Below are 52182 nucleotides of genomic sequence, written 5' to 3' on the forward strand. Positions count from 1 at the left end.
TGGGGGAAAGGAGGAATGCTCAGCCTCAGGTGTGGGCCCCCCAGACACCCCCACAGCAAGGCAGGGTCCCCCAGGGCCTCAGCTTTCCTTAGGTGGGTGCTTGCCCTCCCCCAAAGGTCCTAGGTTGGGGGAAAGAGGAACTCTAAGCCAAGCAAGAGGCCTGTACTTTTGGGGCTTTCACTCTGCATACTGGCCATGGGACCTACAGCTCTCTCTGGGCTGGTGTTATCCCGTCTGTGAGAGGACGACTCCCCGCTCCAAGCCCCCACACCTTCCCATTCCTCACAGACCCTGCGAGCTGGTGGAGCCGAATCCTGGCCTAGGCCCTCAGGACAGGCCTGAGCCATGGTGCTGCTCCCTCCAGGCATGGCTTTCAGAGGAGCAGCCCGAGGCTGGAGTTCAGCCACGCAGCTCAGCCTCCAGGTGAGGCACCGTGGGCAGGCACACAGCAGCAGGGGAAGGTGTAGGAGGCAGAGCAATGACCCCGCCGGATGGCCTGGCTGGAGCACAGAACCCACTTACCAGATGGTGTCCCCTCCCCTGGCCTCCATCCTCCAGCCCACCTGGACCCACACAAGACACACACCCCCCAGCAGCCTGAAAGCCCGATCAACCCCTCGCAGGCTTCCCCCTTCCTCCCGGCACCCCCGGGGTGGAGGCTGATGCCCCCCACACCACCCCTCCGCACCAAGCCAGGGACCAGCAGCGTGCCTCAATTCTAGTCCCGGCCTTGCGGTTTTTCCCAGTGCGGTGGGGCGACTCCAATTTCCCTACCATCCCTCCACTGAGGGCCTTTGCAAGGGTAGGGAAACTGAGGCGAGGTGCCCCGTCGACAGACATCTCCATCTTCCCGTCCAGGCCCGCGATCCCGCAGGGCCGGCCCCTACGCCCCGTGTCACCTGGAGCACCTGGGCCGCCCACCTCAGGTGAGCAGGACGCCCCACCCACGCCCCCGCCCACACCGGCGCCCCGCCCGCGCCCCCGCCCGGCTCCTGCAGCCTCCCAGCCCGCCCGCCGGCCCGGAGCAGGGGACAGCAACGGCCCTGCGCGGGCAGCGGCGCAGAGCGGGCACCAGGGGCCCCAACCCCGGCCCGGCCGTCTGCCGCACTCACCGCTCTCCGCGTCGCTCCGCGGCTCAGGGCCAGGCCGAGCGCCGTCCAGGGGAGCATCGCGCGCGACGGACGGGGCGGCGCGCTCGGCAGCTCGCTGGCTGTCTCGCTCGCTCGCTCGCGGCTGCAGGGCGCGTCACCGCGCGGACCAGGCCGGCCCCGCCCCCTGGAGGCCCCGCCCCGAACGGCCACACCCACGGCGAGGTCACGCCCCCGTCCTCCTGTGCGAGCGGAGGGCCACGTGCACAAACCCCGGAGAGGCGCACCAGCGGACCCCGACACGCAGGAACACGCAGCACCAGCCGAAATACGACCGAGGCATGCACGCGTGGGCACGCACACACACACACTCCAGTCTCCCTCTCCCGGCTGAGGCTGTGCGGACCGCGCTCTCCACCCATCTCCGACCCCCAGCCGCAGGAGCCCAGCAGGGAGGTACCAGGCTAGGCCCTCCCCATGCCCACCACTGCCGTGACTCTGGGTGCTGGGGTCCCTGCAGCCAGGCCCCAGAGAACCCCAGGGGCTGGCGGTGGCACCAGAAAACGTCCAGAGCCTGGTTTCACCTTGGCCACAGAGCTGGAGGCCGGTGGGTGTCTGGGGGAATAGGATACGTGTCCTAGGGACTGACCAGCAGAGATTGGAAGGGCCATGGGGTGGCACGTAGAAGGACACAGTGCCTTGAAAGGGGACAGAAGACAGGAATCTGAGAGAGACTCGAAGCTCCCACCACACCTGGGCTGCTTGGAGGAAGAGGCGTGGGAGTGGGAGACGGCTGCTTCAGGCCCTGTCCAGTGGGACCACACTGGGCTTGTTACCCATATACCCTACTCAATGAGGGGCCCAGACTCCAGGACCCAAGAAACACCCCCGGCAGGACTGGAGGGGCCCACTGGTGAGCCAGGAGCTCTTGGGTCTTGGGGTCTTGGCGAGGCCCAGACTAGAGGTGGCTGGCTGCAGGGGGTGTCCTGAGGCCCCCAGGGCAGATTTCCCTCGCTCAGGTGGGGCTGGGCCAGCAGTATCCCCTGGACAGGAGAACCCCACCCCAGCCCTCCCTCTAGTAGCCATGGCACTCTCCCTGGGCCTCCTCAGCTCAGAGCTGGGGGGCGGGGGATGGGGGTGTGTCTGCCAGGATGTCCCCTCCTTCCCCACCCTCTCCTGGAGGATGCCCCGCAGGAGAACGGATGGGGCTCCATGGGCTTCCTTCCTCCCTTTCAGGCAGGTGAGACACCGCGGGGCGTGCAGACGAGCGGCCAGCGCTCGACTTTGCCTAAAAAAGGAAGCGGCAGGCTGAGTCTGAGGAGCTGGCGGCAGGAACAAGGGAGAGCTGTGTCCCCGCCGGCGCCCCCCGCCCCCCCTGCCAGGGATCTTGGCAGTGGAGGTGCTGGCTGGGCTCCACAGACCTCAGGCCTCCGCTGGGACCAGAAATGCCTTGTGCTTCCGCCTGGGCCTGGTGGGGGGACTTTGGGTCCCCAGAGTGCGAGCTGTGCCACTCCGAGGGGCCTTACCAGGCCCCCCAGCCCCCAGTACACAGGGGCTGCTGTGGAGATGACGCTCAAGGCCACAGCCGCTGGAGGACCTGAAGTCTGACCGGAAGCTGGTTGCAGACCCTGCGGGGGCACGCCCAGGTAGTCAAGCAGGGAGCTGGGCCAAGGGTCCCCCACCCTGGGGAGGCTCACAACCAGTGGCCTGCTCGTCCCCCACCCCTGCCCAGCAGGCGGGCCACAGTCACACCTCAGCCTGCCCTGCTGGGCTGACGGGGAAGTTTCCCGCACTTCTGGAAAAAGTGAGTGGGTCTTCTTGGCTGTGACTCAGGCCCTCAAGGAAGCTGCCGCCCTCCTCCCTTCAGCTCGCCGTCAGCGGGAGAAGGCACAGGAGGCCTGGCCTCCACCCAGCCTGGGCCGAGCTCAGCCACCTGCCTTGCTCCCAGCTCTGCCTGGAGTCCCTCCTGCTAGGAGACCCTCCCCATCAGCTCTCCCCCTGCTCCTCAGCCTTCAGGACTCATTCCTATGTCCTGCCCTCCACCCGCTGTCTCCACCGCAGAGGAAGGACGTGGACAGAGGGTCTCAGAGAGCATGGGGTCAGCCAGAGGTGCAGTGTCAGGGCCCGGGCCGGACTTGAGGCAGACACCAGAGGAAGCACAAATATAACAGCCGGAACCCTCCACTCTCCAGGGAGAAGGGTCCGGGGTAAGATAGGCAGGGCAAGGACGGGTCAGGCCAGATCACAGTGGCTCCTGGCCCCAAGCCTTCTGCCTCCTGCAGGCATAGCCCCTGTCTGATCATGGTGGCCTTGGGCCCCACGGGGTGGGGAGCAGCCTGGTGTGGCTGCGGCCACCCTGCCCCCACGGTCTGGGCCTGGGCTGTGGGAGTCCTTGTGCCTCACTTCCCGGAGCCGGCCTGCCCTGCCGGTCTGTCTGCAGGCAGGTGGAGGGGGTTCCGGGAAGCTGGGGACGCTGCTCTCGCCCGGGCACCGCCCTGCCCCCACCCGCCTTTGGGAATGCTCCCTCCTCCGCACAATCCAGGCTTCTGCAGAAGAAGAAGGGCCTTTTGTCCCCAGCTGGCTGTGGTCATGTTTGACCCTGGGGAAAAGGGCAACTCCTGAAGCCTCTGACCCCACCCCTGACCCAAGCCGAGGGCAGAACGCCCAGGCCCGCACCCAGCGCCTTTGGTTGCTGTTTTCCTGTATCTCATAAATGTACTCAAGCACACATTGGAACAGATGGAAGGGGCGGTGAGGGGCAGCAGTGCGGGCCTGAGGCACTGCTCTGGGGTGTGCCTGAGCCCGGGACCCCACCCCATAACAGTAAGTGGGGCAGAGCCGGGGTCACCAAGAGAGCAGGGTCCACCCAGCTCCTAGACTCAGCCTGCTCACTGGAGTCAAAGACAGGTCCTGGGGTCACTTTTCACTTCCCAGGAGCCCAGGACTGCCCCTCTGGCCCCAGAGCTGACCCCACTCAGTCCCCTGTGCCAGCAGCAGCTGGGGTGGCGGGTAGCAGCCTGGGTAGGGGGCGGGAGCCGCACCATCTGCATCTGTCCATCCATCCCTCGTCTGTGTGCTGGGCACAGCCGCACGCCAGCCTCAGCGCTGGGGACACACAGGCGCCAGGCCAGCACTGCCAGGCTAGGAGGGGTGGGCCGTGACCAGCTAGGAAAGATATGGTCTACTTGTTTTCCCTGTGAGAACGGGGGGTCACTGGGGACTCACACGCAAGGGTACTTGAGGAAGAGACTTCCGGGCAGATAGAAGGAACCTCGAGTACTGAGACCAGGGTGGGGTGGGCAGGAGGGCCCTGCACCGGGACAGCAGGGGCAGAGCAGGCTGGGGGCCTTTGGGAGGGGTGGCCGGGCTCCTGAGTGCAGCATTCAGAAGCCGGGTGGAGGCTGCTGCTGGCCTCGGTGTGGGCAGGAGGTTCGCCGCAGCGAGAACAGAGCCCGGCCCCGTGGGAGCCAGAGAGTAACAGGCCTGAATGACCCAGGGTTTCCCAATAGCAGGGCCCCTTCCTTGTGTGGGTCCCCTCACTTTGCCTCTCTCCTGGGACATCCTTCCCCGAAAGGGAGAGGAGGACGACACACTGCTCCTTCCCTAGACACAGTCAGGACAGGCTCAGACCACAGCCCTGGGCAGACCCAAAACTCCCAGGGGCCTGGACCAGGGTCGGAAGGAGGCAGCAGGGAGGGACTGACCTATGTCCACACACGAGGGACTCCCCAGAGGCAGGTTGGGCGGGGCTGGGAGCAGAGGCCTTAGCCCTCAGACCAGCCCACTAACCCTGGGGAGTTCCTGCCCCACAACCTTCCCAGCTTACAGGCCTGGGGGCAGGGGCAGGCCAGAGGGACAGAGGGAGCCACATCTGAGGGGCCCCCCAGCTGTTCACACCGTCTGAGGCTGTGCTTGCCAACAACTGTGCTCCCAGGAAATATTTTGCAAATCAGGAAATGACACGGGGCAAGGTGGGAAGCTCGCTCCATCCAGTGGGGCGGGGCCCCTTACTGCACCCCTGCCCCAGAATGAGGCATGATGGGGACGCAGATGGGACACACACAGGCACACACACTCCGGGCTCCCTTTCGGCCAAGGCAGGGGCTCCAGCCACTGGGAAAGAACGCCAGGCAGAGGTCCCCACAGCCACCCCGAGGCCCCCACAGCCACCCCATAGTCCCCACGGCCACCCCAAGGCCCCCATGGCCACCCTGAGGTCCCCACAGCCACCCTGCAGCTCAGCTCCTCCACCCGAAGAGTTCAGGCCCCTGGGCCAGGGGAGAGACTGCAGGAAGAGGAGGCTGCTCCTGGCCCTCAGGCTGGGGGAGGGGCTCTGGGGGAAGGGGTGTAGAGGCGCCCTCAGGGTGGGGGCCGGCCTGGGGACCCAGGGCCCTGAAGCAGGGTTTTGATCATGGGCGCCATGCTGGGCAAAAGTTGGGAGAGATTCGTGGGGTCCAGGTGGAGTCCTTCCCTGGCAGGGGCTAGAAGGACTGGGCAAAGGCCAACTGTATACCTGGGGCCTTGAGGAGGGGCACCCTGGCTGGGGCCCCCACCTCCTCCTCATTTCATGCCCCCCTCCTGGCTTCCCAGATGGTGGCCAATAAGGAAGCTGCTTAGGATCCATGAAAGAGACCAGGCAAGGACCGTCCCAGGAAGAACCCAGGGGCCTCAACAGGGAGTCTGTTCAGTCCTAGGGGGTGGGGCCCCTGCCTTCCAACGTGGGGCCTGTCCTGTCCTAGGGGCTGGGGCCCCTGCCCCAGCACAGGGGCTCTGGCCTTCCTGAATCACCCCTTCCTTGCTTCTTTTCCGCAGGCCAGGCCTCTGCTATCCGGGGCTATGGCCTGCCACAGGCGCGTTCCTACACCCCTCTGAACCACCCACAGGCCCCCACAGGTGTTCCTCTGCGAGCTGATCCGGCAGCTGGGGCTGGGGCCGGGCTTCGCTGCTCCATGCCATCAACCTCCCTGGCAGTGCGGGACCTCAGGGTGGGCCTGGGAAGCTGGAAACACCTTTGGAAACAAATGCCTGAGGCAGCTGTGGACAGAAGCCCCTGCCCAGCAGCAAGGGAGCTGGCCTCTCCACTCAGCCTCCCCACCCCCACCAGGCCCAGCTGTTGTTTTCATGGCTCCGGGGCCAGGCGATGCTCAGCCAAGAGCTTCCCAGGAGAGCCCTCATCTTCAACCCCTAGTGGCGGCCAGAGCCAGCCCAGGCAGGAGGGGAAGGAAGGCAGCCGTGGCCCCAGGGAAGCCATCCTGGCAGCTTGGCCACTGGCCCAGCTCCTGTCTGACCAGGAAAGGCATCAAAGTCGGACTCGGATGGAGGCTGGAAAACCCCGAGACTTCTGCTGGACTCAACCCAGCCACACACCAGGCTGTGCTCAAGGCCACGGAATGAGCCTCGACCCTGATCACAGGCTGAGCCTTGACCCTGGCCCCAGACGGAGCCCAGACCTTGCTGGTCACAGGCTGAGCCCTGCTGGCAATATGATGTACTAGATCCCTTAAAAGGCCTTCCAGCAACAACCAGCTTCTGGATGAATTACTATGAGCATACATTTTTAATAGACTGCTGGGCTTCCAAGAAAGTAAATATCTCCAAGGCTCCCCCAAAATTAAACAGCAAAAATAAATAAGGCCAGGTCGGGTGGTTCATGCTTATAATCCCAACACTTTAGGAAGCCGAGGCGAGAGGATTGCTTGTGCCCAGGAGTTCGAGACCAGCCTGGGCAACATGATGAGACCCCGTCTCTACAAAGAATTTTAAATTAGCTGGGTGTGGTGGTGCACTCTGTAGTCACAGCTACTTGGGAGACTGAGGCAGGAGGATCACTTGAGCCCAGGAGGTCGAGGCTGCAGGGAGCTAGGAGCTCACCACTGCACTCTGCCTGGGCGGCAGAGCAAGACTCTCTCTCAGTAAACAGAGTAATGTGGAGGCCCGGATGATGAAGGGAAGTGGCTGGGAAAGCCGATAATTCACTGGACACACACAGGGACAGAGACCCAGCCTGCGGCCAGCGAACAAGTATGCTTCTCTGCATAGGGGCTGCTAAACCAGGGGTCTCAAGGGTCACCGAGGGGGCCCAAGGTGGTCTCGCCTGGAAATGGGGAATAGTCTGGAGGGAAGCATCTCCAAGTTGGACCTCAGAATTGTCACAGATAACAGCTGACGATTAGACATTACCAAACGTTCAGAGAACCACCATGCTACTGATGAGAATCAGTAGAAACAACCACTCACAGATTTAGACCCCTAAAGACTAGGAAATTGGAATTACTTAGTACAGAATATAAAATAACTATATATAAAATATGTTTAAGAAGTGGAAACTGTAATCCAAAAAGTAAGCACGTACCAAGAGACCATAAAAAGCGATCAGACAAATCTAAAACAGAATCACATGTAACTTTTAGATATGTTAACCCCCTCCCCTTTTTTTTTTTTTTTTGAGATGGAGTTTCACTTTGTCACGCAGGCTGGAGTGCAGTGGCGCCATCTCAGCTCACTCCAACATCTGCCTCCAGGGTTTAAACAATTCTTGTGCCTCAGCCTCCTGAGTAGTTGGGACTACAGGTGTGCACCACCATGGCCAGCTAATTTTTGTTGTTTTTATGTTTGTTTGTTTTTAAGATGGAGTCTTGCTCTTGTCGTCCAGGCTGGAGTGCAGTGGCACGATTTCGGCTCACTGCAAACTCCACCTCCTGGGTTCAAGTGATTCTCCTGCATCAGCCTCCCAAGTAGCTGGGGTTACAGGTGCCCGCCACAATGCCCAGCTAATTTTTGTATTTTTAGTAGAGACGGGGTTTCACCATATTGGCCAGGCTTGTCTCAAACTCCTGGCCTCAGATGATCCACCCATCTCGTCGTCCCAAAGTGCTAGGATTACAGACGTGAGCCATAGTGCCTGGCCTGGATATGTTAACATAATAATTTAAGGTAAAATGAATGAGTTAATCAGCAGATTAGACAGAAGAGAGTAATTTGATGAGGGGGTAAAAAAGGAAGCGGTGAGGATATGGAGAAGGAATTCGTGGTGAAACTGGAGATAATGGTTGAGGGATTTCTGGAGCTGATGAACGTTGTGGACCTGTGGCTTACACCAAACAGGGTGGGTGTGAGCTCGGCCCAGCTGGGACGTGCTGGTGAGACCGAGAAACACCAGAGTCAGTGAGATCTTAGAGTCATCCTGAGAGAGCCCACAGATGCTGGCGCCTGTCTGAATGCGAGGCTGCCACAGGCTGAGCCCTGCAGCCGCCACCCGTGGGCTTCTGGAACCCTGGGCGTGGCCGAGCGTGGGCGTCTCTCCTGGGAGTCCCAGAGCCCTGGACGCTGGAGGCCGGGACCTGGGCAGACGGGAGAGGCCTTGGGGCTGGGGCCTGACCCCCTCCTCTGAGGGCCGCCTGCCGGGCTCTGCCCTGCCCTCCCCTCCCCTCCCCTGCACGCCCCTCCCCTCCCCTCCCCTCCTCTGCACTCCGTGGCGGGGGCGGGGCTGCGGGCGGGGGAGGCCGGGGTCGTAGCCGGGAGCGCTGCGCGCGCAGCCAGGAAGGGGGAGCGGGCGCGACCCTCAGTTTCCCGGGCCGGGCCACGCGATGGGGTCCCGCGCGAGCTCGGAGGCCTCTCGGGGTTTCGCAGCGGCCGCCGGGTCACACCCAGGCGCAGAGTTGCTCGTCCCCGTCGGGGCGCCCCGGGGGGCGGCGGGGTCCGGGGGTCCCAGCGGGCGGAGGCAGCAGCGGGCGGAGGCGCCGGGCCAGGCGGGCGCGGACGGCCGAGGCGAGCACCAGCAGCGGCGGCAGCGAGAGAAGGCCGAACACGATGAGCGCCGCGGAGCCGCGGTCCGAGAACAGCGCGCGGCACCGGGGACCGGGAGCGGGGTGGACCTGGGGGCCGGGCGGGCGGTCAGTAGGGGGCGGGCGGGGTGATGGAGCTTCCGGAAGGGAGAGAAGAGGGAGCGGGACAGGGTGATGGAGGGAGAGGAGGGGGCGGAGGAGAGGGGGCGGGACGGGATGATGGACGGGAGGGGAGCAGGGCAGGGTGATGGAGGGCAGGGGTGGAGGAGAGGGGGTGGGTGGGTCAGGGTGATGAAGGGGCAGTGAGGGCCGGACGGTGAGGGATGGGTGGGCTGGAGCAGGGTGGAGAGGGGAGGGGAGAGGGAGCGGGGTGGGAGAAAGGATGCTAGGCCGCGGCAAAAGGAGATGGAAGGGTGCAGGGCGGGAGAGAGGAGTGGCAGATAGAGAAGATGAAAGAGCAGGGACGGGGCGATAGAGGGGCCAGGGCGGGCTGAGCAGGATGGGGAGAGGGAGGGGGAGATGGAGGGATGAAGGATTAGGGCCTGGGCGAAGGAGGGGCGGGGCGGAGAGAGGGGAGGGGCGGGCCGCTGTGGGCCAGGCAGTGCTGAGGGGTGAACGGGAGATCCGGGACGCAGCAGGTAAAGGGCCGAGCAGGGTCCCTTGAGGGGAGGCTCAGAAAAAGCGCCCACTGCCGTGTTCTGTCCCCCTGCGCCGTCCCATCACCAGCTGGCGCCATCCCCCATGCCAGCAGAAAGGGGCCCGGGGCCATCTGCCTAAACCCCCGCCCCCAGACCAGGCCACAGCCCACTCCACAGGGGGGAAGCCCCGCCCTGGCAGGAGGGCCTGGGAGGGGCCGTGTGTGTTGGAGGGACGGGGGGGCTGTGCGTTAGTGAAACTTGACAACATTTTCATCTTCTTTTCCTGGAACCCCGTTCTCTCCCCACCCCCACCCAGCTGTCCAGGCCCTGGTGGCCCCTGGTACAAGGCCGGGAGGCCTCGGGGTGGGGACAGAGCTGTCCCTTGGGTGAAAAACAAAAGCTCTTTTTTGGCCGTGGCTGGTGGGGGTGCTTGGGAGAAGAAGGGGCTGCCAGGTAGGGGCACATGTGTCTCCGAGGACAAGGGGCAATACTGGAAAGGGGCACAGTGGCCTTCAGCCGCAGGGCACGCCCACTCCCCAGGATCCCAGCTAGTCTCCCGCCCATGGGGCACAGGCTCACCCTCGAGTGGCACAGGAATCCCAGGTAGACGACGGCCGCTGCGGGCAGGAGCACCAGCAGGAAGGCTGTGGCGGGCAGCAGGAGGTGTAGCAGGAGCCCGGCCACCAGCCGGCCGGGCAGCAGCAGGGGCCCCGGCCACCCTGGGCACGGCAGGGCTGAGGCCTGGTGGTCAGGAGGTCCCCGGGGCAGCATAGGCGCTGTGTCCGAAGCACCGCCTCCCTCCTCCTCCTCCATCTCCCTTCCCTGCTCACTCATGCTCCTGACGCTGCAGGCCTGCGGCCGGGGTGGTGTTCAGGTGCAGAGCTGTGCTCCCCAGGGCCACCCTAGAAGACCTTTAACCCCGCCCCACGTTGCAGCTAGTCCACATCTCCCAGCCAGACCGTGGACCCTTGCTAGGGATGTCCTGCCCTGATGTCTGTCCCAGAGCCACACCCCCACCTCAGTTTCCCCTCTGCCAGGCAGCTGCAGCTCCAGCCGCGCCAGTCTCCAGTCCCAGCCAGCTCCTGGTGCTCTGGGCAGGCCTTGCAGGGCCCTTCCCACCAGGGCCTCCTCCCTCCCTGTCCCGCCCTCCCCCTTTGCAGCTCCCCCACACAAAGACTTCATTTCAAAGGGATTGACTCTGACAGCTGCCCCATCAGTAGCTGCCACCTGGAGCCCGGCCCCCCACCCCATTTCCCAGCCCCAGCCGCACTGCTCCCTCATCTGAACGCCTTGTCAGTGTCCTCTGCCTGTGTCTCAGAGTGGATGAGAGGGCACCTGGGATGCGCGTGAGCTGTAAGGTGTGGGGCCTGTACACAGCAGGCACTCAGCAGGCAGCCAGGGACCACAGGCACCCTCGTGTCTGAACGCAGCCATCCCGAGCAGAGGAAAGGCAGATTTTCCAGGACAAGAACCTATGTTCCATCATTTCTTTTTTTTTTTTTTTTGAGACAGAGTCTTACTCTTACCAGGGCTGGAGTACAGTGGCACGATCTCAGCTCGCTGCAACCTCTGCATACCTGGTTCAAGTGATTCTCCTGCCTCAGCTTCCCTAGTAACTGGGACTACAGGCACTTGCACCATGACCAGCTAATATTTGCTTTTTTTTGGAAGGAGTCCGCTCTGTTGGCCAGGCTGGAGCGCAGTGGTGTGATCTCAGCTCACTGCAAGCTCCGCCTCCCGGGTTCACGCCTTTCTCCCGCCTCAGCCTCCCAAGTAGCTGGGACTACAGGCGCCGCCACCTCGCCCGGCTAATTTTTTTTGTATTTTTAGTAGAGACGGAGTTTCACCGTGTTAGCCAAGATGGTCTCGATCTGACCTCGCAATCCGCCCGTCTCGGCCTCCCAAAGTGCTGGGATTACAGGCTTGAGCCACCGCGCCCGGCCTGTATTTTTTTTTCAGTAGAGACGGGGTTTCACCCTGGTGGCCAGGATGGTCTTGATCTCTTGACTTTGATGCCCGCCTTGGCCTCCCAAAGTGCTGGGATTACAGGCGTGAGCCGCCGCGCCCCGCCCATCATTTCTAGTCAGGGGCAAAACTTTTCCCATCCAAAACCCCAACCAGTTTCTCCGAACGTTACTCCCAAGTCTGACTTTTTTTTGAGACAGGGTCTCATTCTGTCACCCAGGCTGCAGTACAGTGGTTCAATCACAGCTTACTGCAGCCTTGACCTCCTGGGCTCAATCAGTCCTCCCACCTCAGCCTCCTAAATAGTTGGGACTACAGGCACCTGCCACCACGCCTGGCTAATTTTGGTATTTTTGTAGAGATGGGATCTTGTCATGTTGCCCAGGCTGGTCTGGAACTCCCGGCCTCAAGTGATCCGCCTGCCTGGGCCTCCCACAGTGCTGGGATGACAAGCATCAGTCCCCGCGCTCGGCACAGTCCCTGATGTCTGTCCGTCTCCCAGGGCTTTATTGCACATCAGTAGTTCCAGCTCCATTTTCTTTTCTTTCTTTCTTTCTTTTTTTTTTTTTTCGAGGTGGAATTTTTTGCTCTTGCTGCCCAGGCTGGAGTGCAATGGCACGATCTCGGCTCACTGCAACCTCCACCTCCCAGGTTCAGGCAATTCTTCTGCCTCAGCCTCCCGAGTAGCTGGGATTACAGGCGCCCACCACGCCCAGCTAATTTTTGTATTTTTAGTAGAGGTGGGGTTTCACCATGTTAGCCAGAATGGTCTCAAACTCCTGACCTCAGGTGATCCGCCTGCCTCCGTCTCCCAAAGTGCTAGGATTACAGGCATGAGCCACTGCACTCAGCCTCCAACTCCATTTTCATAATTAATTGACAGGAGTAGGTGTCTGTGAGCTGAGCCACTCCCGGTGAGGTCTTCTAGTGGGCTCCATCCCTTTCAACACGTTCCAGGCCTCTCCATCTTGCCTACTTCTTTCAGACCTGTGAACAGGAAGGAGAGTGGCACCACGTGGCGTGTGACATCTAGCAGGGCAGTAGAGGCCTCCCTGCAGTGTCCCTACAGCGCTGGGCACGGTGGCTCACACTGTAATCCCAGCACTTTGGGGGGCTGAGGTGGGTGGATCACTTGAGGTCAGGAGTTTGAGACCAGCCTGGCCAATTTGCTGAAAGCTGGTCTCTGCTAAAAATGCAAAAATCAGGCTAGGCACGGTAGCTCATGCCTGTAATCTTGCACTTTGGGAGGATGAGGCAAGTGTATCACCTGAGGTCAGGGGTTCGAGACCAGCCTGAACAATGTGGTGAAACCTCGTCTCCTAAAAAAAAAAAAAAAGGGCTGGGCGCGGTGGCTCAAGCCTGTAATCCCAGCACTTTGGGAGGCCGAGACGGGCGGATCACGAGGTCAGGAGATCGAGACCATCCTGGCTAACACGGTGAAACCCCATCTCTACTAAAAAAAATACAAAAAAAAACTAGCCAGGCGAGGTGGCGGGCGCCTGTAGTCCCAGCTACTCGGGAGGCTGAGGCAGGAGAATGGCGTGAACCCGGGAGGCGGAGCTTGCAGTGAGCTGAGATCCGGCCACTGCACTCTAGCCTGGGCGACAGAGCAAGACTCCGTCTCAAAAAAAAAAAAAAAAAAAAAACTTAGCCGGGCTTGTTGGCATGTGCCTGTAGTACCTGCTACTCCGGAAGCTGAGACAGGAGAATTGTTTGAACCCGGGAGGAGGAGGTTGCAGTGAGCCGAGATCAAACCATTGCATTCCAGCCTGGGCGACAGAGCGAGAATCCATGTCAAAAAAAAAAAATTAGGCGTAGTGGTGGGCGCCTATAATCCCAGCACTTTGGGAACCTGTGGAAGACGGATCACTTGAGGTCAGGAGACCAGCCTGGCCAACATGGTGAAACCCTATCTCTACTAAAAATACATAAATTAGCCAGGCGTGGTGGTGGGTGCCTGTAATCCCAGCTACTTGGGAGGCTGAGGCAGGAGAATCACTTGAACCTGGCAGATGGTGGTTCCAGTGAGCTGAGATCACGCCACTGCACTCCAGCCTGAGTGACAGAGTAAGACTCCATCTAAAAAATACAAATAGAAAGTTTAAAATGTTGCAAAACCTCTGCTTTCTAAGTGCCCCCCAACCAGGCCCCTCGCTTATTCATTCAACAAACACTGCTGAACTGCTACTGAGTCCCAGGGACTGTCACCAGAAAAGGAGGTCCCGATCCAGACCCCAAGAGAGGGTTCTTGGACCCCATGCAAGGAAGAATTCGGAGGAGTCCACCAAGTAAAGTGAAAGCAAGTTCAATAGGAAAATAAAGGAATAAGAGAAGGGCTGCCCTGTGGGCTGAGCAGCAGCCTGGGCTGCTCCACCGAGAACGCTTACTGTTTCCTGGGAAAGAGGCAGGCAATTCCCGGAAGTGAGGGTTCCTCCCCGTCTTAGACCATCTAGGGTATGTTCTGGCATTGCCATGGCAACCGTAAACTGTGCTGGTGGGCGTGTGTCTCATGCTAATGTATTATAATCAGCGCATAAAGAGCAGTGAGGATCGGCCGTCTTGGTTTTGGTGGTTTGGGGCCGGCTTCTTCACGGCATCCTGTTTTATCAGTGGGGTCTTTGTGACCTGTATCTTCTGCTGATCTCATCCTGTGACTAAGAATGCCTGACCTCCAGGGAATGCAGCCCAGCCGGTCTCGGCCTCATTTTACCCAGCCTGTTCAAGATGGAGCCGCTCTGGTTCAAATGTCTCTGCAGAACCACTCCAGGTTCTTTGGATTCCACGGCAAGGGGGCTGCGGCTTCTGCCCTTCCGTGCCCCACTGTGTGTGGGTCCTACAAGCATCACAGAGGCAGCTGTGGCTGCCCCCGCTATGGTGGAACCTGGGAGACGGGAGTCTTGGGAGTGGCCTCCTGGAGGTGCATTCTCGCCTCTGTACCTCTGGGAAGCTGGCATGAGGCAGTTTCTGGGGCCTCCCTGGCCCTGATGAGTATGGGACTTTCCACCCAGCCCCCAGAGCTCCTCACATCTTTCCTGGTCAGCCTCACAGAGCGTTCCTTCGAGAAGAGGAAGGCCGACATTTAAATAAAATAAACACATACTTTCCCGTAGTGATAAATGCTAAAAACTAAAACGGTTAGAGATGCACATTGCGTCAGATCCATCAGTGGTCAGGCTCTGGGAAGGTGACCGATGAGTAGCCTGATGAGGTTTGCAGGGCAGGGTCTGTGTGGCTGGGTGGGTGGTCCCTTGTTTGGAGACCCTTTGGGCCCTTGGAGAGGCAGTCCTCTAGGGAGTGGGGGAGGCCAGGCCTGGGCCCTCTGGAGACCCTGTCCTTGGGGACCTGGGAGGCTGAAGGGGGCTGAGGTGGGAATGGGTAGCCCCCATCACCTTTCCCGTGCAGCTGCTGGAGGGGCCAGGCTGCTGCAGCCATCCCAAAAAGCTATGCTTCCTTCTGTCTGGCCCGAGGTACTGGGAGACAGGAAGATGCCCTCAGCACCAGCCCCACCTACCCTGTGCCAGCCCCAAGAATCCCGCTGCCCCAGGCCTTGCTTGAGCAGAGCTGCTTTTCCACATGCAGACGTGCCCTAGCAGGAATTCTCCCCACACTCCCTCCTGCCCCCCGCCCCCACCTGCCCCAGCATCTGTCCCTTCCCTGGCTCCAGACTTGCCCCAGCCAGTCCCCAGAGGGTTTTCATCCCTACCACGCCAATGCCACCCTCTTCTCCAGGCCACCTGCCTGGAGTCCTTGGTGAATCTTTTGTCCTGTCCAGCATTTACAGAAAGGAAGGCCAGAACCTCGCCCTGCTCTCCTCCCCAGCCTGGAATCGGGAGGGGGGGCCGGCACCCACCCCTGAGTGGGCTTAGCCAGCACGGAGAGGAGTGAGGGTGAGGGGGCTGCCCGAGGGTGGGCACCATGGAGAGGCCTGTGAGGCCTTCCAGGGGCATGTCAGGGCACATCCAAGGCTGTGCTTCCTGGGGGAGGTGGCATCTGAGCAACTTTCGTCCACAGGCATGTTCCTGCTTGTCCTGCCCAACCACCCTGGCCTTTGTTCCCCAGGAGGGCAGCCGAGCTGGGGCCCTGGCAGCCACAGGGGAGGAGTGTGTTGGGCAGGGGCTGTGCCTGAAGGCAGGGCCTTCCTAAGTGGCTGAGTAAACAGCTTCAGGTGTTCTCAGCCTGGCCCAGGGGACCAGCTGTGTTCTCCCACCCCCTGCAAGGCTGAAGCTGCCGCCTTTCAGCAGCGCACTCTCCACCCCAAAGCCTGCAGAAGGCACTTTGTGAAGAAGGTCAGCAGGCTGAGCCGGGGCCAGAACCCATCTGCAGAGGACCCCCAGCCAGAGCAGAAAGCTCCTGGGCCAGCTCCCTTAGGTAACTGGAGCCAAGTCCGTCTGAAGGCTAAGTGGTAACTGGAATGGGGGGGCTCCAGGTTCACCCGGAACACTGGGCTGGGGGCAGGCCAGAGGCCTCCACGGTGGATGCAGGATCCCTGCTCCCCCAGATGGACTCCCAGAGGCCTGAGCCCAGAGAGGAGGAGGAGGAACAGGAACTGCAGTGGATGGAGCTGGACTCCAAAGAGGCCCTGGGAACCAGGACAGAGGAGCCTAGTGTCTTCCAGGGCTGGGGGCACCTACTCCGGGCCGTGTGGAGGGGCCCTATAGGCCTGGTGATGCAGCTGCTGCGGCAAGGGGCCAGCGTGGAGGAGAGGTGCACCTGGGCTGGGGGGTGAAGGGGTCCCTTCTCTGGTTGGGGTAGGACGGGGGTTCCAGTGCTGGGTGGGCGGCAGGACGGGGTGGGGCTGGGCGGGGTTCTGGTCAGTGGTCCATCCCCGCGCCGACGCCCTTTCCCCCTCCTCAGGGACCACGCAGGCCGGACCCCGCTCCACCTGGCTGTGCTGCGGGGCCACGCGCCCCTGGTGCGTCTCCTGCTGCAGCGAGGGGCCCCGGTGGGCGCGGTGGACCGGGCGGGGCGCACGGCGCTGCACGAGGCCGCCTGGCACGGGCACTCGGGGGTGGCCGAATTGCTGCTGCAGCGCGGGGCCTCGGCGGCGGCGCGCTCCGAGACGGGCCTCACGCCGCTGCACTGGGCAGCCGCCCTGGGCCGCACGCTGCTAGCCGCGCGCCTGCTGGAGGCTCCGAGCCCGGGACCCGCGGCGGCGGAGGCAGAGGACGCGCGCGGCTGGACGGCGGCGCACTGGGCGGCCGCGGGCGGGCGGCTGGCGGTGCTGGAGCTGCTGGCGGCCGGCGGCGCGGGCCTGGACGGCGCCCTGCTCGTGGCGGCCGCGGCGGGGCGCGGGGCGGCGCTGCGCTTCCTCCTGGCGCGCGGGGCGCGGGTGGATGCTCGGGATGGCGCGGGGGCCACAGCGCTGGGTCTGACGGCCGCCCTAGGCCGCCCGCAGGTACGTCCCGCCCTCCGCCCGGCAGTGATGGGATGGGGCGCAGGGCCAGGAGCCCCAGAGAGGTGCCCCCGGGGCAGCCGGAGCTGGGCTGGGGGACAGTGTCCGGGCACGAAGGTGACCGCGCCCCCGGCTGTGCCCCTCCCGTGTAGACCAGGGCGGGACCCGAGGCCCGGGGCTTGGCTTCATGCTGGTGGCAGCAACAGACTCTCTGCCAGCGCCCGGCTTGTGCCCGAACCCCCCTGTTCCTGGGCAGCGGGCAGGGCTGCAGATCCTTGAATTTGCTGTAAAGACCCTTAGGGGGAAAAGTGACGTTTCCAAGCAGAGCTGCTGCAGGCCAGCCTTGGGTTCGGCCTCACTTAAAGCATGAGAAAATGGTGTCAGGAGATTCAGGCCACTGGGGGGACAGAAGAGTCCTGGGCTGGGCAAACGCTTGGTGGCTCTGCCCCTCGCCTGCTGGGCTGAGGCCAGCCCCTGCTCTTCTTCTCTCCTGTTCTAGGACATTGAGGTGCTGCTGGGCCACGGGGCAGACCCAGCCATCAGGGACAGGCATGGCCGCTCTGCGCTGCACAGGGCTGCCGCCCGGGGACACCTGCCCACCGTCCAGCTGCTGGTCACCCAGGGGGCTAAGGTGGATGCGCGGGACACCCTGGGCTTCACGCCCCTACACCACGCCTCTAGGGAAGGCCACGCGGAGGTTGCCAGCTGCCTCCTGGACAGGGGTGCCCAGGTGGATGCTACCGGCTGGCTCCGAAAGACCCCCCTACACCTGGCTGCAGAGCGAGGGCATGGCCCTACCGTGGCACTTTTGCTGAGCCGAGGGGCCAGCCCCACCCTGCGGACGCAGTGGGCTGAGGTGGCCCAGATGCCTGAGGGGGGCTGGCCCCAGGTGCTTCCTGAACTTGGAGGGGTGCAGGAGTATGAGGGCACAGGGCCCACGGGCTGAGCCAGACAGCAGGCTCTGGGCTCCACTGCCCCAGCGATTTCCAGGCTCTCTGGCTGAGGCTGCCTGCCTGGAGGGAACATCAGGGGAGAGGCTCCTGGAGGAGGGGGTGGGAGAAAGCGGGGTATGTGGCTTGAACTGGACCTGGGATGGCCGCCAGCTCCCAGGAGGGCCCACCGACCCTGCAGCTCCAGCCTTCTCCGCACTCCAGCAAAGAATGAGTTGTGGCAACTGATGTGACCAAAACCTGATGACAGATGGTGGCAGGGACCTGGACGGCACCTCTGCCTTCCCTTCCTTCCCTCTGTCTGCACACCCTTGGGGCGCCCTCTTCAGTTGCTCTCTGTAGGCCGGGGTATTCCCACTGTTTTCTTAGATTTGTATATGTCACCTTGGCAACCATGAATTACATGTTCTCCTCGCTTCCATCCAGAGCCCATACCCTGACCCACCTCCTCATCTAACTGCTGCACAAGCCCCTACTTCCCCTGCCCTGAGTCGCCCAAGGCCAGGAACAGGCAACCAGGACGGCCACCGTGCACCAAGGCCAGATGGCATTTTTTTCTTTTCTTTTTTAAATGGAGTTTCGCTCTCGCTGCCCAGGCTGGAGTGCAATGGCGCAATCTCCAATCACTGGCAACCTCCGCCTCCTGGGTTCAAGCGATTCTCCTGCTTCAGCCTCCCAAGTAGCTGGGATTACAGGCGCCCACCACCATGCCTAGTTAACTTTTTATATTTTTAGTAGAGATGGGGTTTCACCATGTTGGCCAGGCTGGTCTTGAACTCCTGAACACGGATGATCCGCCTGCCTTGGCCTCCCAAAGTGCTGGGATTACAGGTGTGAGCCACCGCGCCCAGTCAAGATGGCATTTTTCAAGCTGGCCCATTCTGAACTGCTCACCCCGCCCTCCCTGCCCTTCCCACAGAATCCTTAGCCAAGGCTCTGGTCTTAGCTTTCCCCCCTCTGCCTCCTGACAAAACATGGGCGCTTCTCATGTCGCCCTGTATAGTGTGGGTGTCCCCATCGCTAAGGAAATGCAAGTAATAAAAATCTCCAATAACATCAGGTTCTCCACGTCTCCACTCAGTTACCTCCATGAACTGAAAATCCTGCAGGAAGGCCACTTGTGCCTGTAATCCCAGCACTTTGGGAGGCCAAGGTGGGAAGATCACTTGAGCTCAGTTTTGAGACTAGCCTGGGCAACATGGTGAAACCCCATTTCTACAAAAGTTGGCCAGGCATGCACTTGTGGTCCAGCTACTCAGGAGGCTGAGGTGGGAAGATCACTCAAGCCCAGGAGCGGAGGCTGCAATGAGCCGAGATCACGCCACTGCACTCCAGACTAGAGTGAGTGAGAGTGAGACCCCATCTAAAAAAAAAAGTATAGTTTTTTTTTTCTTCTTGTTTTTTGAGATGAGGTCTTGGATCTGTCACCCAGGCTAGAGTGCAGTGGCATGATCTTGGCTCACTGCAGCCTCGGCCTCCTGGGTTCAAGTGATTCTCCCACCTCAGCTGGGATTACTGGGGCACGCCACCACGCCCAGCTACTTTTTGCATTTTTAGTAGAGATGGGGTTTCACCATGTTGGCCAGGCTGGTCTCGAACTTCTGACCTCAGGTGATCCACCTGCCTCGGCCTCCCAAAGTTGTGTAGAGCCACTGCACCCGGCCTCTGGAGTACAATGAATGGCGTGATCTCGGCTCAGCACAAACTCTGCCTTCTGTGTAGAGTTCCAGCAATTCTGCCTCGGCCTCCCACGAGTAGCTGACCATGGTGGCCTGCCTGGTCATTTAAGGTCAGGAGTTCGAGACCACCCTGGCCAACATTGTGAAATCCTGTCTCTACTAAAAATAAAAAAATTAGCCGGGAGTGGCAGTGAGCGCCTGTAATCCCAGATACTCGGGAGGCCAAGGCAGGAGAATCGCTTGAACCGGGGAGGCGGAGGTTGCAGTGAGCCAAGATCACACCTTTGCGCTCCAGCCTGGGCGACAGAGCGAAACTCCGTCTCAAAAAAAAAAAAAGACACAACAATGAATGCAGTGTGTCATCCTGGACTGAATCCTCAACAGGGAAAAAAAGGTATAAAGGACATTTGAGACGAGTTAAATCTGGACTATGGGCTGAGTTCGGATTTTGATCATTGTACTGTGTGGTGGTTCCTAAGAGTAAATACACAGCAAAGTGTTTAGGTATCTCCAGCTTCTCAAGTGGTTTAGGAAAAAAATCCAGTATGTTTACATTTATAGAGACAATTATTCGAAAATGGAGCAAAATGTAAACAGGAGATTGAAGGGGTGGCCTGCCCCTCCACACCTGTGGGTGTTTCTCATTAGGTGGAACGAGACTTGAGAAAAGAAATAAGATACAGAGACAAAGTATAGAGAAAGAAAAGCAGGGGCCCAGGGGACCGGCCCTCAGCTTACAGAGGACCCACGCGGGCACCGGTCTCTGAGTTCCATTAGTATTTATAGATAATTATCTTTACCATCTTAAAGATAAGGGAGTGGCAGGACAATAGGATCGTTTTTAGGGAGGAAATCAGCAGTAAGACATAAGAACAAGGATCGGCCGGGCGCGGTGGCTCACGCCTGTAATCCCAGCACTTTGGGAGGCCGAGGCAGGCGGATCACAAGGTCAGGAGATCGAGACCACAGTGAAACCCCGTCTCTACTAAAAATACAAAAAATTAGCTGGGCGCGGTGGCGGGCGCCTGTAGTCCCAGCTACTCAGGAGGCTGAGGCAGGAGAATGGCGTGAACCCAGGAGGCGGAGCTTGCAGTGAGCCGAGATCGCGCCACTGCACTCCAACCTGGGCAACAGCGTGAGACTCCGTCTCAAAAAGAAAAAAAAAAAAAAAAAAAGAACAAGGATCTCTGTGACATGAGTAAGTTTAAAGGAAAATCCTGTGCCTTGAGATAAACCTTTTAGCGGCATTGTTTCATCCTATCACATGGGGATAAACCCTGGACAATACCTAGCTTTTCGAGGAACAAAGACACACCCTGCACGCCCAAAATCCATTAAACCTTGAGTTACCACAGCACATGTCTCTTGCAAGGACAAGGTTGGGGGTAGGGTCACAGATTAACAGCATCTCAAATACAGAACAAAATGGAGTCTCTTATGTCTACTTCGTTCTATATAGAGGCAGTAACAGGCTGATCTCTTTCTTTTCCCCACAGGAGGTGAATTTGGTTCGAGAGTATTAAACAAATGGAGCAAATGAAAACAGTTGGCACGTTTCCGTAGCAAACACTGGGGAGTTTTCCTTGTACTAGTATTCCAACTTTTCTATGATTAAGAAAAAATCATATCCAAGTATAATAAAAAGTTACAAAGAAACTGCACACCTCCCATCATTTTTGTGGCAATATAGCAGAAACATAAAATTACCCATAATACAAAACTTTTTTTTTTTTAGAGACTCTGGCTCCGTTGCCCAGGCTGTTGTGCAATCTGAGCTCACTGCAGCCTCCACCTCCAGGGCTCAGGCGAGCCTCCCGCCTCAGCCTCCTGAGTAGCAGGGACCTCAGGCGCGCGCCATCACCGCGCCCGGCTAATTTCTTTTTAATTTGTTGTAGAGCTTGGGGTCTCACTATGTTGCCCAGGCTGGTCTGGAACTCCTGGACTCAAGTGATCCTCCCCCCTCGGCCTCCGAAAGTGCTGGGATTGCAGGCATTGGCACCACCGCGGTCATTTGCCGTTTCGAAGCTTAGAATTTCTAGGGCGGGCGCGGTGGCTCAGGCCTGTAATCCCAGCAGAGGCCAGGAGTCCGAGAGCAGCCTGGCCAACGCAGGGAGACCTCCCCCCTACAAAAAACACAAAAAATTAGCCGGGCTGGCGGCGCGCGCCTGACGTCCCCGCTACCAGGGAGGCGAGGCCGCCGCGAGCCCAGGTCCGGCCGCTGCACCGCAGCCAGGGCGACCGGGCGAGACCCCGTCTCAAAATGAGTAAGTCAACAAGGAGAAGGCTTCAGGGGCAACGGGCACTTTCAGCGACGCGACCATCTGCACCTCGGTTCCTGAACATTCTCGTGGCCCTAGGAGGCGGCCTGGCCCTCCCCGCCCGCGCCACACCCGGCGCTCCCCGGCCCCGGCGCCCCCGACTCAGGTCCGCTGCCCTCATGGCGCCCTCGGAGCCACAGCTGCGGCCGGGCCGTGCTCCAGGAGGATCCGCGCTGCGGCTGCTGTTTATCCATCGCCCGCGGATGGCCACGGGCGCTGCGGCCCCTTTTTCCTTTCAGTCCCCGTCACGGCCCCACACCCGCTCCCCCACAAGCGCCACCACCGCTGGTTCAGAGACGCAGCCCGGCACCCGAGGGCTGACGGGAGACGACCTTCGCCCCGGAAGTCATCGCAGGCGCTGACCCGGAAGCGCTCGTGACCGCTATTTCCGACCCGGGCAAGATGGCGGTGGCGCGGCGCGTGCGTTGTTGAGTATACGGGACGCCGGCCTGCAGGCACCATGGTCTTCCTCACGGCGCAGCTCTGGCTGCGGAATCGCGTCACCGACCGCTACTTTCGGATCCAGGAGGTGCTGAAGCACGCCAGGGTGAGTGCCGCCCGCCCGGCCTGGGCACTGGACGCGCGGGGGATCCCGCGGGCCAAGGGGCGGCCGGCGCGGGCCTCGCTGACAACCTTGGTTTCTCGTTTTCTGACCCAGCACTTCCGGGGGAGGAAAAATCGCTGCTACAGTTTGGCGGTCAGAGCCGTGATTCGAGCCTTTGTGAAATGCACCAAAGCCCGATACCTGAAGAAAAAGAACATGAGGACCGTAAGCGTGGACCCGGGACACCCGCCGGCCAGGGCGCTCGCGGCCCCTGCGTCTCTGCTTCGCGACCCAGCGAGTGTGCAGCCGCTCGGCCACCCTCAGCTCCTTCCTTTCTTCCTTTCATACCTCGCTTCGAAACTCCGACAAATTATGTCGCCCCGCAGGCTGACTGTGGGACATCCGTTCTCCCGCCCCCCTCGCCACTCCCACTGTCAACCCCTGCTCCAGCCCCTCGCCCGGGCCACTGCAGAGCCGTCTTGCCACTCTTCCTGCGTCGCCAGCCACCGCCCTAGTCGCTGCTGCTCTCATCTCCCCTCCGGTGGCTTCCCTTCCCTCCGACAGCTGAAGTCAACCCAGCCCCTTGCCCACCCTCCAGGGCTACTGTCTGCTGCCGTGGTGGTCCTCGTAGAGCCCACGCCTGCTGGCAACCTCTACACACCCGGAACCCCCGGCATTTTTGAGAGGCTAGCGCCTCCACTCTGTCCACGTGCCATCTCATTTCTGCGCCTCACCACCCCCACCTCAGCCTCATGAACCTAGCATCTAACATACCCTTGTTTTTGTTTTTTTGTGTTTTTTTTGAGGCGAAGTCTCGCTCTGTCGCCCACGCTGGAGTGGCTCGCTGCAAGCTCCGCCTCCCGGGTTCACGCCATTCTCCTGTTGGGACTACAGGCGCCCGCCACCACGTCCTAATTTTTTGTATTTTTAGTAGAGATGGGGTTTCACAGTGTTAGCCAGGATGGTCTCGATCTCCTGACATCGTGATCCGCCCACCTCCGCCTCCCAAAGTGCTGGGATTACAGGTGTGAGCCACCGCGCCCGGCCGTTTTTTTTTTTTTTTCCTTCCCACGGAGTCTCGCTCTGTCGCCCAGGCTGGAGTGCAATGGCGTGATCTAGGCTTAATGCAACCTCCGCCTCCTGGGTTCACGCGATTCTCCGACCCCAGTCTCCCGAGTAACTGGGACGGCAGGTGTGCACCACCAAGCTAATTTTTGTGTTTTTAGTAGAGACCGGGTTCAGCTATGTTGGCCAGGCTGGTGTCGAACTCCTGACCTGAAATGATCGGCCTGCCTTGCCCTCCTAAAGTGCTGGGATTACAGGCCTGAGCCACTGCGCCCAGCCGGGTTTTTGCTGTTTTTAATTTTGAAACAGGGTCTTGATTTCACTCAGGCTGGAGTGTGATGTCACCATCATAGCTATTTGCTTTTTTTATTTTCCTATTTACTTTTAGAAAAATATTCCTTAGTTCAATTAGAGCCTTTGCTAGGACATAACATCCAGAAGTCATTTTTAAGTATCTCCATGTTTTCTTATTTCAGCTCTGGATTAATCGAATTACAGCTGCTAGCCAGGAACACGGCCTGAAGTATCCAGCATTCATTGGCAATTTAGTTAAGGTATGGGTGAGCATGTGGGCCCTGCTGAAATTATGGACATCTGCAGAAACCATCATGTGGGGTGTGGCGGTGCCTCCCATAGCCCAGCTACTCAGGAGGCTTTGGCCAGAGGATCCCTGAGACTGACTTCTGGGCTGTAGTTTTCTTTGCTGATGGGGTGTCCGTGTTAAGTTTGGTATCAATATGGTGACCTCTTGGGAGCAGGGGACCACCAGGTTGCCTAAGGAGGGGTGAACCAGCCCAGATTGGAAACGGAGCAGGTCACAGTTCCCATGTTGATGAGTGATTTGGGATTGTGCCTAGGAATAGTGCCAGCAACAGCCTGGGCAACATAGTGAGACCACTCTCTACAAAAAAAAACTAGTAAAAATAGCTGGGTGTGGTGGCACAGACCTGTAGTGTCAGCTATTGAGGAGTCTGAGGCAGGAGGATCACTTTGAGCCCCCAGGGGTTTGAAGCTGCAGTGAGCTATGATGGCACCACTGCACTCTAGCCTAGGTGAGAGCGAGACCCTGTCTGACAAAGAATAAAGAAAGCCATGGCCGGGTGGGGTGGCTCACGTCTGTGATCCCAGCACTTTGGGAGGCTGAGGTGGGCAGGAGTTGGAGACTATCCTGGCCAAGGTAGTGAAACCCTGTCTCTGCTAAAAATACAAACATTAGCCGGACGTGGTGGCGGGCACCTAGAATTCCACCTACTCCGGAGGCTGAGGCAGGAAAATCGCTTGACAACTTGGGAGGTGGAGGCTGCAGTGAGCTGAGATCACACGACTGCGCTCCAGCCTGGGCAACAGAGCAAGACTCCATCTCAAAAAATAAATAAAACCCTCCCATCAGACCTGACCCAGCCCAGTAGTGGTCCATGCAGCAGAGGTGAGGGGTGCCACTCCCGCCGCACTGTAGCTGCACTCTGTCTTTGTGTGGGGTTCTCGCAAGTCTGGGAGCTTACCACACTGGTTGGCAGCAGAGCAAAATTGGAAACAAGTCATGTGTTTCTGGAATGTAAGTCCTGATGTTTCCCCATTAAGAGAAAAGAGGCTGGGCGTGGTGGCTCACGCCTGTTATCCCAAAACTTTGGAAAGCCGAGGTGGGCAGATCACAAGGTCAGGAGATGGAGACCATCCTGGCTAACACGGTGAAACCCCGTCTCTACTAAAAATACAAGAAATTAGCTGGGCATGGTGGTGGGCTTCTGTAGTCCCAGCTACTCTGGAGGCTGAGGCGGGAGAATCACTTGAACTTGGGAGGCAGAGACTGCAGTGAGCCGAGATCACACCACTGCACTCCAGCCTGGGTGACAGAACAAGACTGTCTCAAAAAAAAAAAAAAAGGGCCGGGCGCGGTGGCTCAAGCCTGTAATCCCAGCACTTTGGGAGGCCGAGGCGGGTGGATCACGAGGTCAGGAGATCGAGACCATCCTGGCTAACATGGTGAAACCCCGTCTATACTAAAAATACAAAAAACTAGCCGGGCATGGTGGCGGGCGCCTGTAGTCCCAGCTACTCGGAGGCTGAGGCAGGAGAATGGCGTGAACCCGGGAGGCGGAGCTTGCAGTGAGCCGAGATTGCGCCACTGCACTCCAGCCTGGGTGACACAGCGCGAGACTCCATCTCAAAAAAAAAAAAAAAGTAAAAGAAAAAGGGTGTAGAAAAACTTGACTTTAGCTTCAAAGTTTAATTTAAAAGTTTAAACAATGAAGTTGGGTGTGGTGGCTCACACTTGCAATCCCAGTACTTTGAGAGGCGGAGGCAGGCAGATCACCTGACATCAGGAGTTTGGTAGAGACGGGGTTTCACCGTGTTAGCCAGGATGGTCTCAATCTCCTGACCTGGTGATCCGCCTGCCTCAGCCTCCCAAAGTGCTGGGATTATAGGCGTGAGCCACCGCGCCCGGCCTTGTGGGTTTTTTTCTTTTTTTTTTTTTTTGAGACGGAGTCTCGCTCTATCACCCAGGCTGGAGTGCAGTGGCCGGATCTCAGCTCACTGCAAGCTCCGCCTCCCGGGTTTACGCCATTCTCCTGCCTCAGCCTCCCAAGTAGCTGGGACTACAGGTGCCCACCACCTCGCCCGGCTAGTTTTTTGTATTTTTTTAGTAGAGACGGGGTTTCACCGTGTTAGCCAGGATGGTCTCGATCTCCTGACCTTTTGATCCGCCCGTCTCGGCCTCCCAAAGTGCTGGGATTACAGGCTTGAGCCACCGCGCCCGGCCCTTTTTCTTGTATTTTTTAGGACAGATGAGGTTTTTCCATGTTGGTCAGGCCAGTCTCGAACCTCCGACCCCAGGTGACCTGCCTGCCTTGGCCTCCCAAGGTGCTGGGATTACAGGCGAGACACCGCACCCAGCCTTGGTAGCTGAATTTAATGCTCAGAGACAGCCCCCCTTCTTTTCTGCTCCTTAAACTCTGGCACTGTTCACTAGCTTCTGAAATCATCTGCAGTTCTTAGCTCTCTTGTGGGCACTTCACTAGTTTCTGAAATCCTCTGCGGCTCTTGTGAGCACTTCCAAGTTGGCTTAAAGTGTTACCCCAGGCCAGCAGCCAGCAATCAGTTCAGTCAGGGTGGCCACCAAGGACCCTGAACAAGGTGTTTGGTTCCCTGGGCTGACGTTGGGATTGGACTCCAGCCGCCCTGCAGATTCCACAGCTGCCTCCCTCACCCTTGTCCACATTTATCCTTCAGCATCCTGCCTGCAAGTCCTCTGCTGTGCCACCCAGATAGGATTCTCCTGGGCCTTCCCTCCCCCCAGGCGAGTGCGCAGCCTGAGCCAGCGCCGCGCCCACGCACACTGACTGCAGCTTCTGATTCTTTCTTTTCCCAGTGCCAGGTGGAGCTCAACAGGAAAGTCCTAGCGGATCTGGCCATCTACGAACCAAAGACTTTCAAATCTTTGGCTGCCTTGGCCAATAGGAGGCGACACGAAGGATTTGCTGCTGCCTTGGGGGATGGGAAGGAACCTGAAGGCATTTTTTCCAGAGTGGTGCAGTACCACTGAGGACTGTTGCTGTATTGATTAGGAAAAGACACAGAGTCATTTGCAGTTTGATTTGTTCTTTTGTTTATCTACATCCCAGTAACAGGCATGAGGGAAGGCCCTGTCTCTGGGACAGAGTGTCACAGATGACGTCCGTGTTTTGTGGGAATGAAACTCAAACACTTCAGTTTTTGGAGTCATTTTCTGATAGCGAGCGAGCGCATGGAGGAGCACGTCCTGCTTCCAACCGAGGCTGCGGCGACACCTGGCTGTGGGATGCAGCTGAGCAGGCAGCTGCCTTCTGCACATGGTGGGGGGTCCCTACCTGGGCTCCCCTCAAGGGCTGCGTGCACCGTGCCCACTTTCCAGTTCCCTGACCCACCCTGAGTCCCTACTCCATTCCGCTCAGGGCTGACCTCAGCCCTGTCTTCCCCTGGCCTCCAGTGTTCTTGCGTCCAGCAGGGCCCTGTGGCTCAGTTCAGCCGCCACTCAGAACAGCACCCTCAGCTTCCCTGTCCGCCAGATTCAGCACCCAGCAGGGACTGGAGGAAACGCTCACATCAGGTGGGTGGTGGCCTGGTCCCCGAAGGCTGAACTGGCTTTTCAGGCATCTCCAGGAAGCAACATCCAACAGACAACTATCCCTTAACCCCAAGGGTGATGTACACTTCTCCCCTGGTCTTTCTGCCCCAGGAAGGCTCTTGAAACCCTGTTATCAGCCACTGTCTACCTGCTGATGCCCCCCACATTTACACAGCAGCGCACAGACCCCTGCTGCAACCTGCTTGTTTTGCTGACCCTGCCATAGGAGCGCCTGAGCTGAGTGCCCATCTTCCCCCCTGCAAAGGCAGGTGGCTTGCATCCTGTGGCAATGTGCCCTTCACCCTTTGCCAGCAGTTGCTGGGGAGTCTTTCTGGCCCCTTTCTCAGACTCACCACCTACCTCCAACCTGCACAGAACAATCAGAGTCCTGGCCACTTGCTAGAGATGGCTTCAGGCGGACCACTCCATCCTCACTGCAGGCCGCCTTTCTTTTTGGCTTCCATAACTGCATGGCCCCTTAAGAGGTCCCCCTCCTGGCCCTCGTCACTGCCTGATGACAGCCGCTACGCCCTATGACTTTGGAGGCCAGGGACCAAGTCTCGTTCACTGTCCATTCTGCTGCATGAGTGCAGTGTCTGGCTATGTGCACAGGGCACTCAGTGCCTGTGAGCCCTTGGTAAATGGCTTCTGGACAACGGGGTCAAGGACAGAGCCTTGGGCGGCCACGTTCTGTGCATTCTGCTGTGCTGTGGCAAAGCTGCCTTTTCTGCATTTCATGTCAGTGAAGGAAGACATGCATGCGCAGAGCCCTGTGGGTTGCTCCCAGCACTCATTCGGTTTGTGCCATAGTCCTGTTCCCAGGCAGCCCCGGGGTCTGCCCCTGATTGGCTGGAGGCACCACCAACCTCCCACTCCTCGGGCAGTCACAGCTCAGGGAATGGGCAAGCAGCACCAATGAAAAACCAGCTGTGTAGAAGTGGAAATTCCTTCTTTACTGGAGAGCTTGCAGTTGTAACAGACAAGACATCCCTCCCTGAGCTGCCAGCCTGGGGAAAGAGGACAGGAGTAAAGCTGTAACCACACCGTGTTGCCCATAGCAGGCGGTGAGGAGAGTGGGTCTTAGTTGGCACTGTTTGAGCTGCAGTATCAATCATGGCAGAGCTAGTGGACAGCTGGACCTGGGGGTAGCGGTGAGGAGCAATGGTGGCCTCTGGATTTGAGCCCGTTTGAGCTAGGCAGTCACTGGCAGCTCAGTGTGTGAACCTGCAACCACTCAGGCCTCTGCTGCCCTTCCCTCTTCTCACTGCTTCACCCTTCCCCTGCCCCACGCAGGCTTCCCCACTATCCTCACCCGTGGTTCTGCACTAGTCCTGGCAAAGGTTCCGGTAACTGTAGCAACAGATACCTACTGCCCCTCCTGCACAGCTGTGGTCGATCAGCGATGTTAAGACGTTACAAACGCAAGAACCCCCTCACTGTCTCCCTGGCGTTTGCGGGGTAGCTCCTTCACACGTACAGCACCGGACCTCCCTCCCCCGACTCCTTCCGGGGGCCTGAACCTTGAGGCACTTAGGCCTCCCAATGCTGGAGGGGCTCTGTAGAGGCGTCGAGGCCACGTTTCCAGTCCCCCTCCACCCGTGTCTCCCCAGGGGCTGAGTTTTAAGGCAAGACTTTGCGGGAGTCTGGCGTTAATACGCATCCCAAAAAACTGGAGTCAAGAAGGACTGAAGACACGACGCCGACGGCGGCCGGGTGACTCCGGGCACGCGCGTCTCATCCAGGGCGAGGCCAAGCGGAGCCTCTGACCCTGCCCGCGCCCAGGGAACAGCAGTGGGGGGTCGTCCCGCCCCAGATCCGACCGAGATGAACCCCCTCGACCCACAGGCGTTTTGAGACGCGAGCTTCCGCGATCCGAGGTCTCTGTGCGAACGTGGGCATCTTGGAAGAGTCCCAGCCCCGCTCGGGGCGCACAGGCAAGCGCTCTCAGCACCGCACCCGCGACCCGCGCCTCCGCTCGGAACAGACACGCTTCCGGGGTCGGCCGGCACCGCAGAGCCTGCTGGGTAACGAGCCCGCCCCACCCGCGCCAGGTTCCGGCGTCGGCGTTTGGCGCGTTGCTGACGGGCAGGTTGCGTAGCCAATTGCCGCTAGGCGGCGTCCCGCTGGTCGCGGGCCGAACCAATGACACGCGACGAGGCGGGGCGGTGGTGGCCGTGGAGCGTCGCGAGGAGCCGCCCTGCGGGAAGAAGCCGAAGGGGAGTCGGCGGCACAAAATGGCGGCGGCGGCGGCGGCGGCGGCGGCGGCGGCTGGGGCTGCAGGGTCGGCCGCTCCCGCGGCAGCAGCGGCCGGCGCCCCGGGCTCTGGGGGCGCGCCCTCGGGGTCGCAGGGGGTGCTGATCGGGGACAGGCTGTACTCCGGGGTGCTCATCACCTTGGAGAACTGCCTCCTGCCTGACGACAAGCTCCGTTTCACGCCGTCCATGTCGAGTGGCCTCGACACCGACACAGAGACCGACCTCCGCGTGGTGGGCTGCGAGCTCATCCAGGCGGCCGGCATCCTGCTCCGCCTGCCGCAGGTGAGGGCGCGGCCGCGAGCCTCGGGCCCAGGTAACCGCTGGGGCGGCAGCCGCCCTTTGTTGGCGGCGAGTCGGGCCCGCGCCGCCCCAGCCCAGACCCGGAGCCCAGCCCCTGCCCCGAACACAGCCCCTGCCGCGACCCCAGTCCCTAGCCAGCCCGTGCCCCTGACCCAGGGCCTCCCCGCCCGCCAGCGCGCTGGATCCCGCGACGGCGGGACGCAAAGAGCCTTTGTGGACGTGGGAAGCGTTTCAGTGTTTGGTTCTGCGTGGGGAGTCCCACGTTACTCGATGACTTTTGGCCGCGAAGGCTTTGAATGGTGCGTTTGAAAATACAGAAACGTTCTTCTACTCTAGGTGGCCATGGCTACCGGGCAGGTGTTGTTCCAGCGGTTCTTTTATACCAAGTCCTTCGTGAAGCACTCCATGGAGGTAAGGTTTCCTCTTGCACTTCATTCCTAGCGAAATATGTTGCGGGGAAAACAGTTTGTTATTTTGCCCGGGTACTCAGGGGAGCGAGTACCTGCCCCCCAGTCTGAGCTCTGTGCCGGAGGGTTCTGTTTCTTGGTTTCTTTTTTCCCTGGGTGCACCTCCCTTTTGGTCTGAATAGCCTTCAAGCCTTTGGCGGCCGTGAGGACGCCGTGGCTGGGGACAAACATGGGCGTGTTGCAATGCTTCCGCTTCAGCACGTGTCAATGGCCTGTGTCCACCTGGCTTCCAAGATAGAAGAGGCTCCAAGACGCATACGGGACGTCATCAATGTGTTTCACCGCCTTCGACAGCTGAGAGAGAAAAAGTGAGTCGGTCAGAGTTGTTTAGGCTATCATAGGTGTCTGTTTCCTTTTTTTCTGGTGAAGCTGCAGTGACACTTGTATAACAGTACAGGCCTGAGGTTCTAAACATGTGGGATGTTCATGAGCGTATTCTCAAGTTCCACGAACAGGGCCTGCTCAGAGGCATCGGCAGATGCTGTTCAGTGAGGGCAGGGCCTCCAGTGAGGATAGTGCACTGTGGCGGTTCATGCCGGCGCTAGTGCACAGCCCTGTTGCTGTTTCTTTCCTACAGGTTTCCGAACGCTCTACAGCAGGGAGTCTTAATCTCAGCACTATTGACATTCAGGCTGGATAATCTTTTTTTTCCCCCTGAGACGGTTTCCTGTTGTCCAGGGCAGAGTGTGGTGGCATGATCATGGTTCACTGCAGCCTCAATCTCGTAAGCTCAAGAGTTTCTCCTGCCTCAGCCTCCTGAGTAGCTGGGACTACAGGAGCACGACACCTTGCCAGCTAATTTTTATTTTTTATTTGGTAGAGATGTGGTCACGCTGTGTTACCCAGGCTGGTCTCAAATTCCTGGGCCCCAAGGATTTGCTGGGCTTAGCCTCCCAAAGCGCTGGGATTACAGGTTTCAGCCATCGCATCTGGCTGGGTAATCTTTAGTTGTAGGGGATTCTCCTGTGTGTTGCAGGATTCAGCAGCATCCCTGGTCTCTACTCACTGGATGACAGAAGTACCCCACCTTAGTTGTGACAGCCAGAAATTCTCTCATACCAGGTGTGGTGGCTCACACCTGTAATCCCAGCACCTTGGGAGGCCTAGGCAGGTGGATCACCTGAGGTCAGGAGTTCGAGACCATCCTAACCAACATGGTGAAACCCCGTCCCTGTTAAAAACACAAATTGACCGGGCATGATGGCTTACACCTGTAATCCCAGCACTTTGGGAGGCCAAGGCTGGTGGATCACGAGATCAGGAGATCGAGACCATCCTGGCTAACACGGTGAAACCCTGTCTACTAAAAATACAAAAAAGCCGGGCGAGGTGGCGGGTGCCTGTGGTCCCAGCTACTCGGGAGGCTGAGGCAGGAGAATGACGTGAACCCGGGAGGCGGAGCTTGCAGTGATCTGAGATGGTGCCACTGCACTCCAGCCTGGGTGACAGAGCAAGACTCCGTCTCAAAAAAACACAAAACTAGCTGCGTGTGGTTGTGGGTACCTATAATCCCAGCTACTCGGGAGGGTGAGGCAGGAGAATCGTCGGAACCAGGAAGGTAGAGGTTGCAATGAGCTGAGATTGTGCCATTGCACTCCAGCCTGGGCAACAAAAGTGAAACTGCGTCTCAAAACAAAATAAAACCCTGGCCTTGCCGGGCATGGTGGCTCACGCCTGTGATCCCAGCACTTTGGGAGGCTGAGGTGGGTGGATCATCTGAGGTCGGGAGTTCGAGACCAGCCTGACCAACATGGAGAAACCCCATCTCTACTGAAAATACAAAATTAGCCAGGCGTGGTGGCAGGTGCCTGTAGTCCTAGCTACTCGGCAGGCTGAGGCAGGAGAATTGCTTGAACCCGGGAGGTGGAGATTATAGTGAGCTGAGATCGCACCACTGCACTCCAGCCTGGGGGACAAGAGCGAGAGTCTCTTTCAAAAAAGGAAGAAACATGGCCTTATCGGCCTCCCAGGGTGCTGGGATTACAGATGTGAGCCACCGCACCCGGCCCTTTTTTTTTTTTTTTTTTTTTTGAGACGGAGTCCCACTGTGTCTCACTGTCACCCTGGCTGGAGTGCAGTGATGCAATCTTGGCTCACTGAAACCTCTGCCTCCTGGGTTCAAGTGAATCTCCTGCCTCAGCCTCCTGAGTAGCTGGGATTATATGCACCCACCACCACGCCAGGCTAATTTTTATATTTTTTTAGTGGAGGTGGGGTTTCACCATGTTGATCAGACTGGTGTAGTACTCCTGAACTCAGGCAATCTGCCTGCCTTGGCCTCCCAAAGTGCTGGTGTTACAGGCATAAGCTACCGCATCTGGCCCATCTGTAGTTAAATATTGTGCTTTCATTGGTTCTATGGTTGTGGAACTGTGAATATGTATCCTCTTGTTTTTTTTTTTGAGATGGAGTCTCGCTCTGTCGCCCAGGCTGGAGTGCAGTGGCCAGATCTCAGCTCACTGCAAGCTCTGCCTCCTGGATTTACGCCATTCTCCTGCCTCAGCCTCCCAAATAGCTGGGACTACAGGTGCCCGCCACCTCGCCTGGCTAGTTTTTTGCATTTTTTAGTAGAGACAGGGTTTCACCGTGTTAGCCAGGATGGTCTTGATCTCCTGACCTCGTGATCCGCCCGTCTCGGCCTCCCAAAGTGCTGGGATTACAGGCTTGAGCCACCGTGCCCGGCCCTGTATCCTCATATCTTGAGTCACATAAAGTGCTGTTAGCATTTGTGCCATGAGATCCTAAAACTGTTGCTATGTTCGGTCTATGCTTGTGCACCAGAAGCTGTTAATCTGTAAGGAAAAGTGGGGAGGATCGTTGGGAAGGGATGAGTAGGTTGGCACTGGGCTGTGAGAAACGGTATGCGGTTTTGTTCATCAGAGGACATGGACTTTCCAGCGATGTTGTGTAGTGGGGTTTGCGTTTTTAAGTTAGGTGCTCAGTGGGAGGTAATGACGGGATCTCAGAAGGCTTGCTCTGCTCGACTGTGATGGATACACTCTGCTCTCTCTTTGGCAGGAAGCCCGTGCCTCTACTATTGGATCAAGATTATGTTAATTTAAAGAACCAAATAATAAAGGCGGAAAGACGAGTTCTCAAAGAGTTGGGTTTCTGCGTCCATGTGAAGCATCCTCATAAGGTGGGTGTGCGGCTCCTGTCCTGCAAGCCTGCCTAGGCCGCTGCTGCAGCCTGGCTGCCTCTCTCCACCTCAGTGCAGTTGAAGGCTCTGAAGAGGGCTGAGTGCCTCCCTGACTTGGCTTCCCGGTTTCCATCTATCGTCTCAAAAGTAGCTCCTGACGCATTCGTCTTCTAGTGTCAGCTGTTTATTTTAGTAATATATTTTTAAGAGTTTTGGAAATGGCATTGTTTAAGTTTGGGCTTTCAAAAATAGTGGTGAGTTTATAAAAATTGAATTTTAGTTTACATTTTTCTTTCTCAACAGTTAAGTGTTTTTTTTCTTTTTTCTTTTTTTTGAGGTGGAGTCTTGCTTTGTTGCCAGACTAGAGTGCAGTGGCATGGTGGCAGTGGCAATGGAGGCACAACCTCCACCTCCTGGGTTCAAGCGATTCTCCTGCCTCAGCCTCCCAAGTAGCTGGCCCTACAGGCACTGCCACCATGCCCAGCTGGTTTTTGTATTTTTAGTAGAGACAGGGTTTCACCACGTTGGCCAGAATGGTCTTGATCTCTTGCCCTCGTGATCTTCCAACCTTGACCTCCCAAAGTGCCGGGATTACAGGCATGAGCCACCGTGCCCAGCCCTTTTTTTTTTTTTTGAGACAGAATCTTACTGTGTCATGCAGGCTGCAGTGCAGTGGGGTGATCTCGGCTCACTACAACCTGTGCCTCCCAGGTTCAAGTGATTCTCGTTCCTCAGCCTCCCAAGTAGCTGGGATTACAGGCATGCGCCACCACACCTGGCTAATTTTTGTATCTTTAGTAGAGATGGGGTTTCACCATGTTGGCCAGGCTGGTCTCAAACTCCTGATTTCAGGCGACGTACCCAGCTCAGCCTCCCAAAGTGCTGGGATTACAGGCGTGAACCACTGTACCCAGCCTCAACAGTTAATTTTCTAAAGTTGCTTTAGTGGTAGCCTTACTTCCTCTTATGGAGGAATTAGTGGAATTTTGGCCCCTTTAGTCTGAAATGACTGGCAAGTTTTGCGGCATGTACTGACTGAGGACCATGACCGCGACACTGTCCCTCAGTCCCAGCATTGTGGGTGCCTTCTGTGTTACATGGAAACAGAGCACTTGTTTTACTCAGAAAAATTGTTTCCATCTCCTTTATTACTGGTGGGTTTCCTCATTTGCTTGTTCCACTTTCTGCCATTTGTTCAAATTATACATAAATTGCCCACCACAGAACCACAGATTGAAGTGCTTTTCTTTTTTTTTTTTTTTTTTTTTGTGGAGTTGGAGTCTTGCTGTGTAGCCCTCTGCCTCCCGAGTACCTGGGATTACAGGCATGCGCCACCACGCCCGGCTAATTTTGTATTTTTAGTAGAGACTGGGTTTCTCCATATTGGTCAGGCTGGTCTCAAACTCCCGACCTCAGGTGATCTGCCCACCTCAGCCTCCCAAAGTGCTGGGATTACAGGCATGAGCCAGCATGCCCAGCCTGAAGTGTTCTTCTCTGTTTGCTGAAAGTGTGTTGATATTGTATTTTGGTGAGTTGGTAATTGGGGTACAGAGACGTGTAGAACAGGCTAACCTCACTGGTGGAAAGGCCTTGGAGGTGAGAATGAAACCAGCCCCATGAAGAATGAGGCCTGTGCCGTGGGTTGTGCGGCTGGGCTCACAGGCATGCATCCTGCCTGGCTGCCAAGGCAGACAGCAGGTGCATCCGCAAAGCTCCCTCCAGCCGAGCCATCTGCCAGATGTGTGGCCAGGAGCCACTCCTGGGATCTAGCATGAGGCTCTTATTTGCTGCATGGACACCCACAAGATCTGAATTCTGGGCTCTTAAGGTTCTTGGTAATAACTGCCTGACCCGTATCTTCCAGATAATCGTTATGTACCTTCAGGTGTTAGAGTGTGAGCGTAACCAACACCTGGTCCAGACCTCATGGTGAGTTGAGCTTCCTTGTTTTATGAGACCAGCAAGGGCAGTGCAGGAATGTATTGACTTGAGGCACTTGGGCAGTGGGTAGGCAGCCCAGTGACTTGGTTGTGGGCTGGAGTTGTCCGAGTGCCCAGTGCTCCTGCTGTATAAATTCCAATCAGACTCCCAGAATGGGCACTGGCAGTCACGGTAGGTGGCCCGTCCCTCCCTGCAAGCCTGGACTTCCTGTGTCCCCCCCGGAAGAGAGCAGTCAGTGGGCTTCCTCTGGGAGCTGTTGACTTGGCGCAGGAGGACCTTTTCCCAGGAAAGGTGGAGGGACAGGCTAGTGGAGACTTTGTCTGTTTCTCCGCTGACATTGCATCCCATGGGAGAAGGGCAGAGAAGGTTCTGGGGCTGATTTTAGCAACGCATGTGCTAGAAAGGAACCCTAAAGTGGCAGTTTAGTATTGGGGGTATTTTGGTGAATTTTTTCCCATGGAGTTAAGTCTGTAAGGGTCATATTTTTGCTGACTGAATTGTCTGGTGCTATGACATGTTTAATAGAGAACCTATTTTGACTTTTCTTTTCTGTACTCTTTCAATCAAAGGGTAGCCTCTGAGGGTAAGTGACTAAGACTTCTCCTCTGCTGTCCAAGCGCTTTGGTGCAGGGACAGCGGCGTCTTCAGCCAATCCAGTGCAGGCTCTCCACCGAAGGCTGGCTCTAGACTGGTGGTACGCACATAGCATAGCCATGGCCGACTCCTGCTGTGGTTCTCTGACGATTGTGCTTCTTGTTAATCCTCTGTCGTGCTTTGGTAATTGTATTGATTAGAGTTGATAACTGTCTTGACTTGAATTTTGTCCCTTTAAAACTGCTGTACCTGTATGATAAAGATGCAGTACCTTTCTCTTAAAAAAAAAAATGGTATGGAAAGCTGTGAGAATTGAAAAGACAAATTGGCTGATGTCAGTGTGGGGTTATGTCATGATTTCTAGAAGCCCTGAAGTTGCTCTTTTCAGCAGCTTTGGGTGACACGCTCTGGTAAAAGGTGTGCATCTTTAAATTATTTCATGGATACTTTAAAAAATATTGTATCATTTCAAATACAGCAATAAGTTTCTATGTTCTCAAGATTTCATTTGTTTTTAAGAATTTAAAGTTCATGGATTAATACTATCAGTACTTGAATACTGAAAGTTGTTGATTAGAAACCGAAAGGTTACTGATGGTTGAGTGTATCTGTGTTAGAGCTGTGCACTGGCACGCTTACGTCAGGGGGTGCGGCCACACGGATGCCACACAGATTCCCCCTTGATGCCTGGAGCTGCCTCCAGAGACTTACCACTTAGAAATCTCTGATGGGTTTGTATGTTACCTTCTCCAAGGTTTGTTTAGGACAGTTGCTGGGGGAGGGCCATGGGTCGGATTCCCACACGACCCATCTGTCTGTGGGTGCAGCCCCGCTCCAGGGCTCACCGCTATTGGGGTGTGTGAGGAGCAGTAAATAGAAAACCAGTTCACCTGTCCTCACGGAATTACCCTTTTTGTTTTTGCAATATTCATAAAGCTAGTATAAGGTCTGGTTTTAGTCTATTAAATCTTAGATATCTGAAGGAAAATGCGAAAAAGGTAGCCAGTTTTTAAATGTTTTAACTTTTAAAAAATGTAAATTTTTGTATTTTTATAGCTTCTAAACATGAAATTTAAAGAATGTACTGTGATGAAATGTTCAATATCATGTTGCTTCTCAGTATTGTGTTGCTTCTGATTCTATGAATGTTCATTTTAAGACTCCTTGTTGAAATGGGACAGTTGGCAGCGGCTCTGGTGAGCCCAAGAAGAGGCCTGCCCTTGGGTGCGGAGCCTGCCTCCGCACGACGCTCCCACGCGTCCAACTTGCACCCAAGGGGCTTTTCCCTCTTCCAAGTGGACTCCTTCAAGGAAGCTGCAGCTCGGTCAGCAGACAAGGGGCCTGGCGCCAGCGCCCTGGAGGAAGAGGAAGAGGAACGCAAGAGGATGGCTTGTCTCCCAGCAGCCGCACCGGCTTTGTGCTCAGCCAGTTCATTTGAGTTTGCATGTTTCTCTGCACTATGGATTTTGAGCATTTAGATTTCTTTAATCAAAAGCGTTTTAGTGACTCCAGTAGACATTTTCTTTCTGAGGCATCGTGCTTTGCATGAGAGCAGGCCAAGGTTGAGGGGAAAAGTAAAGTTAAAGTTGGTTCTCTTTCATAGCAACACGTATTGTCTGACATTCAGCCAGCTTTTTTTTTTCTAATAATTTCTGTGCCTTCCTGTCCTGTATTTAGAAAAAGCAGCTAGAATATTTCTCCATTAACTCTTGAGATTCACAGGACTGTCTAGCTCTGAGTCCTAGCAATAGACTCCTTAGAGGAGTAGTAAATTGATCTAGACTTTCTCTAGATAATGCAGGCGGAAGACCTGGGTTCCCGGGGTGGGGCGCTGCAGCTCTTCCTGTGTTTGGCTTCCAGGAATTACATGAACGACAGCCTTCGTACCGACGTCTTCGTGCGGTTCCAGCCTGAGAGCATCGCCTGTGCCTGCATTTATCTTGCTGCCCGGACACTGGAGGTCAGTGTGTTGCTACTTTGGAGAGATTCTAGTCTGATTTTTTTTTTCGCCAGTCTCCAGTAAAGTTTACTGTATTATTCTTCAAATTATGCTAATCTGGGCCAAAGCATTTTGGTAACCAACAGGCTGTTTTTTTAATTGTCCTGAGTCTTGCTGGCCTTGAAGTTGAGGAAAGTGTAACAATGATGGTGTTTGTTTTTACAGATCCCTTTGCCCAATCGTCCCCATTGGTTTCTTTTGTTTGGAGCAACTGAAGAGGAAATTCAGGAAATCTGCTTAAAGATCTTGAAACTTTATGCTCGGAAAAAGGTTCTTCAGCATTTTTTCATGTCCCGTATGCATTTGTGTTTGGCCAGAAACACTTGATTCTAAACGGACGCCTTCTGACTTTTGCAGGTTGATCTCACACACCTGGAGGGTGAAGTGGAAAAGCGAAAACACGCTATCGAAGAGGCAAAGGCCCAAGCCCGGGGCCTGCTGCCTGGGGGTGCACAGGTGCTGGATGGTACCTCGGGTTTCTCACCTGCCCCCAAGCTGGGTGAGTCTGTTAGGGTGCAGGAATCCACTCCTCACAAAGGTGAAGGCCGGTGACCCTCCCAAACCTTCATTCTGGGGTATGTGCTTCTTCCAGACTTTTTTTTTTTTTTTTTTTTTTTTTTTTTTTTTTGAGGCAGGGTCTCTGTCACCCAGGCTGGAGTGCAGTGGTATGATCATAGCTTACTGCAGCTTCCAACTCCTGGATTCAAGTGATCCTCCCGCCTCAGCTTTCTGTATAGCTAGGACTACAGGCACACGCCACCATGCTTGGCTAATTCTTTTTTGTTTTTTGTTTTTTGTTTTTTTTTTTTGAGGTGGGGTCTCGCTCTGTTGCCCAGGCTAGAGTGCAGTGGCGCGATCTCAGCTTACTTCAAGCTCCGCCTCCAGGGTTCACGCCATTCTCCTGCCTTAGCCTCCCAAGTAGCTGGGACTACAGGTACCCGCCACCACGCCCGGCTAATTTTTGTATTTTTAGTAGAGATGGGGTTTCACCATGTTAACCAGGATGGTCTCGATCTCCTGGCCTTGTGATCCGCGCGCCTTGGCCTCCCACAGTGCTGGGATTACAGGCCTGAGCCACTGTGCCCAGCTTGCATTTCTTTTTTTTTTTTTTTGAGACAGAGTTTCTCTCTTGTTGCCCAGACTGAATGCATTGTCGTTGTCTCAGCTCACTGCAACCTCTGCCTCCCAGGTTCAAGCGGTTTGCATGCCTCAGCCTCCCAAGTAGCTGGGATTACAGGCACCTGCCACCATACCCAGCTAATTTTGTATTTTTGGTAGAGATGGGGTTTCTCCATGTTGGTCAGACTGGTCTTGAACTCCTGATCTCAGGTGATCTGCCCGCCTCGGCCTCCCAAAGTAGTGGGATTACAGACGTGAGCCACTATGCCCAGCTTTCTTTTTTTTTTTTTTTTTTTGAGACGGAGTCTTACTCTGTTGCTCAGCTTGGAGTGCAGTGGCACTATCTGGGATCACTACAATCTCTGTCTCCCAGGTTCTAGTGATTCTTGTGCCTCACCCTCCCAAGTAGCTGGGATTACAGGCACCCACCACCATGCTCAGATAATTTGTGTGTATGCATGTGTGTGTATATACACACACACACATATATATGTTTTGGGTGTTTTTTGTTTTGTGTTTCTTGAGATGGAGTCTTGCTCTGTTGCCAGGTGAGTACTGTGGCGCGATCTCGGCTCACTGTAACCTCCACCTACCGGGTTCAAGCGATTCTCCTGTCTCAGCCTCTGGAGTAGCTGGGACTACAAGCGCGCACCACCAAGCCCAGCTAATTTTTGTATTTTTAGTAGAGAGAGGGTTTCACCATGTTGGCCAGGCTGGTCTTGATCTATTGACTTCATGATCTCCCCGCCTCGGCCTCCCAAAGTGCTGGGCTTACAGGCGTGAGCCCCCGCGCCCGGCCCCATCTGGATTTCTGTGATGCCTGTGTAAGTTCCGGGTCCCAGGCTGGGAGCAGACAGTTACAGTCTGCATCGCTGTTCGACCTGGAGAGGGGCCTTATCTTGCTCTACTAACTTGTTTCTTATTGGGAGAGTTTTTTTGTGGTTGGCTTTTAACCTCTTGTTCTGATTCTAGTGGAATCCCCCAAAGAAGGTAAGGGGAGCAAGCCTTCCCCACTCTCTGTGAAGAACACCAAGAGGAGGGTGGAGGGCACCAAGAAAGCCAAGGCAGACAGCCCCGTGAACGGGTAAGACCCCTGCGCGGCCCAGGTGGCTGTCGGGGTTGGCTGGAGAGACTTCTGGTCTGTAATTGGCTCCTGTCCTGTTCACAGCTTGCCGAAGGGGCGAGAGAGTCGAAGTCGGAGCCGGAGCCGTGAGCAGAGCTACTCAAGGTCCCCATCCCGATCGGCGTCTCCTAAGAGGAGGTGTGTGCCTCGGGGGGCACCCGGGAGGCCGATACCGGGTGGGGCTGTCCCTCGGGGTAATCATTCTCACCTGAGGTGGTTTCTTGTTTCTCTAAACGTGGAGCTTGTGTGTCTGAGCTCCTGTGGCCGTGTTGGGCCTGGCTGGCCAGATGGTTGCAGAACACGTGTTCTTCCTCCCAGGAAAAGTGACAGCGGCTCCACGTCTGGCGGGTCCAAGTCGCAGAGCCGCTCCCGGAGCCGGAGTGACTCCCCACCGAGACAGGCCCCCCGCAGTGCTCCCTACAAAGGCTCTGAGATTCGGGGCTCCCGGAAATCCAAGGACTGCAAGTACCCCCAGAAGCCACACAAGTCTCGGAGCCGGAGTTCATCCCGTTCCCGAAGCAGGTCACGGGAGCGGGTGGATAATCCAGGAAAATACAAGAAGAAAAGTCATTACTACAGAGATCAGCGACGGGAGCGCTCGAGGTCATACGAACGCACAGGCCGTCGCTATGAGCGGGACCACCCTGGGCACAGCAGGCATCGGAGGTGAGGTGGGGTTGCAGTGACTGGCGGCCACAGGCCCTTCCCTGGGGGGTTCCTGATGGCTGCCCTTTGACCCCCGGTGGCTGCCCTTTGACCCCCGGGTGTGCTCCCTCAGCGCAGGTGACCCTAGAGCAGGATTCTTTTTGGAAATGTATGTTGAGTGGACCTTGGTGGATTTGGAAATGGAACTGAGGGACCGGTGACATGTGCTTCAGACCGGTCTGGGGTGCGGCACACACCTGGGCCGTGTAGGGCCCGGCTCGGCGGCAGCTCTGAGGCCAGCTCGATGAAAAAGTGAACGCACACGCCCCTGTTGGCGTGGCCTGGTGTGGCCTGGTGCTATCGGCAGCCGCTCTCCACTCCCTGACTGATACTCAATTACGTGAAGCCAAGAAAGATGATTTTTAGAATCTTTGCCTATATTAGGTTGTACTTATGTACATATTTTGCAGTGTTTCACAAGAGAAAATGGCCTTAATTGCCCCTTATTCTCTCTCCACGTTGTAAATAAACATGTGTTTAATACAAGTTAAAGCTATATAAGAAAACTCAGAACTTGAATCCTGTCAGCTTAAACCTTGTGTAGGGAATCCTGACTTTTAAACTGTGAGGGTATTTGGATCTGTGTTGAAAGTCGTATATTTTTATCTGTGCAGTGCTGAGTGCAGGCCACCAGCTCCTAAATAGAGGTTCCCTATATGCGCGTATGACATGGTGAATAAACACAGCTCTCTCCACTCAGGACATCTGGAGCGTTGTGGACGTGGTAGGTGGTCGTTCTGCGTGCTTGTGAAAGTGTCCGGCGTGTGCACAGCCGGCGTGCCCACTCTCGGGCTCCTTGCTCCTGCTCTACTAAAGTTTTGGATTTTGCATCCAATCCTGTGTGCCTGCCCTTCTGCTGAAAGCTTGTGGGGGTCCTGAGCCCCCTGCCCGTCAGGATGACAGGCTCCTTCCTGCAGGGCCATAGGAGGGAAGTTTTGGAAACACACAGAATGAGTCCAAAGTGCTCTCGTTCCTGAGGGGACTGGTTTGTAACCCATGACATCTGTGTGTGGGCGTGAGAGGCAGCTGGGAGCAGGACACTTGGAGGGTCACCCCCTCAGGGTGGCACATGCACTCTGAGTGCCCCCCAATGTTGTCAGCTGCCTCTTACCGTGGACTAGGGGGCCCCACTCCTAGTGGTACGGCTTGGGCTTACTAGGGCAGTGGAGCATATAGGCCGGGGCTAGTGGGATAATGGGGAGTTGTGCCTGATGACTTTTTTTTTTTGAGACGGAGTCTCGCTCTGTGGCCCAGGCTGGAGTGCAGTGGCGCGATCTCGGCTCACTGCAAGCTCCGCCTTCCAGGTTCACGCCATTCTCCTGCCTCAGCCTCCCGAGTAGCTGGAACTACAGGTGCCGCCACCACACCCAGCTAGTTTTTTGTATTTTTAGTAGAGATGGGGTTTCACCGTGTTAGCCAGGATGGTCTTGATCTCCTGACCTCGTGATCTGCCCACCTCGGCCTCCCAAAGTGCTGGGATTACAGGCTTGAGCCACCGTGCCTGACCGTGCCTGATGACTTTTTTGATGGAGTTCTGTATTAGAGAGTCGGTGGGACCCGAACTGAGGAGATTCCAGGGAGGGTGTCCTTCCAGGGGGAGCAGCTCTGAGGGGCCCCTTAGCTTCCTGTGCCTGGAGGTCAGAGAACCAGTGAAGGGCCTGTGCCCAAGAGACTTCTCTCCATTGGCTTTCCTTTTTACGGAATAATTGTAAAATTATCATGACATGAAGAACTGTTTAAGACCAGATTTTATGGTCTCCCAACTTGCATTGGGCCCAAATGGTGTTGCAGTAGAAATTGAGTTTTGGCCGGGTGTGGTGGCTCATGTCTGTAATCCCAGCACAGTGGGAGGCCGGGTGCGGTTGGTAACGTCTATAATCCCAGCACTGTGGGAGGCCGGGCCCAGTGGCTCACATCTGTAATCCCAGCACTGTGGGAGGCCGGGCCCAGTGGCTCACATCTGTAATCCCAGCACTGTGGGAGGCCGGGCACGGTGGCTCACTCCTGTAATCCCTGTAGTTTGGGAGGCTGATGTAGGTGGATCACTTGAAATCCAGAGTTTGAGACCAGCCTGGCCAACATGGTGAAACCCCATCTTTACTAAAAATACAAAGAAATAAGCCAGGCTTGGTGGTGGTGTCTGTAATCCCAGCTACTCGGGAGGCTGAGGCGGGAGGATCACTTGAACCTGGGAGGCAGAGCTTGCAGTGAGCCGAGATCATGCCATTGCACTCCAGCCTGGGCAACAGAGTCAGATTCTGTCTCAAAAAAGAAAGAGTTTCTTTAAAGCCAAGTTTGGGCCAGGCGCGGTGGCTCAAGCCTGTAATCCCAGCACTTTGGGAGGCCGAGACAGGCGGATCACAAGGTGAGGAGATCGAGACCATCCTGGCTAACATGGTGAAACCCCGTCTCTACTAAAAAATGCAAAAAAAAAAACTAGCCAGGCGGGTTGGCGGGCGCCTGTAGTCCCAGCTACTCGGGAGGCTGAGGTAGGAGAATGGCGTAAACCTGGGAGGCGGAGCTTGCAGTGAGCTGAGATCCGGCCACTGCACTCCAGCCTGGGCGACAGAGCAAGACTCCGTCTCAAAAAAAAAAAAAAAAGAAAAAGCCAAGTTTGGATTCGCCCCAATAGCCCAAGACACATCTGTGATGCCAGCCGAGGCGGCAGGAGGGAAGCAAGTGGCTTCGTCCCTTCCAGATGCCACTCTCCGCAGAGAGGTGAATTTGGGTGGCACGAAAGCAGATGAGAAGCATTTGTCCACTAACAGAATACAACAAAAGAAGTAATTTTTTTCTTTTTCTTTCTGTTTTTTTTGTTGTTGTTGAGACAGAGCCTCGCCCTGTTGCCCAGGCTGGAGTGCAGTGGCGGGATCTCGGCTCACTGCAACCTCTGCCTCCCGAGTTCAAGCGATTCTCCCACCTCAGCCTCCTGAGTAGCTGGGACTATAGGTGCCTGCCACCATGCCTGGCTAATTTTTTTTTGTATTTTTGGTAGAGACGGGATTTCACCACACTGGCCAGGCTAGTCTCGAACTCCTGACCTTGTGATCCGCCCGCCTCAGCCTCCCAAAGTGCTGGGATTACAGGTGTGAGCCACCGCGCCCGGCCATGTTTTCTTTTTTTTTTTTGAGACTAGGTCTTGCTCTGTTGCCCAGGTTGGAGTGTAGTGGTATAATCACGGCTCGGCTCACTGTAACCTCACCCTGGGCTCAAGCAGTCCTCCCACGTCAGCCTCCTGAGTAGCTGGGACTACAGGAGCGGGCCACCACACCCAGCTAGTTTTTCTATTTTTTTGTAGAGACGGGGTCTTGCTGTGTTGTTCAGGTTGGTCTTGAACTCCTGAGCTCAAGCAGTCTACCTGCCTCGGCCTCCTAAAGTGTTGGGATCACAGGTGTGAGCCACAGCACCTGACGACAAGCTTCTACTAAGCAAAGTGTAGAAGGGAAAGCGTAAAGTGACTATAAGAAGGGTAAAGCTGGCCCAGGCATGGTGGCTCACGCCTGTAATCCCAGCACTGTGGGAGGCTGAGGCAGGCGGATCACGAGGTCAGGAGATCGAGACCTTCCTGGCCAACACAGTGAAACACTGTCTCTACTAAAAATACAAAAATTAGCTGGGCGTGGTGGTGCATGCCTGTAATCCCAGCTACTCAGGAGGCTGAGGCAGGAGAATCGCTTGAATCTGGGAGGCAGAGATTGCAGTGAGCCGAGATTGCGCCATTGCACTCCAGCCTGGCGACGACAAAGTGAGACTCCAGCTCAAAAAAAGAAAAGGCTGTTACCAAAAGCTATAATTTTAGGTGTTAGGGCAGTAAGCAAGAAAAGGCAAGACCAAGATTCCGCTAGATTGGGCCTCCAACCTGCAATCCTAGAAGAAATGTCAGTGCCAAAACCCTGGGCCATCCGGAGGGTGACCAGTAACATGAAATGCCAAAACCCTGGGGTTCCCAAGTATTGACCAGTGAGGGTCCACACACGAAATGCCAAAAACCCCAGAGCAGGTGGAAGGCAGCCAACAGTATACGCCAAAGGCCAAGCTGGGGCCACAGAACGTGACTCTGGCATCCCGGGGTCAACACAGCAGGACCTCTCACAGCCAAGTGTCCTGCCTTAAACAGTTGCTCTAATACAGTTCTTGGGGAGTAAGAGCCAAAACCATGAAGGAACCACACATTTTAGGACAGAAAATACAATGGGTTGGGCACAGTGGCTCACACCTGTAATCCCAGCACTGTGGGAGGCTGAGGTGGGTGGATTGCTTGAGCTCAGGAGTTTGAGACCAGTTTGGGCAAAATAGTGAAACCCCCATCTCTACTAAAGATACAAAAAAGAAGTAAAGGACTGGGTGCAGTGGCTCACGCCTCTAATCCCAACACTGGGAGGCCAAGGTGAGCAGATCACAAGGTCAGGAGATCGAGACCATCCTGGCCAATGCAGTGAAACCCTGTCTCTACTAAAAATACAAAAATTAGCCGGGCGTGGTGGTGCGCGCCTGTAATCCCAGCTACTTGGGAGGCTGAGGCAGGAGAATCGCTTGAACTCAGAAGGTGGAGCTTGCAGTGAGCCAAGATCGTGCCACTGCACTCCAGCCTGGGCAACAGGGCGAGACTCCGTCTGGAAAAATAAAAATTTAGCCGGGCGTGGTGGTGCACACCTGCAGGAGGCTGAGGGGATGATCACTTAGGCCTAAGAGGTTGAGGCTGCAGTGAGTTGCACTCCAGCCTGGGAGATAAGAGTGAGGCCGTCTCAGAAATAAAATAAAATTGCTGACAAAAATAAATTGGGGTTAGAGGAGAATCAGCCAAGAGAAGGGGTGAGAAGGATGTGGTTCTGTCCAGGGTGGCCAAGCAATGGGGTATCCAAATCCACTGCTTGGCTGCCGTGAGGGAACAGGCCCTTAGACTTGGCACCTGACCAGAGCACGGATTTCACAGGAGGTGGCGGTGCTATGGCCGCTTGCCCACTGCTCGGCTCCACCGTGGGCCAGGAAAGAGGATGGTTCTGAGAAAATCCTCTGGTTCTTGTGGTAGCTTTGATCGCCCACTGCGCACATCTTGTCGTCTCCTCATCTTGCCTCCGCCGGTCGCCTCCATCTCCTGTCTCCCTGCCTCTTGCTCACCCCCTTGCTGTCTTTTTGTTTTTTGTTTTTGTTTTTGTTTTGAGACAGAGTCTTGCTCTGTCGCCCAGGCTAAAGTGCAGTGGCGCTATCTCGGCTCACTGCAAGCTCCGCCTCCCGGGTTCACACCATTCTGCCTCAGCCTTCTGAGTAGCTGGGACTACAGGTGCCCGCCACCACACCTGGCTAATTTTTTGTATTTTTGGTAGAGACGGGGTTTCACCGTGTTAGCCAAGATGATCTCCATCTCCTGACCTCGTGATCTGCCTGCCTCGGCCTCCCAAAGTGCTAGGATTACAGGCGTGAGCCACTGCACCTGGCCTCTTTGCTGTCTTTGTCCCTTCATGACCGCTGGATGATCCATGGCCAGTAAGCCCCCAAATTAGGGCTTAGCCCATGAGGGTTCTTGTCTTCACCTAGGGAAGAATGCAGGTGGTGGTAGACAGCAATCTTTCTTTTTTTTTTTTTTTTTTTTGAGACGGAGTCTCGCTCTGTCGCCCAGGCTGGAGTACAGTGGCCGGATCTCAGCTCACTGCAAGCTCCGCCTCCCGGGTTTACGCCATTCTCCTGCCTCAGCCTCCCGAGTAGCTGGGACTACAGGCGCCCGCCACCTCGCCCCGCTAGTTTAAATTATTTTTTAGTAGAGACGGGGTTTCACTGTGTTAGCCAGGATGGTCTCGATCTCCTGACCTCGTGATCTGCCCGTCTTGGCCTCCCAAAGTGCTGGGATTACAGGCTTGAGCCACCGCACCCGGCCTTTGGTTTTTTTTCCAATTGGAGATGGAGTCTCACCTTGTTACCCAGGCTGGAGTGCAGTGGCACGATCACAGTTCACTGCAACCTCTGTCTCCCAGGCTCAAACAATTCTCCCTCTTGCTGGTATTGTGGGTGTCCACCACTGCACCTGGCCCACAGCAATCCAACAGTCTTGCTCTCTTGCCTGGGCTGGAGTGCAGTGCTGCAGTCTCAGTTCACTGCAACTTCCTCCTCCCAGGTTCAAGTGATTCTCCTGCCTCAGTCTTCTGAGTAGCTGGGATTACAGGTGTCCGCCACCACGCCTGGCTAATTTTCACCAGTGGGGGGGGTGTTCACCATGTTGGCCAGGCTGGTCTTGAACTCCTGACTTCAGGTGATCCGCCCACTTTGGCCTGTGCTGGGATTATAGGTGTGAGCAACCAAAGCTGGCCCACAGCATTCCTTTTATTGAACTGGAGCTGGTACTGGTGGGGCAGGGATAATGTGTAGACAGTGGGCCCAGAGCTGCACTGGAGGGCTGTTGGCAACTGTATTTATATGTATGTTTACTTACATTAAATTAAGGGGTGAGTTACCAGGACTTTCTGCGATAGGGGTGGTAACCTCTGGGTCACTGCTGTGGACTTTGTAAACTGTCAAGGCACTGGGGGGACGGCTTACACCAGTGAGCAGTGAGGGCCCCCAGGGATCGCCTTCCTTCTGGCGGTTTTGCTTCATTCTGTCTGGACCAGGAAGGCCGTCCTGCAGGTCTCCCGTCTCCCTGCTGCAGCGTGCTGATGGGACCAGGGGGTCCCTGGTGGTCCCCGGCTGGAGCCTGGCTGGCTTGGGACAGGGCGTGTGGTGGCTGCCTCCAGTGGGTCCCCAGGAGCCCCAGCATGGTGGGCATCTCCTTGCAGTCACCGCTGCAGAGAGATATCCAAAGCACTGACCCAATGCAGGGCCCAGCACACGCTTCCCAGAGCCCCCTCTGGGCCCCCGTCCTGGGTGAAGGTTTGTTTCTGGGGAGTTGACAGCAAGCATGGCCCTGACTGACCATGAGATGACTGGCCCCGCGAGGCTGCCAGGAGGGGAAGTGCAGGCATCAGGGTTGCCTGTCCCCGTGACTCCATGCTGCCTGCATCTCAGCTCCTGGGCCGCCATCTGGAGGAAACTGGTGGGAGCTCAGGGGGGCTCAGGCTAGGGGGACACGGTGGAGGACTGAGAGCTCAGAGATGTGCTCTTGGGCCACAGTAGTGCCCCAGGGACACTGCTCCACACGCTGAGTGCACAGGACAGTCCCCAGGCGTCAGCTGTGCCAAGGTGGAGAAACGTGTGGGACATGCCCCAGAGGACACAGCAGGGCCCATTGTCCCCAGAGCCTCCAGCACCACAGCTCTGGCAGTGCCCAGTGTCCACGCAGGGCGCCTCTGCTGCCTGAGGCTTTGCAGAGCCCATTCTGGAGATAACCAGATGGGTGGGCCAAAGTGCGGTTCTGCTCCAGGTCCTTTGAGGGTCCACGCTAGCTGGGGGGCCCTACAGGCTCGTCTCTGCCTAGGGACACAGCAAAGGGCCACGGCGCCAGCTCCTGGCATGAGTGCCCTGGAGCTCTGGCAACTGGAGCCTGGTTCGGCATCCGGAAAGGGAGAGTCGCCAGCCACAAGGTGGGGCAGGTTCGGCCTTTGCTCCAAGTGACTCAGGTCTCCGCCTGGATCCAGGAGCACTGACCTGAGGGTGGGGGTCTTTCCCACCACACCGGGGGCTCCCCGTGCCCCAGAATCCATGGCTCTCCCCTACCTGCAGCAAGGCCAGGCCCAGGGGTCACTCCAGCCCTGGGAGTATCTACAGGAGGAACCCACACGGGGAGGCATCTGGTGCGGTGGGTGGGCACCTCCCTGGCAGCCCTCAAAGTTGCCCTGGCACTTGGGGCGACTGCACGTCTTCCCAGGGGAGGCAGGCAGTGGGGGGCTGCCCAGCATCCACGAGGCCACCGTCCCACCTCTGTGAGATTTACCTTCTGCAGGGACCAAAGGAAGGAGGGGCACACACCAGTGTCGTCCCACGGATGCCCCACTCCACCTCCTCAGGCCCAGCCCCTGGGGGCTGCTTCCATCCCGCCAGCACCTTCATGACTCCACAGGCAGCTGCATGAATGGGGGGACTGGCACAGACAGGGCTGTGGCCCCACATGGGGTGCACCTCGAGTTCCTCACAGGGCAGGGCACCCACAGAGCAGCGGCTGTGTCGTGGAGCTGCTGGGCAGGCTTCACTGGTGGTGGCCTGGCTGGAGTGTCACGGCCCAGGGCACCCCAACCCTGAGAGGACACACCTGGTGGAGAGGCCATTTCGCCGTCAGCAGGGGGTTTAGGCCCTACCACCTGGGACAGCTCATGGTGGCGCCCATGCCCGGGGTGGGGTAGGACTGAACTGCTGCATCCTGAGCCAGATGCACTGCTCCTGTTCCCTTAGTCTTGTGTGAGGGTTCCTGGCTCCTGGGAAGCCCTGTGCCTGGAACACTGGTGAGCATTTTAGCACCTCTGAAAAAAGGGTAGGCCCTCGTTTTTCAGTTTTTGGGGTGTACATCCTTCATGGCCAGTTTTATTTATCTGAGATAGTCCCGCTCTGTCACCTAGGCTGGACTGCAGTGGCGCGATCTTGGCTCACTGCAACCTCCATCTCCCAGGTTCAAGCAATTCTCCTGCCTCAGCCTCCCAAGTGGCTGTGATTACAGGCGCCTGGCTAATTTTTGTATTTTTATTAAAGATGGGGTTCCACCACATTAGCCAGGCTGGTCTAGAACTCCTGACCTTAAGTGATCTGCCTGCCTCGGCCTCCCAGAGTGCTGGGATTACAGGCATGAGCCACTCGGCCCAGCCCGGCCAATTTTATTTTATTGTCTCTGTCACCGAGGCTGGAGTGCAGTGGTGTGATCTCGGATCACTGCAGCCTCAACTTCCTGGGCTCAAGTGATCCTCTCACCTCAGCCTTCCAAGTAGCTGAGACCCACAGGCTCACGCCTCCATGCCTGGCTAATTTTTTTCTTTTTTTTTGAGATGGAATCTCGCTCTGTCTCCCAGGCTGGAGTGCAGTGGCTGGATCTCGGCTCATTGCAGGCTCCGCCTCCTGGATTCACGCCATTCTCCTGCCTCAGCCTCCCGAGTAGTGGGGACTACAGGCGCCCGCCACCACGCCCAGCTAATTTTTTGTATTTTTAGTAGAGACGGGGTTTCACCATGTTAGCCAGGATGGTCTCCATCTCCTGACCTTGTGATCTGCCTGCCTCGGCCTCCCAAAGTGCTGGGATTACAGGCATGAGCCACCGCGCCCGGCCTTCTTTTTAATTTTTTGTAGAGATGGAGCCTCAATATGTTGCAGGCTGGTCTTCAACTCCTGGGCTAAAAGTGATCCTCCCACCTCAGTCTCCTGAGTAGCTGGGACTACAGTTGTGAGCCATCACGCCCAGCTGATTTTTGTATTTTGCGTAGAGACGGGGTCTCACCATGTTGCCCAGGCTGGATATGGCCAATTTCAAGTGCCAACAAATTATTCCATGCAGTAGTCACTATACAGCTTTTCCTTCACCACTCACCGTGGCATGGCCGAGGCTCACTCTGCCTCCCGTGTTTAAGTGATGCCCCGTCTCAGCCTCCTGAGCAGCTGGGATTACAGGCATGTGCCACCAAGCCCAGCTAATTTTTGTATTTTGCGTAGAAATGGGGTTTCACCATGTTGTCCAGGCTGGTCTCGAACTGACCTCAAGTGATCTGCCCGCCTTAGCCTCCCAAAGTGCTGGGATTACAGGCGTGAGTCACTGCATCTGGTCCACAATAGTTAAAAAAAAAAAAAAAGAAAAAAAAAAAAGATTGATAGTTTATTTAAGCAAAAATACATACAGTCGTTACTGCCAGACAATATGAGATGTTGAACGTTTGATCCAATTTTCCTTCCTGGATAAGTTTTTCTTTCCGATTCCTGTCAGTTTTGAAAACATAATACCAGAAGAAGAGGGTCCCCATTCCATACAGAGCTCCCAAGAGTGAGTTTTTAGGAGTGGGTCTAAAATTAGGGTAGACATTCGCTAATCTTGCGCAGATCCGCTGAATCAAGGCAGGCTCTTGATGAGCCCTTGGCGGTTAGGGACCTTGTACTGAAGCAGGTGCTCCCGTTTAAGCCGGGCTCTGAATGGCCAACGGCTGGGCTTGTGCCCGCCTATTTGGCTGCGCCGAGGGCCGAGGCCAGGTGCGACGGGGTATACTTGGGGAGCGATATCTCCGTGACCCAGCACACACTTGCCTATAACATTCAGTCATCTTAAGACCATTCTCTGGAGGCAGGAGAATCGCTTGAGGCTGGGAAGTGGAGGTTGCAGTGAGCTGAGATCGCACCACTGCACGTGGTGGCTCACACCTATAATCCTAGCACTTGGAAAGGCTGAGGCAGGTGGATTGCCTGAACTCAAGAGCTCAAGACCAGCCTGGGCAACACAGTGAAACCCCGTCTCTACTAAAATACAAAAAATTAGCCGGGTGTGGCGGCATGCTGTATTCCCAGCTACTCCGGGGGCTGAGGAAGGAGAATTGCTAGAAAGCGGGAGGCGGAAGTTGCCGTGAGCCGAGATCACGCCACGGCACTCCAGGCTGAGTGACAGAGCGAGACTCCATCTATTTAACAAAAAAAAGAAGGAAAGAAACTTCAGAATTTTTTGGCATGTTGTATCTCTGGCCCGGCGGTTGGAGGAGCATTAAAGGCGGGGTGGCCAAGGGTGGACCCAGGCTGGGGCTCAGCCTGTGCCCTGAGCTGAGGAGCCCCAAAGTCTTGGGGCAAAAGTTGCAGCCAGGCAGGGCCCTGATGCCTTGTCAGAACCTGGCAGTGACTTGTGGGAGCCAATGCAGGCTAGGGCGCAGCGGGACCGCTAGCTGTTAAGCTTTCAGGAGTTTTGCACACCAACTGCTACACACAGCCATTATTTCTAAACCACATACATTTACAGTTAAATTATGCTAATAAAAGGAAATACTGAAAACTCATAGTTTCGTATTTTAATAAGATCACTATTATCCGTGATCTTAAGATTATTTAAGTATTATAAGCAGGTGTGCGCTGGGTTGCCAATATGTTGTTCCCCAAGTATACTCCATTGCGTCTGGCCACTCTGCCCTCAACCC

General features: G+C 56.6%; 4 protein-coding genes and 1 pseudogene across 16 annotated transcripts; 3 read left to right on the forward strand and 2 right to left on the reverse strand.

Annotated features, from left to right (window-relative positions):
• Positions 1-8549: 8549 nt before the first annotated feature.
• Positions 8550-10626, reverse strand: TMEM88B (transmembrane protein 88B). Its single transcript, XM_031663286.1, has 2 exons — positions 10090-10626; positions 8550-8962 (listed from the first exon to the last, which is right to left on the reverse strand). Exons 1-2 carry the CDS (start codon positions 10342-10344, stop codon positions 8729-8731), a joined length of 489 nt encoding a protein of 162 aa, XP_031519146.1. The 5' UTR covers positions 10345-10626; the 3' UTR covers positions 8550-8728.
• A 2884-nt stretch (positions 10627-13510) lies between these two features.
• ANKRD65 (ankyrin repeat domain 65) lies at positions 13511-21152 on the forward strand. Of its 5 annotated transcripts, XM_021934904.2 has the most exons (4): positions 13511-15843; positions 15974-16179; positions 16330-16870; positions 20993-21152. In XM_021934904.2, exons 2-4 carry the CDS (start codon positions 15974-15976, stop codon positions 21017-21019), a joined length of 774 nt encoding a protein of 257 aa, XP_021790596.2. In that variant the 5' UTR covers positions 13511-15843; the 3' UTR covers positions 21020-21152. The 5 variants fall into 5 exon arrangements, with proteins under 5 accessions (XP_021790596.2, XP_021790594.2, XP_017811725.2 ...); XM_021934902.2 differs by lacking the exon at positions 13511-15843 and having other exon boundaries at positions 15854-16179; XM_017956236.2 differs by lacking the exons at positions 13511-15843; positions 20993-21152 and adding an exon at positions 17367-18437 and having other exon boundaries at positions 15854-16179.
• A 1031-nt stretch (positions 21153-22183) lies between these two features.
• On the forward strand, positions 22184-27133 carry MRPL20 (mitochondrial ribosomal protein L20). The gene is made up of 4 exons (XM_003890966.3): positions 22184-22361; positions 22473-22583; positions 23900-23977; positions 26794-27133. The coding sequence occupies exons 1-4, from the start codon at positions 22275-22277 to the stop codon at positions 26965-26967; spliced, it is 450 nt and encodes a 149-aa protein (XP_003891015.1). The 5' UTR covers positions 22184-22274; the 3' UTR covers positions 26968-27133.
• LOC101011345 lies at positions 27014-29630 on the reverse strand (annotated as a pseudogene). Its single transcript, XR_004182149.1, has 4 exons — positions 29368-29630; positions 29227-29245; positions 28841-28960; positions 27014-28535 (listed from the first exon to the last, which is right to left on the reverse strand). The product of XR_004182149.1 is annotated as an uncharacterized LOC101011345 (transcript).
• On the forward strand, positions 29628-41897 carry CCNL2 (cyclin L2). Of its 8 annotated transcripts, none has more exons than XM_031663287.1 (12): positions 29628-30065; positions 30420-30494; positions 30749-30858; positions 33569-33689; positions 35554-35618; positions 38085-38184; positions 38389-38493; positions 38581-38722; positions 40315-40426; positions 40511-40603; positions 40784-41131; positions 41785-41897. In XM_031663287.1, the coding sequence occupies exons 1-12, from the start codon at positions 29763-29765 to the stop codon at positions 41813-41815; spliced, it is 1605 nt and encodes a 534-aa protein (XP_031519147.1). In that variant the 5' UTR covers positions 29628-29762; the 3' UTR covers positions 41816-41897. The 8 variants fall into 8 exon arrangements, 5 of the variants coding, with proteins under 5 accessions (XP_031519147.1, XP_031519150.1, XP_031519148.1 ...); XM_031663290.1 differs by having other exon boundaries at positions 41249-41872; XM_031663288.1 differs by having other exon boundaries at positions 40784-41872.
• The last annotated feature ends 10285 nt before the right edge of the window (positions 41898-52182 follow it).

This window comes from Papio anubis, chromosome 1 (assembly GCF_008728515.1).
Source record: "Papio anubis isolate 15944 chromosome 1, Panubis1.0, whole genome shotgun sequence".
NCBI lineage: Eukaryota > Metazoa > Chordata > Mammalia > Primates > Cercopithecidae > Papio > Papio anubis.

Excerpts from the sequence above, each read along its gene's own strand:
- TMEM88B (XM_031663286.1), bottom strand. The coding sequence starts at position 10,344 with ATGAGTGAGCAGGGAAGGGAGATGGAGGAGGAGGAGGGAGGCGGTGCT. Across the intron at positions 8,963-10,089 it reads GATTCCTGTGCCACTCGAGG|GTCCACCCCGCTCCCGGTCC; the intron begins GTGAGCCTGTGC and ends CCCGGCCCCCAG.
- ANKRD65 (XM_017956236.2), top strand. The coding sequence starts at position 15,887 with ATGGGGGGGCTCCAGGTTCACCCGGAACACTGGGCTGGGGGCAGGCCA. Across the intron at positions 16,180-16,329 it reads GGGGCCAGCGTGGAGGAGAG|GGACCACGCAGGCCGGACCC; the intron begins GTGCACCTGGGC and ends CCCCCTCCTCAG. Across the intron at positions 16,871-17,366 it reads CCGCCCTAGGCCGCCCGCAG|GACATTGAGGTGCTGCTGGG; the intron begins GTACGTCCCGCC and ends CTCCTGTTCTAG.
- MRPL20 (XM_003890966.3), top strand. The coding sequence starts at position 22,275 with ATGGTCTTCCTCACGGCGCAGCTCTGGCTGCGGAATCGCGTCACCGAC. Across the intron at positions 22,362-22,472 it reads AGGTGCTGAAGCACGCCAGG|CACTTCCGGGGGAGGAAAAA; the intron begins GTGAGTGCCGCC and ends TTTCTGACCCAG. Across the intron at positions 22,584-23,899 it reads AGAAAAAGAACATGAGGACC|CTCTGGATTAATCGAATTAC; the intron begins GTAAGCGTGGAC and ends TTCTTATTTCAG.
- CCNL2 (XM_031663287.1), top strand. The coding sequence starts at position 29,763 with ATGGCGGCGGCGGCGGCGGCGGCGGCGGCGGCGGCTGGGGCTGCAGGG. Across the intron at positions 30,495-30,748 it reads TCGTGAAGCACTCCATGGAG|CACGTGTCAATGGCCTGTGT; the intron begins GTAAGGTTTCCT and ends CTTCCGCTTCAG. Across the intron at positions 35,619-38,084 it reads CACCTGGTCCAGACCTCATG|GAATTACATGAACGACAGCC; the intron begins GTGAGTTGAGCT and ends TTTGGCTTCCAG.